The sequence below is a fragment of the Branchiostoma belcheri genome, unplaced genomic scaffold, assembly GCF_001625305.1.
Source record: "Branchiostoma belcheri isolate BF01 breed outbred unplaced genomic scaffold, Haploidv18h27 scaffold193, whole genome shotgun sequence".
Lineage (NCBI taxonomy): Eukaryota > Metazoa > Chordata > Leptocardii > Amphioxiformes > Branchiostomatidae > Branchiostoma > Branchiostoma belcheri.
In genome coordinates this window covers 72050-144138 of record NW_017803413.1, presented here as the reverse complement: position 1 = coordinate 144138, position 72089 = coordinate 72050, and the positions used below count along the sequence as shown (strand labels likewise).

At 44.5% G+C, this 72089-nt stretch overlaps 4 protein-coding genes, 1 long non-coding RNA gene and 1 pseudogene across 8 annotated transcripts in view; 3 read left to right on the top strand and 3 right to left on the bottom strand.

Moving 5' to 3' along the window:
* The window catches only part of LOC109468146 (trichohyalin-like), a 27215-nt gene extending 10421 nt beyond the window's left edge, over positions 1–16794 (top strand). The window contains exons 9-11 of the mRNA XM_019766387.1: positions 6985–7079; positions 11911–12141; positions 15437–16794. Coding sequence (XP_019621946.1) covers positions 6985–7079; positions 11911–12141; positions 15437–15503 — 393 coding nt within the window. The 3' untranslated portion in view covers positions 15504–16794. The remainder of the gene's footprint in view (positions 1–6984; positions 7080–11910; positions 12142–15436) is intronic.
* LOC109468148 lies at positions 11354–29749 on the bottom strand. The gene is made up of 2 exons (XR_002140118.1): positions 29300–29749; positions 11354–12134 (listed from the first exon to the last, which is right to left on the bottom strand). It is a non-coding gene; the product is annotated as an uncharacterized LOC109468148 (long non-coding RNA).
* Positions 29750–34881: 5132 nt separating this feature from the next.
* On the bottom strand, positions 34882–37125 carry LOC109468147 (forkhead box protein A2-like). The gene has a single exon (XM_019766388.1). It carries the CDS (start codon positions 36961–36963, stop codon positions 35632–35634), a length of 1332 nt encoding a protein of 443 aa, XP_019621947.1. The 5' UTR covers positions 36964–37125; the 3' UTR covers positions 34882–35631.
* A 3521-nt stretch (positions 37126–40646) lies between these two features.
* Positions 40647–48140, top strand: LOC109468138 (annotated as a pseudogene).
* Positions 48141–51311: 3171 nt separating this feature from the next.
* LOC109468169 (hepatocyte nuclear factor 3-beta-like) lies at positions 51312–53731 on the top strand. Its single transcript, XM_019766423.1, has one exon. The coding sequence runs from the start codon at positions 51508–51510 to the stop codon at positions 52723–52725; it is 1218 nt and encodes a 405-aa protein (XP_019621982.1). The 5' UTR covers positions 51312–51507; the 3' UTR covers positions 52726–53731.
* A 6692-nt stretch (positions 53732–60423) lies between these two features.
* Positions 60424–69110, bottom strand: LOC109468172. Of its 4 annotated transcripts, none has more exons than XM_019766426.1 (2): positions 68898–69110; positions 60424–62258 (listed from the first exon to the last, which is right to left on the bottom strand). In XM_019766426.1, exon 2 carries the CDS (start codon positions 62108–62110, stop codon positions 61304–61306), a length of 807 nt encoding a protein of 268 aa, XP_019621985.1. In that variant the 5' UTR covers positions 62111–62258; positions 68898–69110; the 3' UTR covers positions 60424–61303. The 4 variants fall into 4 exon arrangements, with proteins under 4 accessions (XP_019621985.1, XP_019621986.1, XP_019621987.1 ...); XM_019766427.1 differs by lacking the exon at positions 68898–69110 and adding an exon at positions 67002–67154; XM_019766428.1 differs by lacking the exon at positions 68898–69110 and adding an exon at positions 64055–64296.
* Positions 69111–72089: the final 2979 nt, after the last annotated feature.

Below are 72089 nucleotides of genomic sequence, written 5' to 3'. Positions count from 1 at the left end.
GGTTATGTGACACGTACTAAAGGTGTACAAGAATAACACAGCCGGGGCTGAGTACAGGTCTGAGAACCTGATATGTCCTGCAGGCCTGTCAGCACTCTAATCTACTGCACCTGTTCTTTGGAAACCAGCAGACATCTTCGTTTGTTTTCCTGTTGTATGATAAGGTGACACCTTTTTATCTGTGATTTCAAACCTACAATTTGTTCAGAATGTGAAGTTGTTTTAAGGTTACTGTAAAGGTGTGTGCAATTTATGAGTGGTCTTTTGTTGATGGCCCTTTGGACACCCTGCATCATGGAACATCTTAAGTGCAAAAAGTGCTTCACCTATACATAGTCATATCCAAGATCTTGAAAATGTGTAGTACCTGTTAAGTATCATTCTGCTTGCTGTCTCATCCAGCCAAACAGGAAAGCAAGTAAACATAAACTACTCACAAACAGCCAAATAAATTTGAACACAACAAAGCGAGCAGAAACTGTACGGAGGCAATCAAACCTCACATAAACAACTACAGCAAACCATCAGAAATGTTGGTCAGTTTGTGTATTGTTAAATGTATTGAGCTTTATTTGTTTGTTATGCAGCAAGTACAATGAGCAGTTATCACAACAAACAAAGCCTTAAGAAATATAAATCTGGTTGGCCCAATTTCAGAAAGCTGAAGAGATGGGCAAGCAAAGTTTTATAGAAATTCTGTCTTAAAGGATAATGAGAGGTTCTGCATCAATCAGTGCACATCCGTGCTTGTTTGCTTGTCAGATCCTTCACAGTTCACTGAAAGGTGAAGCAACCCTGGCAATCCCTCCCATTCAATCCTGCCCATCTCCCTGCAGTCACGCCTTTCTTCCATTACACTCCAATATTTCGCTAATCCCCCAAATGTTGGGCACGACGAGCTGCTTGAACGCATGGGTTGGTCTTCCTCCCCAGATGTTGATGCAGCGGTGCGACACCCCCTGCAAGGAAACCATGTTATATGATGACTGCGGGACTGACGGTTTAATTGACACCAGTAATAGAGACTCCTCTTATCTTCCGGATAAGTCCAACAAGTCACGGGAACAGGAAGTCATTTCTGAAAAGGGGAGAGATAATCTTTCCTTCCTGTGGGTCAGTTTTGAACCATCACTGGGCTCCTTACTGAACCACTTTGTCACACTGAGAATTTCGCTTCCTCTTTCAGGTCATGTCTGTTCATGTTCCCTCCCAGCTGTAGTGCTCCTGAGCTTCTGTACACCTGTGCCCCTATTCATCCCCGTGCTTAGCGAGCACACCTTCACTAATACCTCAGCCCTATTCAAGCTCACAGTGATGGGGTCAGCCAGAGGGCAGGGGATAGCCAGCAACACAACCCTGCTGTTTGCTTATTGTTTTAGGGTCCCCCTCCTTTGTTCCAGGTGTACCCCCATTGTCTTCTTAGGGTGAAATGTCTTTCCCTACAGCACACCTAGATTTGTGCTAATCCTGCTTGGATTGTGTCAAGGCATGAGGGGAGATTTTCTCTTTATCCACCCTTGCTTTAACTTGTGGTAACCCTCCTGTGTTGTGTAAGGTTCCACCTGCCATGTGGCACTTCCCCACCTTGCACTTGTCAGCACAGCCCAAACCCACCTGTAAACTGGCGTGTTTACCCCCAGCAAGTCGAGCAAGGGATGACGTAGGATCCCACTTAGACTGTTGACAATTAGGGAAGTACCAACTGACAGATCGGTGCCTACACAGCTCACCCACCTCACAACTCTGCAAGGAACTTTTATCAGTATCAAGAATTGATTCTTAATGCAGAATTCAATGTCTGCCCAGCCTTAATCAGTTTCCCATGCTCAGAGCCATAAACGAGAGGCCGGGACCAAAATTCTACTAAACAATGTGGCTGCGACCACTTCCCCCTTTTATGGCCTGCCATGAAACGTGTGTGGTAAAGTGTGGGAACTATAAATCTGTAAGTGCTTTCTTCAGAAGTGGAGGCAATATTTCAAGAGATCGCCTTTCCTGTCCTTAAACTCACCTGTTAAATCACTGTTGTGTTTACATCATTAAGCTGCAGATGATGATGTGCTACGCACCATGACTTCTTATCTTAAAGAGATCTTACATCTCAGTGTTGACCTAAGAGACTAACTGATCTTCGCCCAAAAGGTTAATAAGTTGTATTATCCCTCTATTATCTTTTACAGTGACCTCCTGCCCCACAGGTGACCCTTGAGTGACCTATCCTAATGAACTTTATTTGCGAACACCCTTGGAGCATGTTGCTTGTACACCTCCCTATTTGCCGTGGAGGTGTGTGTCCGTATCAGATGCCCATTTGCTGACAGCTCACTCCAAGACTCAGTCCAGTAGAAACACTGTTATGTATTCCAATTACTTCTATTGTGCACCAACTTTTTGATCTGCCCGCCAGCATGTCTAATGATTGACGCATATTGTGGAATGTGACAAGGGCCCTAGTGCATCATGGTTCCTTGCCAGTTTTTCCCTAATGGATGCCATTGTCTTCCATTTGGTGCTGCATCGTAACAACAGTCTCTTTGTATTCCTGTAAATATCACGGTAGAATGTCAATTTGCATTCCAAGGTGCAGGAAAGATTCTGAAGATGGAACATCATGACACAAACAAGTAAACATGCACGTCTTTCAGGCCACCACCAAATATTGTCCCATTCTCTCCAGTTTATAGCATTATGATTGTCTCTCTGTTTGGCTGCTGCCACCCGCAAGCCTTGTTAAAGAGTTCCTCAAATTTGCTGGACTAACTCTGTTCTGGGAGAGAAATTTTGCCAAGTTTGTGGCCGTGTACACAGCTCCCTAATGAATGAGGCAAATAAAAATGACTGGCCGGCCGCCACTGAAATTTGCTCTCCATTTGACTGGAGCTGACAAGATGAGTGCTTGTTTTTGACAACCTAATAAAGTTGGAATGAAACAGCATCAAACCATGAGGGGTTGTCAGACTATGTGTACACCATAACAAATGGCCTGTTAGACATTAGGGGCTAGTAAATCCTCCGACTGGTCTCCAGTTTTATATCAGGGAGACCCAGGGGCCAGAATTACCATGGCATAATCACCCCTATTTGTGGTTGCCCCAGCATCTGGAGGGTTAATACTGCACCTGTGTTTGCTCTGCACCACTTCACAACCGTAGCTTGTGATGCAGATGGACAGCATGTGACAACCGCCCCCCTCACAGTCTGTAGCCGCCCTCTGTCCTCTCCTGTCAGGGGCATTGTAATCTTGTTTTTCACCCTGGTGATCGGAATGACAGCGGAGGTGTGTCTTACTCCTGTTCGTGTCCTACGCTCCACTTGGTGGCCGTAAGGGAAGGGTAAAGCCACGCGCTGTAATTAGTGCTGGCTTAAAGGACAGTCCAACTGTCAGAATTTCTAACTCCCGGGGCCTTGAAGGTCCAGGTGTAAAGCCTGCTACAAAGATGGGCTTTCATTCTGAGTTGAGCGCCCTGCCAAAACCCCTTTATACGTGTGCCATTGGTGCACAAAGGCTGCCCACATCTGTTTACCTGTGCCAGGCAAAGATTAATGACGTGTCTGCAGCATCGTGTGGCCGTGAGCCTCTTCAGCCTTTCACTCGCTGGTAATTTGGAGGCTGGATCTAAAAATGTCAGCACACTCGAGCATTGACAGTGTGTTTGGCCTCTCTCACAACAGGGCAAATGCTTGGCGCTGGGTGTTGCTCCTTGTGCTGCCACCATGGTCACCAATGAGCTTGTCAACACGCGTCATTCAGGGCTCAAACCAAGACATCTGCGCATCCTGTATATTAAAGAGCCAGAGTTGTGAGAGCCTGTTTTTTTCCCACCATGTTGAACAACTGACTGAATTTTAAATCTAGGAAACACAAGTATTCTTATCAAACTGTCTTGGTGTATCAAGTCAACAGCTGGGTGTCACGTATTCTGGGTCAGACTTTATTGTCAGAGCAAATTTCTAGAGTTATTAGTTTCCCTGTACGTCAGGTCCCTGTTTCCCTTGCTCTCAAGTCCATTCACCAGAAGTGCTGGCAACATCCTACTTTCATCTTAATTGTTTTCCTGGGACTGATAACTGACTTTTAAACAAGCTCATGTGCCATGTTTCTCATTTTGGCATATTTTCGGAGACCACCAAACTTGCTCGTGTAGAAAGTTCACAGGTAGCAACTGGTCTTTGCTATCAGCTTTGTTGCCAGGATTGTGTATCTCACTATTTTAGGTTGATTTATAATGCGACCATAAAAGCACATAACATTACGAGGTTTGTTGTAACAGCAGAGATAGTAACTACCATGATTTTAGATCATCAATAATCACTGATCACTTATCACTTGGTCAGTTCTTACCATTTATTACACACCTTTAAAGGGAATTCCGTACCTCTCTTCCTGTACAACGTCCTGTACAAAGTCTTTTATGAGAATTAGTAATGTACTTAGAAGATGCTCTTTAACATCCTGAATGATGGCTTAAAAGCAAGGAGATCCAAAGAGCCATTTGCTTTACATCTTATTTTTTCTGTCCTCTTCCCATGACCTTGTAGTGACCTTGTCCATAATGGCAATTGATGAATATTCATGAACCTGTCCATGAGAAACATCCATCATATTGTTGGTGAAGTCTAAGGAGCAGGCCCTATGTCCAGCTGGAGTTGTGTGTTCTGGACGGCGCCGTGTTTAAACTCGGGCACTGCCAGGTCCAATCGACCAGACGCAGGATAAACGGTCTGTGGAAAGGCCCACAGTCCAGGACAAACAGCTGAAGAGTGGAGTTTACTCTCAGCTCACTATCAGCTCCGAGTGTATTGTCAACACCTCGTGTTGACTCCACGGCATGAAGAGCTTGCCTTCCCCATTGAGCGACGGCAGAACGGGGTTCCAAACGCCGCTGCCGTTGGCCTTGTGCCACTGGTCTGCCCAGTGTTCAAACAGGAGCAAATGATAGTGTGCTCCCTCCAAGCATTTATTGTTGTTTTCTGAAAGTAAGAAGGCCAAAATAAACGGGGCTGAGTGTTGGACAAATGTTGAACCTAGTGTGTTGGGGTTTCCCCTCAACAAAGTCAAGGCGAGATACTGAGCAAATATTGATGTTTTCATTGGGACTTGTTCCTTATGTACATTTTTCGGACTTTTGGGATTACTTTTCACAGTTCAAAGTACACAGCTGTAACACACCTAAATCTTGTGCTTACAGCTGAAGGGTGCAGACATGGCACAGTATGTTCTTGTGTACTGCATACTTATAAGTAGAAACAGTGTGCTACAAGCAATGCATATCATACACGAACATTATGATTCGTGTAGGAATGGTACAAAAAAGGACCATTCAGTATGTAACTGCAATGTACATGTTTATGTCTCCATTGTTTTAGTATGGTACCTCCAAGAATAGTTTCATTTTGTTTTATGTCAGGTCAGATTGTTACGTTTGTGAACATTGTAGACTAATATGGCAATGGGTACCTTCCCCGATAGACTGCTGAACTAACTGCTGAGCCTTTCAACAGTGGTACTTATACAGTTCAGCTGGCCGCTGTCAGTACTATCTTACATCACCTGTAGATTGACAGCCATAAATTCATTTTTTTAAACTTATTCGTATCAGTTGTTCCCATGACAACTGAGTTGTTTGCTTATCCCTTCTTCAACCACTGCATGTGGTGTAAGACCCTTTTTAAAAATGAGATCCATCACTAGTTTAAAAGATAAATATATTTGCCTTAGATTGATTAAAACAGATTATTTTGCATGTTGTGTTATAGAGGAACTTTATTGGATCTTTACAGTTCTTGGAATCTGTACTCATTTCCTCTGTAGTTTCATTAGTAACAGGTGAGGCTGCCAGTGTCAGTTGGGATTTATTTGCTCTCTATGTTGTTATTGCCGACAGCCTTATTAAAGCCGTTATGTAAGAAAAGTCATTTAACATATGAATAGAGGAAGAAAAAGCACATGCATTTGTCACCATAAAAGTGAATATTACTGGGAGAGAGATGCCATAGTTCACAATGGTTTGTTAGGGGAGGCACAGATCTGTCTCTACCTGTAGCAGGCCATTCACAAAATCAATCACTGAGCTGCAATTTCATGTGGCCATCCATCTTGTGTGAATTCCTGGCCTGTCGCAGGGCCGTGAGTGTGACCATTGTGGTGTACCTGTACTGTACCTCCTGGTTCCACCTGCAGGGTACGGTACATGGCGAGGAAACTGGGATGTACTTAGTAACCTGGTCATTTCACTCCCCTCAAACCACAGGTGCACATGACTCGTACAACCAATGTTAAAAAGCATCACATTAAAATGATTGATGGCTATATTTGCACATTAAATGCTGTGTGTGCTTGAGAGATACAAAAATGTGTGTCTCCCAGCTGTCAGTGGTCAGTTTGTCTTAAGTTCTTTTATCTCAAAGTTGGATTAAACATACTTTTCTACAGATTAATGCTAGTCTGTAGGTAGCCATAAAATTGTTACTGTTTTGTCTGAGCTGCCATACCACATGCAGGCTGCAGTGTGAGACTGTAGAAGACTTCCATGTCCTTCTGTGGATTGATGTGATCTTTTTGAGAGGTCAGGGTGAGGTCATGACCTTTCCTTAACCTTGGAGTCAGTTACACCTTGAGAGAAAGTTACACAAAGGTGGTCAATGCATAGGGAAGAAACCTTGATACTGTTGATGTACACAAAGCAAGGAATCGTCCATATATTTTACTGGCATGCCAAGGGCGCAGTTAGCAACAAACATAAATATGCATACTACATGTATATTTATCTGCACAAACACACACACACACATGCACACACAAAATGGCAAAGGCCAATTGGTCATACTTGTACTCTATTCTTTTTTTTCGAAACATTTGGTAAAAAATTATTTATTTCTGAACCACTTGGCATTCTGCTATGTGTACATATATGTGCAAATACAACAGGGACATTTCTCCCTACTCTCTAGTAATGTATCATACTACTTATTTTGTGTCCACAGGAACAACTTGCAGCCACACGACAGGAGAGAGACATGTCCTTTGCAAAGATCAGAAAGCTGGAGGAGGAGGTTCAGCAACTGCAGGTGTATTACAGGTGGGTATACCTTATACTACTGAGATCATTCATGCTCAGATCAATGGGAACTGTTGCATCTGCCTGTTTAAGTAAGGACTTCCTTTCATTGATCTCACATTGATCTAAGGATAATGTTAGAGCCTTTGAAATCAGGAACATTATTGGAATTGGATTTTGTGTCAAGTCAAATCCTTTCCAATGAGGGTACAAGTTTTTTTCCGTTCATTAGATGTAAAGGACAAGGTGTATGGGATAAAGACACAACAAAAAAATCATTAGGACCATTTTATGAAATAATGTTACTTGTGTATGTTAATGTGCACATAACTTTCAAAAGACCCATCATGGGTTGTTATCTCTTTAAAATTGTTGTCATAGTCAGGACTGACACTGCTTCTCAGTGATTGAAAGCAGTAGAAGTATTCAATTTCAATTGAGGTGCACAGATAGGCTTGTTAAACAAACTCCTACAGTGGTAACAGTGGTGTTCCATCTTTGTGTCAACTGCTGCTTAATGCCAACCCAACAGGTCAACTCATTAGCACGCTCCACAGAAATGACACTAGAGCCCTGCAATCCTAGTATAGCACCATTTGTTGCCTAATGTGTCCCGGCTTGTCCCGTATTAATGGGGCCACTTGCACGCTGGCGAGACAACAAAATGCTCTGACTCCATTAGCAGACTTCTCATGATAAAATTACCCCCTAATGGCACCCTGGCAAAGGAGGTCCTGACACCCGAGCCAAATTGATCGGGACTGGCACGCGTGAACCTGATTCTGTTTCTTGCCTGGCAAGGGCAAGGTGATGGCCTGTTATTGAAGTGCAGTGGTACGTCCCTGCTGACAGAGAATTTCATCACCAGGAATATGAAAGAAGTGAGAATTCCTGCGCGGTGGAGAGGTTGCCATGTGTAAGACACGCTGTCGTGCACACGTGTCACAGAAGTAGGTCCTTAAAACGCATATTGCAGAATTGATATTTATTGCAGGATTGAACTTCAATTGTAATCAATCTTTTGAAGGAGGATTGAATGGCAGCGTTGGTAATACGATATTGCCTTTCTGCCATAAAAGTTTGCCACAAAAGTTTTCTGTCACAATGTCCTACTGTTGCCAATTAAGTGTTCATTGCAGACTACATTGGTAAAGTGCAACATTTTCAAACCACCAATTTATTCTTGACGTTTGACACTTGATTCATGTAACTGAATCATATCTAGCATTGTCTGATGAATAATGAGTTCGATTTATCGCGGTTAACCCTATGGGGCCCTGTTGCTAAAAACAGAGCGACGCTTTGTGGCTATGTTTCATGTACATTTTTCCACGTAGCCGTTTGCCGCGTCCCGTTACATCTCCATGGTGCTCTATGCAAAGGGCCGCAACTCACATTTCTTTATGGCCATGGCGTACACTCTGACCATGCAGGACGATACCTGTAAATGTAGGGACGACAATTTTTTAAGTCACCTGTTACAGACTGTTACATAACTTGTGGGCCTGTGGTAAAATTCTCCCACATAAAGTGATCCGTGTCCTGATGTCAAAGGTTAAAAACACATAGACAGCCCCTACCTGGGGTGCACAATACATCCCTTCATGTTCTAACTTTTCACAGGTCACAACACAAGCTCTCCCTCACAGCTGACCTTTCACCCCAACATTTGCATACAGCAGTTTTCAGATCCCCAACCTCCAAGGTGTTTACGCGGCGCAGCGTGAGGCAACATTCCCTTCCCACTCTGACAGGTGCTTGAAGTGAGCTCTCTTAACACACCAAGCATTGGCCGTGCACAAAGAGAAGTTGAAACACTTGTGATAAAGACGCTGATAAGGCCTGTGCTCCCTGCCCGTCAGGAATTCAGTGCCACAAAGCCTTGTTTGTGCTCGGTCTTACCTGGTGAGATGATATGTCAATGAATTGTTGGAAGGTTTACAGGAGTTGTAGGTCATGCCTGTGCTCACAGGTGGGGTTATCGCTGGTGTCATCATAAGTTTTGATGGCTTTTAAGTGGAGTTGGACATGAGAGCCAGCGACAAATATCACAGGTGTTCTGTTGAGCTTGGGTTACTCAGCTCTGCAACATGCATGCAAAACATTCATTAAGGAGCAGTCCTGTTTTTGTTGTTTGGTTGTCCATAACAACCAACATGTAACTGCCAGGAGGCAGGAAAGGTTGACAAAAAGTTGAAACAATTGGAAATTAGGAAATAGTCTGGTTGCTAAGTCCTTACTTTATGTCTTGAAGTGATTGAGTAGAAACCTGTGACAGAGACGTTGAGATAGTCTTTGTTGTTTCCATGAAAGTTATTTGTATGCCGGCCTAAAACCATGGTCACATGGCATGTGCTTGGGTAGGTTAGGCATGAAAACACCTTAAAAACCATCATCTTCATAGCCTGTTGGATGTCAGCTACAGGTATTATTACTGTGTGTTAGAGGACTTAACAGTGTTGTCTTGTTACTCTAAGTTGTTTGCTCTTTCCTGGGTTATCTAGAAATGTTGAAAGAGAGACTACCCAGCTTGAACCAATAGGTGTGCAAGAGAAGGAATATATCCCTTTTCCTTTTTTCTCTGCAGACCTACTTCAATATAAGCAAGAAGCATCTCAAAGTTGCTAAAGCATTTAGAAAATACTTTCCCAGCTCATCTTAAGTAGATAACATTAAATGGAAAATTGTAGAACAAATTTGTCACAGTGTCTCAAGTAGAGTGGTCTTTGTGTTTGATATTTATTTTGGCATGGAAGGCACCATCAAGTAAACCATCCTTAACCTGATCCAGTCTGGAAGAGTTTGTACATAATTGCTGGTAAACAGTATCGGGCTGCTTTGCACATTGCAAAAAAACAAACTTTGTAAACTACCTTCCTTTTTATCTATGTACTTTATCTAGCATATAAGACTCTGCAATGACTCATCACTGAGAACCTTATCACTTCAGGATGATGATAATGTAATTGCAGGGCAAAGGTAATACTTGTTTTAGCTGGGACACAAGATAACCAGTAAAAAAGTAAAGATGCAATGTATACTGGTTTGAATTTAAGCAATTGCAAACTCTTCACAGAGCTCATATTTGCTGCATTCAGTTGTCCGGCATTGTAGAAATCATTGATACTTTCTCAAGTATGGCAGTTATCTAGAAGTGTGATCTATGTGCAACAGTTAAGCCACTTCACTCCAGATTTTCAGAGTCCGTATATTACTTGTTATTACTGTGATTCCTATAGCATATGTGTTGATACCCATGCAATATCCCTTTCAACACTGTGCAGCACCCATCAGTGTCATTTCAGCCTACTAATTTGTCATTACAAATGATGGCGAAAGCTGGTGATCACTAAGACACAATCAAGTGGCTGTGGCTGCACAATGGAGATCATATGCTTCACAGCCACCCTCCTCCTGCGTCTGAATTCATACAGAACAACATTTCCATCCCAATCAATTAAATCTTCATTTGTCCCCAGCCCACCCTGCCGAGGCCTGGTTGCCAGGCAGTGATGTGTAGAGTGAGAAAGACAAGGACCATTGTCACTGCATTGTCCCTGAGTTAACCGTCTCTCCCCAGACAACCATTCTGCCCGCCTGACTCGCCTATATTCTCTCGCTGCCACTCGTGTCAGATTGAGTGCACCCATCTGGCACATTATTCCCTCGTACGCCACAATGAGAGTTGGCTCAGATGCGGGGTTTCCAAATTTTCCCTGACATTTTAATTTCCCCATCAATAATTGATGCCGGCCCGGCCAGCGCCGCGGACACAATTTGCAGCCGGCAGATTTGTGGTCATTATTGATGGAGCGGGCAGGTAGGCAGCAGTGTTAATATCAGGAAATTGTTTTTCTCGCCCTTCTAAAAGCCCACATGTCTCCTGGCTGATAAATTGGTTACTCCTGAGGTACGGACAATCTACGCCGCGGTCGGGATGGCAACATTTCGGCAGCAGGAATTTCATTTGTGCACGGATCAAGTCGGGATTATGCTGCGGGTTTATCAACCAGGAGCTTTACCCTGGTGACAAGCTGCTGCAATAAATGTGCTTGTAATAGCGAAGGGATTGGACCAGCACAACTGGGCTTTCCGCAGCTATCAAGCCCAAAACAATGGGTTCATCCCAAAAACAAACAAGGGGGGAACATTTTTCTTCATCTTCATGCATGACTTGCCAGGCTGCCTCCATTCACACAATTGTTCTGTGATAGATGTAAAGAATGGAACATTTGCCAGGATTATAATGGCTTAGATAAAACTACCAAACAAAGAAAAGAATCTGCAAGTTCTTAGGATACCAGTTGGCAGTTAGTATTTCCAAATCTTTCTTCATTGAATCATTGGTGCTTTCTCAGCTTGTTGATAACCTTAGTCCCTGAACCCTTTGAAGCTCACAAGAAAAAGGACTTTGAAGCATGTCAAGGAGGTTGTTCCAAAGATACAATTGTTAAGAGCTAACATTATTAAGCAGCTTCTGACATGCTAGAAAAGTACAGATAATCCCACTACAGTGCAAATTAGTGATTACCTCATTCACATTTCCTTTTATTTCCTTTATTTTAAGATCATCTTCAAATGATACCCCAACATGGATAAAAAAATCTGAAAAGCATTTACTGTTTTCCATCTAAATCCTTCATAGGTGTACATGTCTTAGGTTTATTAGATGATACAGTTGGCATTGCTCTGAGAATTTTGGATGAGAGTTCTTAAAACTGTTTGAGAGCAAGATATAGTAAAAGGTTTCACTATATCATACGTAGGTCTTTCAGCAGCATGTATAATGTTTGTGTGTTGTTGAATGATATTGTGACTGGTTCTGACAGCCCTGAAACTTCCCCCCCTCCAGCCTGCACAAGTCCCTGTCCCAGGAAGCCAGCATGCGGGAACAGTTCAACAACACGCTGAACGTGGTGGAGGACCAGCTGGCCCAGCGCGACACCATCGTGATGCAGACACACCGGTACAGCGAGGAGCTGGCCCTGCAGCTGAAGGGCGTGCTGGAGGAGCGAGGTGCGCTGGAGGCACAGCTGCAACAGGCACGGCAGGGGCAGCAGGAGGCACAGGACAGGGCTGAAAAGTAAGAACATAACATCATGTTACTGATAGATGCATCAGAGGTGGACCAGGTAGACTGTAGCAAGACACACATATTTACAGTCAGAGCTAATCAATTAACCATGATTATTTATTGGTACGGTGTGTTGTTCCACAGTCGAATAGAAGCACACCATTCAGTTATACTGGGTACAATACTACGAGCCCCAATGAACTTGAAACCAGAATGAAAATGGGAACACATCAACTTTATCGGAGAGAAGTGCTTGAAACTGTCAAGGTACATCCCAATATTTGGTTGATGTAGCTGTGTTGTTAGTTTTTGAGCTGGCCCTCCTGTGGGGGTTATGAACCCTGTCAAACACTCCTCTGTGCTTCCTGACAAGCAGGGAACACCTCTGTGGACAAACACATCACTGCCTGTCACCACCACTCGGCCCTCTCCCACCAGATATGGACCACCGATACAAGCCTGGAATAGTCCGGTTAGGAGCGGCTCATCACAAGGCCATGAGAAAAGGCTAATTCTGGGATGGCCCTTTTGGATTGTGCTGACAAAAACAAAAAAAATATAACAACTCACTGAATAGGCCGAGTTTGACCATCCTCCATTGGGTCCACATGTACCTTGATAAAATGTAGGCAATTCTTTTTAGAACTTCTCTGCTAGCTTTATTTTAATTGGATGTTTTCCTGTGCCATATACAGTTCAAGTCACCACATTATGGCCTTTCTAAAATGCTGATGGGAGTATAAAAGGGCAAAGGTCTGACTTTGGAGGGTAGCTGTAGTAAAAATAGAGCCTCCTGCGTCATCTAAAGCATTATCTACTGCCAATACGTGTTGCTTGCTTTCTACATACTTGCTCAGGAGAGATACGGAAAAATTTCTCAACGTGAGGCATTGAAAGATTTCAGCTATCCATTTATTCTCTGTGTGTATGTGAATGGAATGGTAAAATACTGGTTTGCCAATCATGAAATCGGAATTGTATATCATTAGGTTGTTGGAAAAACTTGCCTTGGTGCCACCCCAAATTAATCATACTGTTCCACTTCGATTGAGCTTGATATGTGTGCAGTTTAAATTTGAATAGTCAAACATTCAAACTGAAGATAAGAAGTTCTCATTGAAAAATCCCTTAGCAAATTTTTCCTTCTAAACACCACAACAATTTGATAATATGATAAAAATCAGTCACAGTCAACTTTAGAGAGACAGTGCATAAGCTCGCTCCAAAGGACACTAAAAAGAAGGCCCATATTCTGCCATCTCAAGAAGAAGGAAACCTATCTGTTCCTGTAGAGATTCTCTAGTAAGTAACCGCTGTCAAGCCTTAAGGTGATAAGGTCAGCTGCAGACAACATTTGTCTTCTTAAACAACTTTACCGAGTAAGCAGTCGCAGCAGAAAGTAAAGGGATTTGATGTTTAGTCGTACATATTGTAACAAGAAAAGAACATGTCGGTACAGTTTACTTGAGCGCAGTTGACTCAAACGTAGGATAACTTTCACGATTGAGATTGATCTGCGAAGGCTTCGGAAAACACGAGCCCAGGCGCTATGTTGTGCCATGCCGACATTACATCTGGGGTGTGAGAAAACCTCACAAGGCTGACAAAGCTGTACAGAGTTTCCAATGTTCACCCCAACATGCTTCTACCAGTCTTGCGAACCTTTGTAAGTGTCCCTTAAATGAGAAATGAGACAAATTCTTTGCTGGGTGTGCATTTGGCACCTCCATGGTACATGCCCTTGGAACATCTGAAGTAATTTTCTCTGGAATCTCGCGTACAAGGCGTTCATCAAAATGGGCTCGGAACACGCCTCGCCATGGCAACTAATGAGGCCGGCAGATTCCGTCAGGGGGACAAAATGTCTGTGGCATCCCATTGCGTGCTGACCCAACATGGCTTGTGTTTCTTGGTAACATCTCACCCTGGTGCCAGCCCGCCAGCTTGGCTCCCTGTCAGCAGAAGGTCCGTCCTTGTGTGCCCACACACCAGGGTGCAAACACCGCCGCCACCAGCGCAGAGTCTCATCAGCGGAAACCCCACATTCCTGCCCGGAAACCTGACTTTGGTCCAGCTATTTCACATTTTTGTGCCAAAGCTGGACTTCAAACAGTGCTGTTAAAACGTCTACTCGTCGCTTCTTTTTGTAATAACCCCCGGGCAGGGGCACTAAAATTTTCTGCCTTACTGCATCTCCCAAAGTACTTCTTACTGTGTATTGCTTGTACTTAAACCCCGCTATATTGGTCTCTGAAGTAGAGGATATGGTAGTGACCAGTACGGGCCAGCCCAGACTGACCAACACGGTGACTCTGAGGTCACCCGGCAACAGTAATAAGATGCGATAGACACCGAATCCGTCCGCTGTCGGGAAAGTAACGGACAATGTGGTTAAATTAGTTTGTTTGAGACGCGGATATCGTGGCCATATGGTTGGGAAGTGACTAATGGCTCAGTATGGGGAACTGTTTGGAATCGATCATTCGAGTTTGGACTCCTGGGTCAACTAGAGTTTGCCCAGTTTGCAAACGACAAGTGCCCAATGCGATCAAACATGCTACCATGTTCCTCCCCTGAAAAATAATCTGTCCAAAATTCCTGCACACCTGTAATAAATGGATAGCTACCACCATGTTTTTTTGTTTAAGATGGCACACTAGTCCATTTTTCTAGCTTTGTAGAGCTTAAGTTTTCCTTAATGAGCAATATATGAATGTGGCATAACAAGTCTGCTCAGCACAAGTTTGGTGAACTTGTCATTAATAAAATTTAATCAAGACGGTTATATAAATCACTAGCCTGGACGATAATGTTGTTACGTTTCAGCTCTGGAATACCATAGTGGTTCTGGTACACCAAAATTCTGATAGAACAAATTTGACCATGCCAAAGTATTACAGAAAGTTACCAATGCGCCCATTTATTAGTTGATAGCATGTTCATTTGATTGAGTCTGATAGGGCATTGCAAACAAAGTAAAGCAAAAGCAACTTGCAATGCAACTACTTTGTCAAAAGGACATTTACAATGAGAGTGAACATAATACTTTGTTTTGTATATTTTGTGATGTATATTTTGTTTCACGGACACAAGTTCAAACTTGGTTTCTTTCAAATATAAACTGTTAATTTGAGGTCTTTTTTTATATCTTCCTGACAAAGAATATACAAATACAACAACTCGATGTGCCGTAGTTACTTTCAGAAGTCTAACACATTATTCCATTTCTGTCAGACTCTGTTGTATGCAGTAGAAATATAATAGGAGGTAGTAGCAACTTTTTTTTTTTATCTTTCTGCTACAGATTGGAAAGGCTGGTGAATGTCCTGAGGAAGAAGATCAGTGGTGGAGTTGTGAAGACTGTGAACTGAGCTGCCTACATGAGTCCAGTCTGCCGTGCTCAACACACAGCTCCACACACACTGGGACCTGCAGCTGGAGGAGTGGGGCCAAGAGAAGTTGTTCAGGAAAATGGGACCAACGTTGCAATTCCAGACACAGATTCTGCCATCCCTTTCCTTGAAGACATTCCAAGAAATGGATGGGATCTGCTTGTATAACAGTGGACTATAGAAAGCTGGGACCATCCATCAACATCAAGAGGTGTTTCTGAGAAGTAGCCAGAAGCAGCCCTGCATGTATGCCATATTTGTGTAGGCAGTCCAGAAGAACACATTTACCCTGATAGTCAGTTGTACAACTGTACTGAACTAGTGACTAAGTGTCTTGTTTAGTGAAAGGGGGTTATTTCGTGCGTATACATTTGTAAGACCAATCTTTCTAAACAAATGGTATTTAATGTAAAAAATTCTGTAAAAAGTTTGTGTCCTCCCAAATCTTTCATCAAATGTCAAGGGAGGTGGACTAGTACAGCTTAGGAAGTAGAGAACATTTTTGTTAAATATTACATACTTGTATAAATCATTTTGAGGAAGCATGACTTCAATAGCAGGCGTGTTGAGTCATACGTAGTGATCGTTATCTATATTGTATTAGATGTTAGAAGCCTAACGTAAATTACTATAATCAATCATGGTAATGTTCCGGCCAATTTTATACTTTTGTATACACACATTGTATTTTATTGTAGAAAGTTTGTGAAGTGTATAGAAGAGAATGGGGGAGGTACGGCACTGTTTGTGCCAGCTGGTAATTAAGTTAATGGTCTTTGATGTGAGAGTTCATGAGATGAGTTTATAGCTGTAATGATGATGGGGCTGTGAGCGGTGGAGATGCCTGTAAACACACTAATGCTCTAATTCTAGACTGAACGTCAACAGCGCGGGCCTGGCACCACACTGAGGAAGGAGAAGCGGAAGTCAGTCGTGACATAAGTGCAGTGTGGTGCCTGGAGTCTTATATCTGGGGAGACTTAGGACATGTCTTAACTACGTGTGTGTCCGGCACCCAAATCCTTCCTTCCTCAAACACAGTGGGTGGAGTTGGAAGGGGGGGGGAGGTGTACGCTGCAGGTGGGAGGTTTACCTGTACAGGTGCACCTCGCCTCTCCGTACCGGGGCCAGAGGTGACCTGCGGGTCATGGCGACAGGACGGTCCCAGACGCAGACAGCCGGATGATTGATTGGGAAGGAATTTGCCCGCCCCATATTATCAAGGACAGCTTATCAGTGTTCAAACAATAAAGGTAAATGAAGTCTTTTACCTGTGCGCTGTTTTCCATTATTGCTGTTAATGTTCAACCAAGTCTTTACATTGGGTAAACTCCGGCGTCATTTTGTTATTGATTGTGATAGTCCAGTGTACACCCCTGTAGCAGCCTAAGGTATATATGCTGTATAGCTCAGCCCTCTTGACATTTGTGCGGGGTTATATTTAGTTTGGTTTGCAGCAAACTTAAACCATCTAAGACGGTGGTTAAGAAATATTTTCCCTGCAGTAGAACATGATGAGGGGCATCCCTTCTGGCCTGGCGACAGCAGTTTTCTGTAACCCTACTGTTCACTTGACTCACATTATGTTGGTACATTTGATGAGATGACCAAACATGCTCTCCTGACTCAGTTTGCCTTGGGGTCTGTCTTGCTCTGAGCCAACACAGGAGTCAACACCCCATGTTTGGGCAAGTTCCCCTGCAAACAGCCTTTAGCCAAAAAATTATCAAAACAATAATTTATATGTATTGACTCTGCCCAAGCAGTGGAATTGAATGAGATTGTAAGATGGATAAGGACCACAACATTTACTCTGTACCAACACTCCTTACCTGGAAGTGACTACTCTCTGTGCGTATGTCTGAACACCGCTGAAGTGCTGTGGCCAGTCGGCACGTCTGAGGACATACGCTGTAAAAGTTGAATGCCTGTTGGAAGGCTGTCAATCTCCAAACGGTCGACTTGTCCGAGCTGGCTGATTGGTCGTTGTCTTGCCCTCAACAAGAATTTGATTTTCAAAAAGCGCTGACAGGTGGTCAGCTCGTGATGGGAATCTCCTGCTGGGCACCGTTAACTTTTTGCGCCATTTTGTTCTTTGCTTCAACGACGTACAAAATTGTTGAATATAATCGATTACATACAAGAGGTAGGAAAATAAGTCCCATTTCTTTCCACACAAAATTAGGTTTACTTCTAGTACTTTCAGACTTGCCACAAAAGCTACTGACTTTATATCTTCAGATAACTTTTAAAAAACCTTAAATTGTTAGGAGCGAGAGGAAAGACTTTCCCATAGGTCAAAACGTATTCAGTTGTCGGACAACATACTAACAAGCCAAAGCTAACAACAGACTGTATAGCGTGTAAGTCAGGTGTATATGTCTAGGAGACAGCTTTCCTTTCTGCGTGCAACACCAAACAGCGGGGGCAAACGCCATTGCGTGAACACACGCTTACCGGCAACAGAAAAAACTCAAGACAAGTCAATATACTTTGCACAGTTCGCTAGCTATCGACCACAAGAGGAAACCCCCACGCTGGAAAACCCGTGTTCTAGGCGTTAAGTGCTGCTCCGTAACGTTTTCACTTTTTTCACTACCGCCTCGGAAAGTTTTAGAGCGCCAATCGCGCCAAATGCGGTAGTATACAGCTAGCTGGGCTGTAACTTGCTTGGAGTTCAAGTGTTTTACTAGGATAGTACGAAATTCAACTTTGGCGTTATTTTGCTCAAACAGCTCACAGTGCTCTATTGGGTTTAAGATACACAGAATCTTTTCGTTTTAAAGTTACGAGTATGGGTAAATACTTTCTACGAACTCCTGGAAACTCCCATTTCACTACTTTGTGCAGTGAGGAAAACAAAGTGATAGAGATTTTAAGTAAGTTATAGAGATGTTGATGATAGGTAAGTCCGAATGTCTGCGCGTAGAAGAAATATAATTCTGATTTTACAGTTGACACTTTCCTCACGCGCTCCTTCATCCGGCCACAAAATTGTCACATGAAGCACATACATTTTGTAAGTAAACAGCCGTTGAAGTCCATTCAGAATGGGCTGAACTCCTTGAAATGAAGGGAAATTTCCTTGAAACAATTTTTAACATCACCCAAACTATACAACAACCCACGTCTATTAGCACAAAAGCTCTATACTTCAATGAGCTAGCGCGATACACCTATATATACAATGTACTAAGTATATACTAAGTACGTCACTGCCCAAACCGATATGCTCATGTATTTTTGATAACGCGTACGGACTTGCAGACTTGTCATTTTCAAGATTGACTCAAACAGGGCGTTGTGGTAAATTTCGTAAATGAAACATTTGGTTTTGCCGCTTTATAGAAGTGCGCGAAAGGATGAACGAATAATGGTTGAATACGTTTGAGTTTGTGTCTAAACCTTCCTACATTCGGTTGCAATATTCTTCTTACAACTGTTACAAGTATGTGGAATGTCTATGATATTGTTACTATTTTCTGTTCCATTTGAAATCTCTTTAATTAGTAGGGCATGTAATTTCCTGAAATGGAAGTAGCCAGGTCGAAAGGAATTGTCGCTGTTTTTCTTCACAACCATATAATGAACAGTCATCAATCGCAACACTTCGCGAAGTCTTGCTGCTGAGTCATCTATAGCGTAAAACGTGCCATGACAACATTTTACCTCCCGATGCTTGTGTCTTTATTACCGTGGTCAGTGATAGATGGTGAGATTTGTTCTGAAGTGCCGATCGGTGGCATCCATCGTCTGGTGACAACTTCGGCGTGTTTTTGAACTGCGCTGTAACACATTGTGTACTTGGCACCTCCCAAACGATCCGTCCCATTCCTTTTTATTTCTTTATTTGTTTTCAATTAGTCGGCCATCGTTCATTTCCTCCAGCGTGCTGGGTCCCAGCAGATGTTGTGCGAGGCGCAGGCGGGGGGAGGCACGGCGCTGTTCCGCACGTGTGGGTGATAATCCCGCCTGTTCACCAACAAATCTCCGGGAGAGCACGCCGAACTCTCCTGGGTGGCTGCCAGGCGTGGTGCGCTGAATATAAGCTCATCGCCAACAACATCTACTGTATCTAGACATCCCTTGTTTTGCACGGAGACAAACCAGACTGCAAGAATGACAAAAGAAGGAGAAGACAAAGCGAAAAACAAAACACACAGTAAAACATCATGAGTATCTTTTGTGGAGATGTCGGCAGGAAAGTGTCACACCTGCGAACCGGTACAGGTGAGACCAGGTAGGGGAAACGTTACATACCACAAAAATTCAACAAGAATGGCCTATTCAGCTTCCCTCATTTAGAGAAGTATCCAGTCATCAATTTTCATAATGAAAACGACAGGTTGTTGCACCTAACTTTGATACTCAGAGACGAGAAAATGATGAGTAGTTGATGACACCGGCGATAGCGATGTTTGCCCGACTTTGGTATATCCGTACTTTTTAAATCGTGCCTATGCTATCACGGTTCCCGAATTAACTTTGTATACCAGTAACCAGTTATGCGTTAGCGGAATATATGTTAACATTGAAATGTCGTTCTCATCTAAGGAGCGAAAATGGTATTGGGCCTCGCGTCACTTTTGATTGATATCATAGAAAGCGTGGACGCGGTCTGTCATCGTAGGCTTCCCTGCTAATAAGTTCTGAGGATAAAATCAAATTTCAACCAACTTAGCTTAGATTGATTTCAATGTCACTCCCAATCGAATTATTCCCCAATGATCGGTTATTTTCGGTTATGACCACCGCCAGGTCCACCGGACAGGTGACTGAAAACTATCCCGGCGGCTCTGTCAGCCGTCCGCAGGTCGTGGCGTCTAAATCTAGCGAATTGGAGCGTGGCTGTCTTTAACTTCTGGTCTTTCCTCCTCCCACAGTGGACAAGGAAAACGCATGAATAACTTCTCTGCGTTTCACGAGCAAGACCCATAGATCCGATGTGTCTGGTCTGACAGGTGTTGTAGTGAGGGGGGAGGGAAGGGTGCACGGGGGGAGAAGTTTCCTCTAGAGTAAGGGGAGAAGATGATGATTTAGCGCCACTAGGCAGTGTAAGATGTCCGTCGGTTTGTACTTGTCAGTTCGGTATGCGGATTAGGGGTCCTGAGCCTAATCACCCGTGCCATTCTTGTGTGGAAAGAGGCGTGGTGTTGGTCAGGGTGCACACACGTGCGCGCTGCCAGGAGACAGAGGGGGGAGGTAGCTCATAATACCAGGGACCTCCGCTGAGTTATATCCTTATATATATTCAGGGGTATGGATAAAGGGAGAAGTTGTCCCAGAAATTAAAGTTGTTGGGCGCAATCATACATCACTCAATGCAAACTATGTGCGTAGCAAGGAGGTTAAACCTCCATGGTGTGACTGTATATATCAAAGTTGTTCTGTTGCCATATTTTGGTCCTTTGGTTGGGTTTAATTTCTGAATGCTACCTGGGTATCAAGAACAAATATACAGACTAAGGGCTCGCACCATCTGTCCCCGTCTGACTGTCTCCCATGCCCCGATATGAGAGTGTGTATGACCGCACACGGTTATCACCCACGTGTGCTTCATCCCCGCGTTAATCACCTGGATGTGAGATGCCCCGACCCGCCGGGATCACAGGGGAATCCGCATCAGACGACACCGCGGAGAGGAGATGAGTTTCCCGCCTCCCGTTTGCTCAGGGCTGGTGGGTCATTATCACCTCTGTCTCCTCCGGTCACAAACTGGGTCGCCCGCGGGGGAGGACATTAGCATATTGGATATTTTCTGCCGTCCCAGCGGGGCAGGGGAGCATTCGGCCTGTCATCGCGGCCTGGGTACCCTCACTGCGCCGCTGACAGCTCCAGTTTGTTTCACCGCCACACTCAACTGCATAGGTTTTGTTTCAACGTGATGGTCACTTGCCTGCTTATCGTTAAACAACACAAAGTTTGCCTCAGCAATCAAACCTGTTCTTTCTCAAAATGTCTTTTCACAAATGCATTGTTTTCAAATAACGCCCAAATTGTCCGAACATAATTCTATACTCTCGTGATGATGATGATGACGTTCGTACATCGATCTCGATGAAGATCCTGGCTTCAGATGCTCTAGTGAGTCCGGGTGCGGCTAATGAGACCAATCCTTATACACACTTGTACATGTACATTGCACTTGAGACCAGGTGCTGGATTTGCAGACGGGTTTACTTTCATATTCAACAAAATCACCCTCATCTCATCTGTATCTTGATTCAGATTTCAACACATTCTTTAAATTGTACATTACTCATTAGTGTCCCAAGTTATTTTTCTCTGTATCAATCGTATATATTTTCATCTATAGATAGTTTATTGTGTGTATTTGGTTGCTACTATTTTGATTTCAAGAAGTGTTCACACATTGGGCAGGTACTTTGGTATAAGTCTCTAAGGACACCTTTCCGAAATAGCCAAATGACCGAGATCAGCCACAACTGGTAGTTTCAACCATTTTTAATCATAGTCTCTTTCACCATCATAGAACAATTAATACGACGCACACCTTTCATCCTTGCGGCACATACATTTATATTCATCATGTGCACTTGTCATGACGTACCTTCCAATCAATCATAGTCTGCGAGATACCACTTTTAATTAATGTAATAGAGATAGTATCCTCCGTAACTGCCGACAAATGTATGCAGTTTTATTATCAAAGGACCTATATTTCAAGCGGACAAAGAGCGCTGTGTTTTCATAATTACACAGCATGATTACGATATTGCGCCCCTCTTTCTCAGCCTCTCTTCTGCCGCGTGTGTTGGGAAAACGGCATGTGAACAGTGACGTCCATTCTATGACTGATGTATCTAAAAATCTCAGGAAAATTACAAATAATGTTTGTTACCCGATCATAACAACGGGGACTTTGTTGCCGCTATAAAAATGATACAACAATAATGTCGTGAGTTTAAGCATTACTTTTTGAATGCAGTTGAGTTGGCACTATATAATGCATGCATGTACTGTATTTCTGACAATTTTGTATTGCTATTATAATAAGTTAATACACGTGTTCTATTTGGGAACTTGCCATTGGTTATCCCTCCTTAAGGTACAAACGCGAACAGTCTGCCCAGGGTTTGCCTTCCTGGTAGCATTTATCACTTTGGTTGTCAGCTTTGTTTGAGTGGCTTATAGATGGAGCCTCCCGACTTTTCTTCTATCTTTGTCTGTGTAAGAATCTGGCCCATGTCTACGGAATTCTCAGGAAAAGCATTTCTGAGTCTCCTGACAACCGTGTCGGTACGGAGGAATGTTTTTCACACTTCTAGTCCGTCATTTCCGCTCAGCGCTCAGCGGAAATCCGCTCATATCACCCACACCTAAAGTGGCACAGAAATAGCGGCCTCCAAAATGTGTTGGAAGAGGGAGGCATGGGTGTGCACAGGCGGGACATGACGCACTCTCACGGCTTCCTGTCCCGTCATGATTAACCGTTAGGACAGATGTCGTCGGCAGCGTCTCCAAAATTGTATGGCTGGTGTAACTATGTCATGACGGTCTTTAAAACTACATTAGATTCAATGTATTTATGCAAGCAACTGTGTGCAAAGAGTAAGGAAATATGTTCTGGCTTAGCGAAACGTCGTCACAAGTTACCGTTGTTTCGTTTTTACCTTTCTTGAACTTTGTTGCAATGCAATTCTAAATAAAGCAGTCTGGAACGACGGCGTCTGGCGGCGACAACTGTCATCAACCTGTTCTTCATATAATAGAGATAAGAACTAGACTGATTTAATTCTTGCTCACTCGAACACTTCACGCTGGATCGAAAGCTCGTAACTTTGTAACTTTGCGTCAGTTTCTGTTCTGCAGTTAACAGATTGATAAATAAAAGTTGCATCAAATGTTGTTTAATATCAATAAAAGATATTTTCAACAGCTGTGGTTTTATTCTCTTTTGGAAGAGTAAATAAAGACGCAGATCTATTAAAAGCACCCCACAAAAATAATTATAATTCGTGTGTACGTTTGACATTTATTCAGCACTCTGTATTGTCATCAAATAACAGTCAACTTCTGAGTCATCTTTGTCGTCAACTCTACGCCACTACTAGGCGACCTGTAGTGTCCCTTGCCCGGTACTGGCTTCACGTGAAGCCACACAGTTCAGATGAAGCCCAAACGACTTGCCTAATACCACACCGCTCTGCAACTTTGTACGAGTTGCCATAAATACAGGAGTACAAGGCCAACAACCTCTGAACTGTATCAAATGTAGGTCAATTCCTTCTCCCAGTTTGCACATCTCATCACAAAGTCTATATGACTTCGGCCAAGTCAACGGCCATTAAAGGCGGCCCTCGAGATATTCAGATATCCCGAGCAAATGTACCTATTCACTTTGTCGTCCCAACCAAACACATAAACTCACTACCGGGGTCTATTTTAAGGCCACATCATCGTTATTTGTTGTGTGGAGTGGTCTGGGGGAATGAATGTTTCTCTTTACTTATTTGCTCTTTTGCATTATTTTCTATTTTATGGACAAGCTAATGGTTTTCTTGGGTACAAATTTAGTTCAGTTTCTGCGCATGTTTTTCTTGAGTACGTGCACGTTTTGTAGGCACGTATCTATATCGTGCGAGCAATGTTTATTAGCTTTATGATAATTAATGATCCCAATCTTGACAAATGTGATACGTGCTTCTAGGCGCATGTGAAGTGTGGATTGATGTATGCATCGCGGCCACAGGTAAATTACACATCATCCACGGTTCCACGGTTCCAACTACAGAAAGCAAAACGATTCAACATGGCGTTGTATGTCTAAGTGTTGGCATTGCGTTTGGTTTTAACTTGTAAGTTTTCCTTCTGTAATCAATCGGTTATGGTCAAGCCCACATCACACAAAATTTTAAAGAACCGAATTAAGGTTATTATGATCACCCGTAGTCAAAAGTGATGTCTTATGATACAATTTTTATGGCCGCTAATTAGTACTTGTCAACGAATAATTTTGAAAGACGGTGCTGTGTTCTCCCGCGTCTGCTGATTCCAAGTCCAAACTGTTCGTGACTGTTACCGGGTCGATAAATCGATACTCATTTTATTTGGATGTGAGTCATCACAAACTTATCTTCTTTCAAATGGAAAACTTTTAGACACGGACCGCGTAACAGTCATAGTGTAAGATACTGCAAACCCCACCTACCTCACGCCCATTTTCACCATGTTATTAAGTTATTCAACTCTATGTCTTGTTTTGTAGTTTTTCAGATATGTCTTACTCTAATAACCACTACGACTTAAACTACTCTAAAATTTTGTTTCTCTCATATCAATGACCAAATTATGAAAGCCTGTCACAGGGAAGCAACAGCGAAATCCAGGTGCCAGTCATATCAGGTGAAACAAAGGGAAACTTCCCGCTGTTCTGGACAACAGGGGAGTTCGGATGAAGAGATAGTTGTGGTGATAAGGAGTGAGGTGGAGAAGATAAGGTGTGTGGACGGCAGGAGCCTGATAAAGGCAGGGTGTCGGGTGTCGCTTGAGTGCCTTTGATGTAACGGTGCCTGCCACTGTAAATGATAGCGCCAAATGCCAGGCTGACCTCGCCCTGACCCCACGTACAGGTCGGTGGCGTCAGCACAGGTATGCGGGTACCTGGCACTTTGAGGTCGGGTCGGAGCGGGCGGGCGGGACGTACGGTGTGGGAACGTGATCAAAGTGTGGCTGTGGAGACGGGCTGGCAGGGCTCACGGGGAATAAATGACCGGGGTAACCTTGAGTCCGCGCCGTGGTACAAAACACCTGAGGAATACAGGTGTCAATAACAACCCTCCGAGTTCGTAACCTCGTATAGTCTTCAGCTGACTCAGTTATGTAGGATTCCAAATAAACTTATCATAAAAAGGTCTATAAAACTTGTTTATTACAGAATATGTGAGCATCATGGCACTACCTGTGGATCAAGATGGCTTAAGAAATATCTTAGTTTGGTAGTGTTTCTGTTCGCTGACTAACGCCTGTAATGTTTACCATATCACTGCCGTTATTTAATGTTTACCTCCTCGCTCCGCTCAGGACTGCAGCATATATAGTTTAACGCTGTATGTAGTATAACGGTATCACTATCGATATCGTCACTGTTATCATTATAACCTGCGGCGTATAGAACTAACCTGGCACTACAGGTCGCTAGGCAGCTAGTATGTTGCGCAAGTATGTTTTTCACAACTACCCTTTTTCGTAGACACATTTAGCTTTGCTGCCGTCTGTCCGTACGTATATGTACGTTTCGTTAAAGACAGACAGCACAGAGACACGGAGAATTATCAAAATATAACAATGCAGACTGATAATAAACTTGCACATAATATCGCAGAGAATTTCTGTTTTGCTATCATGAATTCCAAAGCAACGAAAAATTACGTGATGTCTTTGCTAAAAAGTACCATTTGACCAGTTCTCAGAAGACGCCGTATGCTGTAACATGTTTAACGCCTCTGACATGTTACTAGACAGTCAGCCTTCAGATTCCTGCCTTACTTGGTCATGTTTATTCTACATGCGTCATTCATCGTAGTCATGTTTATCCATGTGACGCGACTAAGCCTAAATGTCGTTATAATTGTCATTAATATTTCTATGAATGATAAGGCCGGTAGCAACCTTCCATGTAAGTGTTTTGCATATCATCGGCCAGTTATTTTGTCATAGTAATATGTCAAAGTCGAATATGGTTCCCATTTCACCTTAAGCGAAATTTATATGACAATTTCACCGTGCAATAATTGCCAGGGTACAGCAGTATTCAGTATACATGTTAAGTAGCTCCGGAAAATTTCCATAATAATCAGAGATCATTTTTATCAGCTAATTCGTTAATAAGGTACGAAAAATAGACAACGAAAGTATCCGACTTTGGCATGCTTTACCATTATTACCATTGTACAGAACGCATTAAAGAAAGCTAGAAATTGAACGGGGCTAATAGCTACCCAGTCATGCCAAAATATATAAATAAACCAGCTGCCTGTCCGCTGTATTTTCGCCATTTCACGAACCTTCATATAGAATCTACCTTAATGTAGTCACACTTTTTAAAAGTTGATGATGTATCGTTATGCAAAATAAAGATCCTCAAAATTCGATGTAAAATTTTGACCGCAATAGTAAAATTTGTTGATTGTTCGTTACGAGTAGGTAACTAAGTTCTACAGCAGGCTCTCCGTACGGCATGTACGGAGTTGTCTCTCTAAGTAGACGCCATTAATACATATCATGTAACGTCATCAAATATTTTGTCATAAAACGGACTAGACACGGGTCAGTGGGGACTAACGGGTGAACTGACCTTCAGGAGTGGTCACCATTGTTGGGCATGGCCGCTCTTTTCACTCCGAAGTCCAGATAGTTTTCATTTGGACTGACACCGGACAATATATGGCCGTGGTTGTAAGCAATATGACCGTGGTTGTGTGCTGAGTAAAAAATCAACAAAAGCCAACGCCGAGTTAAGCAATCGAATCTCGTGTTTATTAGTTAAACGTAGCAGACTTAAACAATCAAACAGCGGGAATTAGCAATGGCGATTTGATTGACAGACCCAGACGCTATTTCTTCAAGAGTCTGTGAACGCGAACTTAAAACGAACGGCTCTGTGCAGAAATCGGATGTTTTCCCACCTTACCCTACGTCAACATACACACCTAGCCTAGGTTCGTCAAGTTCGATGTACCCTTCACACAAGCCACATGCTTTACATACATGGTTAAACCTTGGCTAAGTGTTTGTCCACAACAAATATTATGGGTTTTGAATGGGCTACACGGCACATTACACAGGTACACTACACCCACCCTTCGTCACAACACGACAAAAACGTTCGGAATCCACTCCTTACAACCGCGTGGACACCAGAGTCGCCTCCACGGGAAAAAATGGAAAATTTATGGCGATGTTTACAGGTCCGGGCTTCCGATACTATTTAGGATGGCGCCATTTTTATGACACATTTACACCCAGACATTTTGTGGCGGTGACTCAGTGGAGCACCAAACGTTCACTTACCACACAAAACTCACCCTAATTCACATCAACGAAATTGCGCTACCTAAATAGCCATTTTATATTCTTCCATAGACAGTACGAGTTATAATTTCAAAGTCTATATGATGACTATATAGAAAAATACTCATTACTGTGGACCTACCGTAGAGAACAAATTTGTTTCTGTTTGTTGCATACACAACAAATTGATATTATTCCATACACCGCAAATGGATTCAAAATCTTGCAGCTTATCTAATGAGTAGTTGGTTATTAATGTGGGGATGTTAATTCATATGTATATATGAAATAGAAACGCTAAGCACCACCGGTATATAATTAGCTCGGTGTCTTCATCTTGCATTAAAATACACAGGAATGTCGTTGCACATACTGAGTATATTGTACAGGTATTGTATATATACTAGGATGTCAGCTCCAGCAGTAACCAATTTAGTACCTACTTTTATTACCTACATTTCGTTACTGATTTTTCCTTATATTTTGTACAGCAGGAGCAATGCTTGTCTGCCCATATACTCAACCTCTATGTTTTTACATATACAGAAATAGATATTCCATTCACTGTGTACCTGTACATGTCAATATGTCAAAGTTTGTTATCGAAATGTTCCTTATCTCGATCACATACAGAACTTGCTGCTTCCTGTTCTGTTTCCTGTTTCTTTTACCGCCAAGTTTAATCGAATATGTCGCTCCCTCACTTAATTCTCAATTATGGTGGCAAGATTTCATCAGCATCGAATAAGCTGTGCAAAATCACGATCTCGAACGAACAAAGAGCCGCATCGCCAGCTCTGCTTTAATTATACATGCCATAATTTAGTCAGCTTTCCACACGGGCCAGCTGCCGCGGCAGTAATTCCCCTCACCATTTGATTATTCGCACAAAACAAGTGTCTGATGTGATATCTTGATTCCTCCAAGGTGCTGTGCGGTGTGATATTTTCAACAGTCTCTCACGTTCTCAATTCTTCCCAGTTCTCTTGTCTTTACGTCCGTCAGGACTGTTCAATATGACACAGTGGTGATTGAATTTGTGGACAGTTATTAAATGCACCTTAATTGATGCGGTTTCCGCAAGAATTCGTTTCTATCATAAACTAACAATTACCCCTGGGCAATGACTGGGAGTGTTTGTGGCGGGCGTGTTGAGGAAGGGCCCAAGGCCACCCCACGGAGCGCTCGAGAGGAAGGTGCAGCGATAAATCTAGTTAATTTTCTACCTCCACCCGCACCCACTATTTTGTACGATCAATACCCAGTCTCGGTCGGCCAGGGTTCATATTTGCACAAGTGTCGGACAAATATGCCGTACTTATGTTGCCAAGGTAGTTGATGGGCCGACGGCAAGTAGTTACATCTGTTGTGCTGGAAGGGCTGAAACGGGCCGACTTTCCATGGCTACCCCAGCTCAGGGCGAAGCAGCTTTTCTCCGCTGAATTCCCCCCTCGCTACTTTTCACCGGCTTGAAGGCTCTACGACCCTCTTCTGCCGGGTTTTATTTAGCGACTAGGAGCATGTGATGCAGGCTGTGCAAACAGCCAGGCCCTGGGCTGCCGTGAGATCGTGAGGAAACAGCAAACCGGCCCTCCCATGGCCCGACCTATCCCTGCTGCCGCCATTAGCTAACTACCCTGGCACCAATCTGTCACTTGCCTTATACAAGACATGTCATTCAAGGATGACAATTCCTACGGCTTACAATATTCACATAAATCTTAAGATCTACTCCAGCTTACCTAAGGCAGCAAACAGCACCTCTTGCCCATGTCTCCTCGCCCAAGGAACCCTGACAGAGCTCAAATCGTCATCCTTTCGTTGCTTTCCAGCCGAGTTTTCGTCGAAGTTCTTCTCCTCCACTATTTAGAGCAAAATCGTAGTACCTCAGAAGATTTCCATCACATTATTTCAGCCAAGCAGTGAAACCCCACAGCCACCTACACCTTGACCCTCGCAGCCCTTAAGGGGAAGTTGGTCGCTGTTTTGCTCCTCCTGAAGGTCTTACGTCCCGGGCGTGTGGTAAGACCCGGCGGGATCCTGTAGGGCCGGGCCGTGCGGGCCGGTCGGTGCAGGCGGGCAGGAGACGCGCATGGCTCCCGCCGCCCTGCCATTTTGTCTCCCCTCTGAACCTCGCGGAGAAACAACTAGCCCACCAAATCTAGTACTAATATTTAGCTCCTTACGCTCTAAAACAAATGAAACTGGCAACCCGTTATATATTACGTTTTTATTTGATCTGCTGTGTTAGTCTGTTGACTTTGGAGCAGAGCAAAACTTCCACTTGCACGCAACTTTCTCCCGTCGAGAAACAAGATACCAGCCACACAATATACTTGTAAAATAACAGCGACACGCATATGACCAAGGATCGACAAATATTTCCAAGCGGAGACCTAGAATGAGGGCCAAGGGAGAGAATTCTGCTTGTTCTGTAAACCTAGCTGGTCGCGGTGAAACCTTTTCTGTTTACCATCCTCTGGTAACGAGTTCAGTTGTAAGCAATACGATTGTTGGGTCCTTACATAGATACGTGAGAACATCGGTTCCTTAAGAGCCGCAGGGAATATTAGAGGGCCATTTGGGACTGAACAAAGGAATTGTGATTTTTTCGTTGGTATATCGTATTTAGAATTTGGTGGGGGGGGGCAGAGATAGAGTGCACCGACCTCGTGATCGCTGTTTGTTATTCTAAGCTACCAGTTTTTATGTGGTTGTCCTACCATGGCTACCGGTATAATGTCGACGCATCTCAATGGTCAAGGGACAATCTGGATGAATTTTCATGCTCGGTCGTTTCGACGTGTGTGTCCCGGACGCACTTTGAAGCAACTTTGTAACCTGTTCAACTATGTCTGAAATTCATTATTTTGGCGCATTTTCTACATATACATTTTATGATGACGTTACATTTTGATTACACAGTATACGTGAAGTAGATAAATGGTATGTGTATTTACACCGGACAGTTAAACATGGTGATGGTGTGTTTTGATGCCTGGTTGCCTTCCTGATTGATACGTAATGTGTTGTTTTCTTTCTCCCACGCAAACCTACACTTTTCAACACTTAGCGAGGTCGCGAAAAGGTCTACCTGATACTCCTTTCACATCAATGCATGAAGCTCCGCCCGGCTCTGACAGCCCCCCTAGCCGGCTGGAACTGATAGCTGGAGTTTTCATCATCTCAGCTGACATGCCGCGGTGGTGACTAAGTGGTGTAAGTAGCTTCTTGGATGAGAAGGAGAAACAGAAAGCCGGTTTGAGACTCCTTCTAAGCTGAGACAGGCGTTGGGGACGCCATCTGATCGTGACAAGTATAGGTTGCCGAGGTAAAGGTTACATAGAGCGGTGTGGGGGTGGCGACAGGCGTGTGCGGGGAGGGTGGGGTAGTCTTACCTGTGGCCAGGGAAGGTCGCACGGGCCACTGGACAGGAGAGATTACAGCCTAGAAACATGGACGACTCTTTACCCCGGCCTTGGCACAGGTCTGAGTTATAATCATGATGAATATGGCTACAATACATGTACGATAATGTAATATCTAAGAACCTCTGAATTAGACTGCCACCATTTTTTGTTCTTTCATACCCCATATAATTGGAAACACGTAAACATCATAAGGCATACAGCACACGAACCTACTCATGAGAAAAAAGGGTCCATACAAGCCTCGTAAATATTTTCCACGTGTGAGCTTACAAACATTAGTGCTCCGTGCTAACTCTCACACAATGAGGTGTCACAATTGACTGCTTGCTAAATTTGACTTACCACCTTTTGCACCTCTTCCTTTTTATCACATAGTCGACAATAAACAACAGGACAGGCAGAGTATACTACATTCAGATCATGTTGGGAAGTCGGAGTTAACAGCCCTTCGACAGGTATGCGGGACAAAGCACAAAGAACACAGCCAGCAGTCGAGTGGTCTTGTGCAGCCATGTTGGTGGTCCTGTGAATAAATGGACGACCCTTCAGCTAGTCAGCTACCAACTTGTTGAGATTTTTCACTTTTTTCCTCTGCTTATTCTGTTGTGTATTTTCTCTGAGCCGTGTGATTGGGAGAAGTGGCGGGACTGATATACAAGGACAGGACGACAGAAGGACACACGGAATTGCTTCTCTACTTCTCCAACAGCGAGTTGCATCAGAACTAGCTGTGCGCCTCTGACAATCTTAGTAACAACAGTAGTCCATCGCTGGCAGCTGTACCTTCTGCCAGTTTTACCCCCGCCTTATCCCACAAATGTCACAAGACCGTGAGCAGAGACACAGCCACAGGTCAGGCAAACAAAGACACACTGTTCTACACCACATCTAATATTCCTGTACTGTAGGTCCCAGCGAGGACCAGATTCTTAATGCAGGGTTTGGAATCCAAGGAATCTTTTGAAGCAAAAAGAGGGCTCGTTTCATCCCACGAGAATATTCCTCTACATTACTGTGCTAGGACATCGCTGTAAATCTTCTGTGGGAAAAGGACGGGGGTAATGAGGAGACCTCTTGAGCCTCTGTTATGGGAGGACGGTGAGATGCTGAGCCATCGACTTCTCATTCTCCTTTTAACTAATTGTAATGAAGAGGCGAACACACATTCATGAGCTGGGGTAGTTATAATCAGAAAGCATTGTACTGCTCATTTGGCCCATCAATTTCCCAATTCTCAGACAATTCCCACCAATTTGTAAGTTTGTGAAGTGATAATCGAGCCCGACACCCTCCCTATTGTCCTCCAATCGGCCACACAAAGGGCGGTCGTTCTCACCCCATGAGCGTGCAAAATGCCGCACTTTTGTTGAGTAAAATAATTTAGGAAGAAAAAGAATGCCTGCTGCTAGCATGAAGACGTGACCTTCTCTCCATGACAATAAACCGATTTCTCGAGTCTTCACGGCTCATAGGTTTCACACACACAAAATTTACACATCTGAACACTCATTTCTCTGTTTGGCGATGCAGGGAATGAGACGTTTTCCGTAAAATAATCCACAATAGCAAGATTCGGGGATAGCCCTCCGCTGGTCACAATGTTTTCTTTGCACATGGTACAGAAAGGCTTGCTGGACGTTCTTATCTTGTGTATATATACATACTGTGGAAACAAAGATCTTCATGGTGGAGCCACCCGGCTTAGCTGTATAGCCTGGTTACATAGGAACGTAATCTTTTCGTGCTTTAACTTAAATCTCCTAAGGAAACCCTAAAATGACGTCGTCTGCCGTGTACATCTGGTGACTTTGCTTACACAACAAAGTATCCAGCTTTTCCTCCGCGAACAACACCAAGCTTGCTCCTCTCTGTGCTCAGTCTTATCTCACGGTCACTTCCAATGCATTTTTACGAGTCCCGATAATAGAGTTTGATGGAGACGAGAATTGGTACGGCCTGTTAGAATGTGTACCCTTGGTGCTATCGAGTTCTACAGGAAGAATACCAAAGACATCTAAATATAGACGCAAGGCAAGCAAACGTAACGCGGCCCTGCTGGTATAATATCTGCCCTCTCGGACAGGCTACATTTTGTATGATTTCAGTCTAGTTATTTTCAGAGCTTGTAAAAAATGTCCGTGTCATAGAGTATGAAATTGGAAGAATATCGGGTGTAAAATTGAAATTTTCGTTGTTTACTGAACTCCGGTTAATTTGATAGCAGATTTTCCTCACCACTGTGACCGGATAATTCATTCAAATAAAACGTGTTTATGACCAAGGCTTTTGTCTTTTTATCGGCTTCTTACCTTTGGATCCTGGTTTCTTGTGTCTTAGAATGGAACCAAGGCTTCAAACGTTCCGCCATCACAGCTCGATCTAAATCTTCTCGCGATGTCAACAACAACAAGCTTTACATTGAATCAGGGATGACCTCCTTTTCTTGTCGCCTTCTCCCTGCTGTGGAGATTACCAGCCAATCTCTCGCGGCCACTGCCAGGTTCTGACTGATGGCACGGCAGCTAACTGGCCATGGATTCGTCACACCTAATGATCACTTCAAATCAACGAAATAACAGTGAAACAAGAACTACGGCTCATATTTCCTACATAGAGGCGATTACTAGTATTCTACGAAAAGGCACTACCGGTATTCACGCTCTCCTGCACTCGCTGTGAAAATACAGCGTTCGCCATGTTTTGTTTTCAACGAGCGAGGAATTTAGGGTGAATCTGCTTTAGCTAAGCTGTGGAAAAATCCCCTACAGATGTGCTACATTTCCCACGAAGATTCTGACTTTTTAAAACAAAAAAATGAGCCTTGGCTTCAAATAAAGGTGACTAAAACGTAGGCCGAATTTAGGTGTCGGTACAACATGCATGTGTCCCTCTAGTTGTGTATTCGATGCCTTTGAAACTCAGCGAAGGTGTGTATTCGTCATCTTGTACACACAGTCACTCCCCTCGCTAATTTTTCATGAAACCCCAAATTCAAAACCCTTCCTCCAACAATGCGGTTAACACAACAACCCTTTCTCCCAATTTACACTTGCAAATTCGATCTATCTTGTTTTCATTCGTACAGCGGCCCGGTAAGGGAGCACGGCTTAAAACAATGGGCGCCAACTTGGAGAGAAAAACTTCTTTTCTTCTACCAAAACGACAAAAGTCACTGCCCGACTGCAGTGTGAACTAGAGTATGACAGGGACTACCCTGTCTAGTCCTGGATTTGTTCAGGGGATGCCTCATGACTCTCTTGAACACACTACGGTATTTGGTACACAATTGAGTGTGTATGAGGTCTAACATTCAGAGATATTTGCAGATGGGGATAGAGTTCTATTTGCTATTGTCAAGAACAACCCCGCTTGGTTACAACAAGCAAGAGGGGATCCCCGGCCATGTGGACACACATATACACACACGTAGTGCGTCACTACTCAATGGTGAGAATCACCCTGCCTGTGGAATGATGACTTTCCCTGTTGTTTCTGCCGCCCCCCTCCCCGCCGGTCAGAGCGCGTGTACCTGGCCCACCCTAGCAACAGGCAGGCGCTCCTGTGTGGAACCTGTGTCTCGGAGACACCGAGTCGCCCTACTAAGTGGTCACAGGAAATCGGTCGGAATGCTTTCAGCAGAAAAGGATTAGACCTGAGGGGAAGTCGTGAGGACGTTTCTGGGCTGCCTACTTTCAACACCTGGATACGACAGGTGTAACTGGGGAAGATTTGCCCTGAGGGGAAGTTCATGTTGCTGTTACGAGACGGAAGTTTATCCGACCACGTTCTTTCGTCCAACCTAAAGAGTACTCCTGTCCCTGTATGATACAGACAGGGATGTAAAACACTAGCTACCACAATCCTATTGACTACAACGTCACGACACACACAAATTCGTTGAAGGCATTTCATCAATTTTAATTCGATTTTCTCGTCTTTCCTCTAGCAGAAACAGGAACTATACAGTGCTACAGCTAAAATCAAGATAAGAAACTAACACATATTTTATCTATACATAGTCATCAAGTTTTTTCACATATATTGGCACAAAATATAATCTTATAATTCGTAATCTCAAATCATGGGGTGGTCAATCAGCTGATGAGCGAGCCGTTTTAACTAACGTTTTGATCAAAACTTTACATATGATAGACTTGACCGCACATCTGTCTGATCAGGTAATATTGCTTGGGTAGGTTCGCCCGACAAATGCTGGGTTGCACTCAAGTTAACGTTATTTCTCGCAACAGTCAAGTGAATTTGCTTTCTAAGCTGAACGGTAAATATACACAGGCAACATTGCCATGTTCGAGGATCAGCAGAAATTATTTGTCATCAATACAGATTGGTTGTTTAAAGACCGGTCCTTACTGAGTTGAACATACTATCCTATACATGTGATAATGTGTACAAACGTGTTGTATAGTTTACAGTCTCTTCATGAATCAACAAACACAACTACAACAGGGAAGATACACATGGGAGAATTTGCAGTTCACGGGGAGTTTGGCTTGTGTACTTCCTGTACATGAGGGCCGTCTTTATGACGGAAAATGCTTCAGAGTCATATTATATTCGAGTCTTCAGATTATTACCTTGTCTTAGACGTTGCGAGTGTCCACTGGAGGTGTTGTTGGCAGTCTTTAGGACTGGAGCGTTGAGGCAGTTGAGGAATACTGTGGCACGTACCCTGAGAAGTAGCCCGTGGCGGGTTCTGTGGATGCCGGAGTTTCCATTTCTTGCTTGGGCACGACGCTGGGGTTGGTGTTGTACATAGAGGCATAGCCCGAGTACTGCATGGGGTCATACCCCTTCAGTTCGGTCAGTTTGTGGTCTTGGGAGATGATAGAGTTGATGGAGAACGGGTGGTGGAAGGACGGGTGGACTGATGTCTTGATATGATCGGTGCTGTACATGGACATAGCGGCGGACATGGGTGAGGTCTGCGGGATGGGGCGCGTGGGGTAGCCGAGCTGGTCCTGGGGATGCTGCGATTGCACGGGCACGGCGGTGGGCGCCAGGGGCTTGGGCTGAGTGAGCTGTGTCAGGGTCGGCGAGGGGGTCTGGGTGGTGACGGTCATGGGGGACGAGCTAACGTGGGTACTTTCTGGAGTCGGGCTGTTGTGGACCGGTGTGTTGGCCTGTGGCGGCGGCTGCTGCCCGGCAGGTGCGCTGGACAGCACCTCCTCGTTCTCCGCCTTCTGCTCGGCCTTCATCGCTGCTTTTCTCTCGCACTTGAAGCGCTTCTGTCTGCGCAGGTAGCAGCCGTTCTCGAACATACTGTGAGCATTCGGGTGCAGGGTCCAGTAGCTGCCCTTGCCCGGCCGGTCGGGGGTGCGCTGGACTTTAACGAAACAGTCGTTGAAGGACAGACTGTGTCTGATGGAGTTCTGCCAGCGCTGCTGGTTCTGTCGGTAGAACGGGAACAAGTCCATGATGAATTGGTAAATCTCACTAAGCGTTACCATCTTGTTGGGAGAACTTTGAACAGCCATGGTGATGAGTGCGATGTAGGAGTAGGGCGGCTTGGCGTGTGTGTAGCTGCGCCGGTACTGCTTCTGTCGGTTCAGCACGTCTTCCCTCGTCAGGTTCATGTTGACGCCGTTGACGCTGCCCTGCATGGTCATGGGGCTCATGCTCTGCCCGGGGTGCGCCATCCCGACGCCCAGGCTGTTGGTTAGGCCGGGGTGCTGGGCGCCCATGGTGGACATCGTGGTGAGCTGACTCCCGGGGACACTGTTCATCCCCATGGTGGTCATGCTGGTGTGGGAGGGCGGTATGGTGCCCATCCCTACACCGTTCATGCCGGTGGTGTAAGACGAGCCAAGCGTGGTCATGCTCTGCGTCACGGAGTAGCCCGAAGACGTGTAGCTGCTCGGGCTGTAGGAGTTCCCGGTGGTCATGGCAGTCATGGCCTGCATGCTGCTGGGAGAGCCGCCTTGGGCTTCGTAGGCCGACTTCGGTGAAAGCATCATGTCTCTGCTGAGGAAACCAAGTTTGTCTTCCGTGTTTTCTGTTGTGGTCGTCACGCTGCAGCGCTCGCGAGGGGAACACCGTCCGATTACACGGAGCGCAAACAAGAAATGAGCGGGGTCAACTTCTGAGCAAATTGGCTAACGCCAACAGATTGGCTGGCCCCGCCCCGTGATTGTCTCCGTGCAAATGAGACTGCGCGGCGGGCCCGGAATATTGACACGTCCGACCTCGCTAAGCCCCGCCTCTGCCCCGTATAAGTCATTTTATTAAAAGTTTGTTGGTGAGCCATTAGAGGCCGTCCATCCTTTAGTGCCCTTACAAACAATGCAGGTAAAACACGGTCAAAGCAAACATCGTTATATCGATACCCCTTGTGCTGTTTCAAACTTTTCAACTTAATACCCCTCCGGGAAAGTTCAACCACAGAAAGCGCGTCTTTTGAGGGGTAACGAAGCGGGCCGCGTGAGTCAGCGGGCCCGTGTCGATAAATTTTGTCTTCCTGAATGTACTGTTTGACGTCAGAGCTATTGTGGAGCTGTCGAAACGTGGGTGACACGTACGGCTCGAGAATTCTTTAGGCGGGTGCGGGTCTCCAGGAACACGGGTGTTCTAAAGCACAGGGTGGGTCGGCCCCGTAATTATTATGATTTTTAAAGATATGGACAGTCACAAAAGTAGCGTCGATAAGTCGGGGCTGGCCTGGCTGGCGCTGATCTCACGTCGGGCCGATTTACGGGATAGAGTAGCACGTAGGTGTGACTCAGCACTGCCGCCAAACTCCCACTATTCTTCTCCGTACACCTGCCATGCGGAGCGAGGCAAGTCTCCGGGATTATACCCCCCACCCTGACCCACAACAGCTCTGCTCGTCAATTGTCCTGCGGATTTATTCTTTCAGGTCAATCAGGATCGAATGAGGGCAGTTAGCCACACTTAAACCATAAAAGTTTTTACTCGGGTGCCCTGCGCACAGTTCCCAGCTCAAAGTCCTGCATCTGAAATGAGAATGGTCAATGTGTGTGGCAAACCCCCCATACTGACCTATAAAGGAACAAAACCGTAACCACTGTTTTTGTTAAGCAGGACACCCACGAAACCAATAGGATTTTAGGCCGAAAAGTTCAGATTTCCGACTTATTCTGTTGACAGACCAACTTTCTGAACGTACAGCCGTCTTCTCAGGACATCTGCCCGGTCCTCCGCCCCTCCCGCGGGCTATGTTTGCTCCAATTAATTAGTTGGTTTGCTCTCTGTCAATCAGTTTACAAAGGATTCCCCAGGTGTCCCAGAGTAAAGACTGGTTCTGTACGTGTGTATGGTAGGATGTTATGTTCAACAAGCAGCTCTTTCACTTCAGCTCAACAACGGATTTGTCATTTCCAGCAGTCCTTCCGTTTCAACACGAGCCTCTAATGCTCAAATAAAGATTTTGGGTGAGGAGAACAGTAAGCACGATCTCTGCCTGGAGTTCTCGGAGAAATTGCTGTGTGAGAGTTGGTCAGAGGAACGACTGTTATTCCTACAATACACACTTGCCATGCAGAACACAACTGGATTTTTCTGCTGCGGTTTTTGCCGCTCGTGCTCTGGGGAAACCCAATGAAATTTATGAAGCAGAACTCAATTTCCCCCCGCTGATAACTCAATTCTGCGTGTTCCTCTCCTCACGGGGTGTCGATTTTTCCCACTGCAGAGTCTGGATAAAGTCACGTCGTCCTGTTTGTACATATCATGGCCACAGCCAGGTGCCTGTCAGAGCTAACCTTGCAGGTGTTCATATAAAAACTTTGGAAAAAGATTATCAAAACAAAAGCAAGTCGCGTATTCCTAAATTGAATAGACCTCTTTTTATTGGAGCCGTGACTTCTCAGGATTTTATGTAAAGATGGGTGCAACGCTCTTACAATGGTGTGAACGTGATCGAGGATTTAGATACGGAGAAAATCTTTCGCCAATTAATATGCAGCACGTTAAACAATGGGCCGTCTGGCGGGTCAAAAACGCGACATTGCGGTTATTGATAAAACGGAGCGTCCAAAGTCGACACGGGCGCCGCCGCTACTCTCGGAGATGTGAGGACGTGATAGCAGGCGGGGCACGGCGGGTTTTATAGCTCTGTATCAGCCACCATCTGATGGAGGACACGTGCCACGGTAAAAACCACAGGGAGGCAGTATGTGGTAGTCTGTCGGGCTTGACGGTATCTTCGTGCCCAATAACTGACATTCCGGTTTGGCATAATCACCATACGTTAGGATAAGTTTGGAACTTACAGTTTGTCACAAGTGAGGACGTCCGATAGCTGAATCATTTCAGTGACTTGTAAGAAGTCTGACACTTTAATTCATTCTATATGTATACCGCTTGCCGCATATATACATTATTAAATTGGAACTCATATTGCTATGTGTGTTACTGTAGGTAAACATTACCTGTCGAACAACGACTTCTCAGTTCAGCATGGTACAATGTAGTGTTCTACCAGTAGACCGGGGAACTTTGTATTAATTGTGGATGGACAATGAACATCATTGACACTTTGAACTTGATTTCTATCACCTGTTACTGTGTCCAACCCTGGTCAATAAATCAGGTAAGACCATTGTTAGTCTCACAAGACCTAAGGGCAGGTGTCTTGGTACACCTCTAGAAGTCTATTTTCTTTGGAAGTTCTTTCGATGCTGCGTAACGAGTACTTCTCTGTCAAAACTACTTCAAAAATAAATCATTTCCAAATAAACATGTTGATAAAGTACATCTACACACGTCCATCATATTAACATGGTGATTGTAATTTCTTCGGGCTATCACTATGCGGTTCTGAAAAAAACGTTCCGTCTTCCTGCCGTATCCTGGATGGCGGAGACAAGACGGAGTTCGCACGGTTCTTAGTGAGGACACCTGCACATTGAAAACCACGCAAGGGTGCGCCGCGCAGGTGGAGTGGGGAGGGGAGTTAGTCACTGGCGCTGTCAGCATCTCAGCACAGTCAAGAGGTGTCGTGTGTACTTCAGGGGAAAACATGTCAGCCCGGCCAAGAACTCCCCGGAAACTTGGCTTCATGAGAAGTGGCTTGTTGTATACTAGAAAGGTGAAGGCTCCAGCCAACTAAAGTCTGAATGTGAGAAATCTGTCTACAGTCCGAACGTTGTGCGTTTCTGTCAAAATACAGGTTCTTACAGTCCATCGATGTTTCATTTCTTGTGAAAAGTAGCTGATTGACAAATACCTGGAATGTTATTTGAATGAGGGGAGTATGTCATAAAATCACTTATGGATGCCTGATTGGAACGAAAATCTAGTGTGTACAGATATATGTACGGAAAATACTGTCTAAAAAGCCAGTTCCATCTGTTGCGGCGGTGTGTTAAAGCGAGTGGGAGATCCGCCGTGCCACACAATGGGCGGCATTATGACGCAGCGCTGATCCGGACCTGGTCTCCTGCACCGGATTGTCTGCAACCTGACACACGGCACGGCGATCTGGGAATGTCAGCTGGGCGAGAAAAAACTGCTAATTGTGCCAACTTCTGTGACGATGAAAATAACTTAAGCTTTACTGAGTTTTCGTAGACATAATTCTACTTCATTCTACAATGGCGGACGTCTAACATCAGGTGCATAATGAGTTCTTGTTACGGGAAGCCCTACACTCGACCCAAGAGCGATCCGCGTCTAAAACATGCACGACACCTTCACAGATGTGTCAAGTTGGGCGCCAGTCGTGCTGCTTATCAGAGGTGCCAGTCACCTGCATTATCAACAACATTTCCATCACGTTCTGAGGGATAAACAGTTTCCAGAAATGAGAAACTGCGTTTTTTATCTTCCCTACATCTTCGAGACAATCCAGGGCGCCAGCCTTGCCGACTCGAAATTCGACTTTTACACAAGTTACTTGTGTCAAAAATGTGAGCCGGGGAAAGTGTTTACATACCTGGCAACGTAAACTATAGAATATTGGGTTTATTGAAATTGCAAATATAAGGGCGCAGTTGGATGTAGAGTGGCCCTCCAGCGTCACTCCAGCGCGCACCCATGTGAGACTGACCCTGCTTTACTACACCCCCGTGCACGCGGCTCAGTTTTAGAAGCCAGAAAAAAAGCCGCTCCGATCCATAAGTATTTTCTGATTGAGAGCGTCTAAGTACTGAAGCAGCTGTATATGAAAGCTCAAGGGGCGGCTTTTCGTGGGATGACTTCAGTCGGCAAAACTTTCCCATGGTCTGAAAGCTTTCTGCCTTCTCTTACTTAATTCCTAAACGTCACACCTAATAGACGGGTTTTACTGCGTTTAAAACAAAACTCAAATACTCGGATGCAACTCGTCTGTCATCTGAGCAACTGGGTCCGTTTGAGATGTTTTGTAACGCTGTTGACATCCCAAATTTTGGGTCAATATGCCAGCCAAACACTGTAAACATTTATTGTCTCGGAGCCAGAACACACACCAAAGCCCCATAAAGGGCACCGCTTGTAAGGAGATTGGCGCTTAAGCAGCCGAGAATGGTAATTTCTTGCATGGTTTGTATGTCGCCGCGTTTCTTCTTTATCAAGATGGCAAAAAGGCGTTTGGATCAGGCATTGTGTGTGCTCTAAGGACGTGAACTTATCGGTAATACTGCCGCACACGCTGTACAAACTTCAGGCGCGTTCTACAGAAGCCGCACACAAGTTCGGGAGAAATGTCCGACTGTTCCATGACTTTCTGTGGTTCTTCATCAGAGAGCAATTCGTTCCCAAAGAGCTCGAACGAAAGCGATATAAATCTGGTCTCATCCAGATAGCGGCCGTCTCTTTCAATCTCTAAAGAGGGTCTCTCATTTCATATTATCGAAATCTGGAGGACAATGAATGAGTTCGGTGTTGATCAATTGTCTACAGTGGTGTGTGTGCACATCTGATTAACGGGGTCAAAAAGTCACTTTTTACAGCGAAACAGTGCCATCCTCAACCGTCTTTTCAACCATTGTGTTTTTTTCTGGCATGTTCTGTTTTTATTATGAATCAATTTCAGTTTGATTGTGGAGGTTTTACTGTCGGAAATTCCAATTGTGTGGTCTGTCGACAAGACGATATTTGTGTGGCAGCTTTCTTCTATGAGAGCAACAGAGTCATTTTATAAGTTATATAAATGATGGTAGAGTCTACTATAGAACCAGTATAATACAAGGTTTAAATCCAACATAGCTTTATTTCTTAAAAGAATTTCAACATTCCATCTAAAGGATAGAGCGACCGACACTGCAACTTGATTTATCTACCTAGATACACACAACCCCCCTCCCGACTTACGACAACATAAACGTGTAAAGATTTAATTTCATCATTTTTGCACAATGTTCTCTGTGGGAAGGCGCTATAACGGTGGGCATGGTCAGCCCGCCCCTACAATCACCCTATTCACCTCTTGGTGGGTGTTCCTTGTTTCGGCCTGGTCCCCTACCAGCAGCTAACGGGCCGGAACATCGCTGTTTGTCCTGCGCATAAATCTGGCATCAAATTGGTCAGCTAGACAATACGCCGCTTGCGTCACCGGCCTGGGACCGTATCGGGAGGTGGGAGAACGTGAGGGTGATAATCTACTCCTGTCTATAAATAGTGCGCCCGATTGGAACATGTCATTTCTGCATCTCGTTAGCGACTTCCCGCCATGAATGAATATTTCACGTTCTCGGGGCGACAGGCGATTCTGTCTTATCAAACGTGTGAACGGCTCGTCTGCTGACGGTGTTGTGTGGGTAAACATGAGGAGAACTCGTGTCTGTTGTCAAATTCCTCACATCGGAGGACGATTGATGGTAAATGACACATATTTCATCTTCAGATGCTGCACTTTCAACCCTCCATGCGTCTTTGTGAATTGGTTTGTCACAAGGCCTTTCTTCACAGGTTGGAAGGTTACCGCCTTTACATATAAAAACAAAGTTACAAACTTTAAAAGCCTAAAGTTTCCTGACATGAACATCTCAGAATGATAAATGATTTGACATTGTACAAGCTATACAAAGGTCCAGTCAGCACAATGTTGTTATTATCATAAAGGGTAGTCCGGTCAAAAGACTTTCCACATGACTGGTTGACAAGACAGTTGTATGCGGGAATGTGTGTCAGAATTGGTTGTTGGACACTAAAATTTCAGCGTATCATTCGGCTTGACTGTCGTAGTGCATAAAGCTAGAACACGCACAGAGAAGCTCAGGCCCACAGGTCTCGGGTGTTTCTGTTCAACATGATTTAAAAAACTGTTTTCGATATTAGAATAACTCCTTTGTCATTAGAAAAGGGGCTTCGATAGTGTGCATTGAAGATTAGGGGTGTTGTAAGCGTTACAATCCTTACGGTAGTTGCTACTACCAAGGCTGCTACCAACAACGCCTAACTATTGTTGATTCCTGTACATCATGATCATCCACACCTCTACACAGACTGTTGTGACCCTAAGCCAGGTCTCCGCCTCCCCCCGTGTCACCCAGCACAAGGTTAGGTAACTAATCTGTTAGCTCCCAGTGTCAAAATCATACAGGACAACGGTCATTACTTATTGAACTACTTGCTATTGTCACACATGCTATCCGCGGTATTCAATAAAGAGGCAACAAATGTAAATATGACGCATTTGCCTACGTGCAATTCTATTGAGAACTCGGTCAACTGACAGCCGCGCGGCGTGATGATTGGCGTGGGGGTAGAGAAGTAGTAGTACTGACGTTTGCGCCTTTCGTGAAAAATTCTTATTAAGATGTCGCCCAGTTATCAATACATCTCCAAACAAGTTTCATAACTTTTAAGACAGTCTTCATTTCGAGAATTTCGCTGGCTACGATAATTGATGATTGTCCAAGCAAAGATCATAGATGTTGCTCACAAGACTCTAGTACTGTGCAAGGAACAGCAAAAAACACCATAGCATTCGTAGATCCCGTTATAGACTTGGATTTGGAACTTCTAGTCACGAGAAAATCATCACATAGAGCCTTTCGGTCATTGACCCCTCACATCGAGTACCAAGGAGCCTTGTGGTTACTATGCATATCAAGAGCCTGAATACTTATCTAGTGAACTTTTCTTATTCATTCATTTATACAAATGTATCTTGTTGTTGTTGTTTATCACATTGATAGCTTACGCGTTGTGCGTTTATTTGTCTACCCGTCGACTATTTTCATATTTTTCTTGCATCCAAATACGCGCGCAGAAATCAACAAAGCGTGATACGGGTCGACCGCGTATGTATGTCCTCAGAAATGGGCCTGCATAGAACAAGGTGTTTATTAAGTAAGAACTGAGTGACTAATTGAAGTTTCTAAGCTGCTTATAGCTTGTCGACCCGGTCAGCAGAACTCGGCACGCATGTTACCGAACTCACGCGCCACTGCAGCTGAAAGACCAGAGAAGATGCTCTTTTCCCTCATTCGTCATGTGGAAGGTGACACTTACGTGGGCGCCGACTTGGGCAAACAGGTGTGGAGAAGCCAGGTACTTCACAGCCACATCAGGTGAGGTACCTGCACACCTTTACCGAACGTGTGAGTCTGACAGGGGGCAAATCCAACATGATGGATGGACGGAATGAAAGCCCATCAGACGATGGATAGGCTGAATTGTTCATAATGTCCGGTGACAGGTCGCGCGTCACGGGGGGTGCCCTGTGTGTGACGTGTCTGACAGGCGCACAGAACATCAAAGACGTGCAGCGACTTGTTTTTCTCTCCGTCAGGAACTTTTTTTAGTCCGTACGTGATTACCGTAACCTTTCCTCGGACATAGCTTCATTGATACCCTTATCCAGAACTTCTAAAGCACTTTATAATTTCGATACGATAATTAGAAACATTTACAGGCCTTCTCACTCATGTAAAATGGCCCTTAATTAATTCTTCAATTTACAGAGGTACTTAAGGTTGGACAGTTCCAATCCGGAGACGTCAGTGTACTTTAGGTTCATACTGGTAGAGTACACAGAGCGTGCCTAAACTAAGAATCAGAATTTCTATGAAAAAAAAATAGGAAAACATTTGCTGCAGTTGCTGCTAGAGACGATAGTGGCTTCCTTTGGGGTTGATAACCTTATAAGTTCACCTATTTTTCACACTAACATATTAGTGCGTACTAAAATAAATCACATTTATAAGATCGTTGCTGTTGTTCTTCGATGTATAAATAGTTAACAATAACAACTACAGGTTGTCCCGTACAGTGTGATCAGTTCTCTAAACGTTCCGTTTATCGCACATTTTTCGTAGCTGACTGCTCACAAACGGGTTCATTGAAACGTTTGTTTGCTTGCGTGTTGCTGGTTACGCAAAACTAAACCTTAACAACGGCCTAATCATTTCTCTGTACAGCGATAAACGGTTATGCTGTTCGTCGAACAAAGTGAAAAAGTATGTCCGACACTAATTGTATTTATTGAGGTTTGCTGAATCACAACAGGTCATTCTTACAGCATTTCTTGAAAGACGGCATGGAAATACACGTGTAAGGGCTGTAGATCTACAAGAATTTATCTTCAGAACAGTTGACTTAGAAGTTGTTGTATTTACTTGTGCGACCCCACAGCTAATTTTCGTGTGTTTGAGTTATGTTCTTCCCCATTTCAGTTTGTATTATGAATATTGAAGTCGTAAAGAAGAAAAAACAGAAAGAATGCGAATGAGAACGGTTCCAGGAGCACCACAATGAGGACATACGGGTATATGTTCTACAGGAGGTGTGTGGTCCTTAATATGCAGACGACTTTATTTAAGGGAGCAGGCAATGGGCGCTGATTTTCCCGCCAACACACCTGGAGTACGGCCAGGTGATCACCTGTCTCAAACATTCCCCAGAGACACGCCCACGGGAGAGGATGGGGGGGGGGCTTGGTAGGGGGATGAGCCCGGGATTTGGGAAGCCGTTGTCTCAAGTAATCCAAGGTGGGTACAAGATGGCACGATCACAGGTGCTGATGATGTCAGCACGGTAAAACCACACCACGGGGACCTGTCAGGTCACCATGGGGGATGGATGGATGGACGTTCTAGTACCCTACGAAACGTGGTCGCTAGAGAGTCTGCACAGGAGGCTAAAATGGATAGATGGATGGATGGATGGAGGGATGGGTGGATGGATGGATATGTAGATGGATGGATGTGTAGATGGATGGATTGATGGATGGATGGATATGTAGATGGATGGATGGATGGATGGATGGATGGATGGATGGATGGATGGATGGATGGATGGATGGATGTGTAGATGGATGGATGGAGTTGTCTCACCTGTGTCATGACAAGTTCACACACCTGTGCTCTGTGGGGGAAACTGATAGAACTCTGGCAAAAAGACCTTGCTTTGATGATGTTGTTTGTTGTAGAAGAAACCCAAGGCCCTGTTTTCAGAGTGTGTCCGCGTAGCGGATTAAGGTAACCTGAGCCAGCCCGGCTCCAGGAGCGCACAGGTATACATGTGCAAATGACTTCCAAATAAGCCGGCATTGTTGGTCGGAAAAGTGCAGCGTGGAACAAGGTGTCCATTACTGAGTTGACACGCGGAGTGAAAGCAAGCAGAGATGTGGGACAAGGGTGAAAAGTTCACAGCATCAGAAGACAGGTGGCGGGCCGGGCGGGGCGTGTGGGCGGGGCAGGGTGACGCGTTAGGAGGGACACACCTGTCGGGGCGGGCCGGCATGGCAACGTCATACATACGTCACAGAAATAGTCATCGTCAACCAGGCATAGTATCCTTCACTATCATAATAACGTTAACATTCATTTTCATGATCTCAGTCCAAAATGACACACCGACAAGAAGCCATCGTGGTATTTTCAAACTTTCAGACACCTTAAACCGTTAACCATTTGCCTTGTACAGGTCTGTGGTGATGTGGGCTGTCCAGTGCTGTGGCTAAATGTCTACATTATCATTGACAAACTTTTCTTACTGGGCCTTGTTAAGGTCAAGGTCAAGATTAATCTTACCTGAGTTGCAGGTAATCTGTGTACAGATAACGTGAGAACAAGCCGTGCCGGCTTACTGTCTCTGCTATTTTTACCGACAATGGCCGTGCACGGGTACATGAGTGCCCAGACAATACATTTATTGTGTTTCTCCTGGCGGCAGCGGACATGACGTCTCCAGTTCCGTTCAGCTGCGCCACGCGTGGCCCTGTCTTACTGAACCCGCCATGGACGGATCAGCTGGATGTAAGAACAAGTCTCTCAGTAAACTAGTCAGGTTGCCATAACACGTCTTTGCTCAGTTCTCCCGCCAGTCTGCCGCAAAATCATCGGCCTGCCGAGAGAGTCCGGCTGCCGCATTGTTTACTGTGTTGGTGGAGGTCATTTGAACCAAATTCTAAACTTTAACTTCCAACACGAAGTAATTTGGGCAGTTTGGGACTTTCTTAAATTTTCGAACGTGCAAATTCAGGAAGTCTCTTTCAAAGGAATTCCTTCACACACAGAGACTGGACTTGCACATTCAAAATTTGGATCCAAATTACTTCGCATTGGAAGATAAAGTTTAGAATTTGTTTAGTTAGACGAAAAAGTCCTGCCGAAAAGCCAGGGGTTGAACTAAATATAACGTGTTGATGCAAATATATTTGGGCGTAATGCTGACCTTATACTAACGTCCTTTTATTATGTACAAATTGTGCTCTATTTTGATGTCTTATGGCCCAGGATTCTGCATGTTTAGGAAAAACACAAGCAAAAGGTTTAAATGATGAGCTACGAAGAATAAATCAGACGTTTGAAAGTGACGTAATTGCTTTCTTTTAAAAGGAGACTAAAAATCAAATAGATGACAGAGAGTTTGATATCTACTCAGTCCACCTGTTTAAAGTACTGTCAATGAATGAACTGTACAAAAGGCAGTTGACAATATTTTTCCATACTGCGAAACGTTCTTTAGATGTGTATATGTAACGTTTTTGAGCTATTTTTCAAGTCAGCAAATCAAGAGATAAATTACCACAAGCTTATGCAGCTAGACTTAGCTGCATAACAGGTGTACAGGCTGACGGCGCACTCGGCTCGATGCATCCTTGAGGCTGTTCCAGAGAAAACCATCTAAACATACAGTAGATTTTGTTCTGGTTCACTCTTGTGCTTTTCTTTCTTCTTTGCACTGCACTTCTTCAGGGCCACTGGTTGCACAGGGCCACGGGGGGAGCGGCCTTGCACGCTAGCTCTGAACAGACAGAGGTCACGTCCCTAACAGCACGTCCACAACACCAGCACATCAAAGCCTCGGAGGAGACCAAAGACAAGTCCGCACTTTTCGAGGTCTTCTCGGGGGCGTGGTCCTTCAAAACTTCATTTTTCTCAGTCTATATTTTAGACTCAACACAAAGGGAAGAATTTTGTTGTTGTAACACGATGACTCGGGAATCCATGGCCGAACAACGCGTCAGGCCATCCAGTGCGTCTTATGGGCGTGAAAGATTGCACCCTTGCCCGCTCAGTGAACCGCGACGCGTTCTCTCAACTTTCTCGTGGTACTTAGTGTGTCTCTCAGCACCAAAGGTAAATTACCTGTGTCCGAGCTTTCAGTGACTTACGCTGTGAGTAGATATCGGACAAATGACCCTTCCTACTGCACGCATCTTCGGGAAGCTGGCCGGCCTAAACTCCTTAACCCGGCGCCTGTGATTTTGGAAGCTGTCGGAATTTTTTAAGGGCCTCATGATTCATAGGAACTCTTCTATTCATCCTACCCTTCTCTGTGCATGACCACAACCAGTTATTTCTGTTTGGCCTTTACAACAAAACGGGAAAATATTTGCCATTCCGCGCACCTGTCAGCGGGGTGCGTCTGCAAAACAAGTCTGTTGACAATCTCATTGTACGATGTTGCTATTTCTAACGGTACTCCGCTGAGTGAAGGTAATGTCACTGTATACATAGGAACGATCTTGCTTTATCATTTATGCGGAGAGGACGACATTCTCCTACGAATTAACACATGCTTCTTAAATTTATCTTGTTTTCATGTGCATGTGCATGTTTTCACGTGTTTTCACCATTTCAGCGACTGGTTTTGCTGTAGTCTAAATAAGAGTTGTTTCTTTCTGATAAAGCACACACAGATTGGGTGATGAGAATGTCGAAAGATTCCTCTGAAGTTTGTATGTGAATAAAACTTCTCAAAAGCTAATGATACGTGTTTTGCCTTTCTGTCTCACGCGTCGTACCTATGTTAGACAGCAGACTGTTCTATTTGCCACCAACAGTTCTACTTGCCTTAGTTTTTCCTTCGTAGGCACAGGTGCATGTTATGATATCGAAATGAAATGGACTACTGCACACTGACAAGTAAAACGCATGTTTAAAAGTATATGTACAGAACGCTGTTATACGGCTTCCAGTTGCACATGAGACCGCAGGGATACCCATGTGCCGTCAGGTCCTGTGGACGTCAGGGCGGCATGAGGACAGTTCCGGAACCCTTCTGTAAGCGGAGACTTCTCCCGTCACGATAAGATGAATTAAGGTGGAACCTTATCCCGTACAACTCCACCTTGAGATGACGAACCGTCCATCTTCCTCATCGAAGACTCAATTGTGTGTCTTATCTCACAGATTACCACACCTTTGCCCTTGAAGAACGTCGAGTGCCGTTCTCGGCGAGCCGGAAGGCGTCTCGGAGTGACCGGCGGCGCCTGGTCCTCCGGCCAGGTGCACGTCTGTGGCAGAGGCTACGCTACACGGATGTGGTTCGGGAAAGTCATGACAAGCCGATATTCGTCAGATTTCTGAACGTGTTTTCACAGGACCTTACCTTTGGTTGACGAGCCCTAACGACTAATCTGCCCCATGTTATATAAAGTAGAGCTTGTTTTTCTTGTGAACACAGAGGGATCGTGCATTTTGGGAGGCGAACTGGTTTCGATAGACCAACAAGCCTGTCAATGGTCCAATCTTTTCTTTGGTGGGAAATTTGATTCCACAGTCAGCTGGATTGTATCTTTTGCGTTCTGTTGTTCTCGGGGCACGTCCTGCCCTCTAGGCGGCTGTTTGTTTTGGTATCTAGGCTAACTCCCGACCGTTAGCACCCGATAGGGAACCAAACGAGCTGAATGGGACGTGTTAATGGACCTATCACTAATTAAATTTATTAAGTTTATCTATGCAAAGATATCATGTCGGCGCATTAAGTCGGATGGAGATAGATGCTGAGATATGCAAAGTTAAGACGGGCGGGAGATCTTCATGTTTTGCATGGCGTGACGGGATCTGGTATATGGCGTGATTAAACCTGTGGACCGCTATCTGTAAGCTCTTTGGTCACCTTACCAGAAGATAAGTATAACTATGAACCAGACGTGGTTGATACAGAGATTTATATACGGACAACAATGTTCTCCTGTGAATAGTTCAAAGTGACGAAATGATGTCCTAATTACATTGGTTACGCAGCCGTCCACAAACAGCAGGACTCAGTCGCACCTCTTTAGCGCCGGTTTCACGGGTGATTTCCCGTTATAATTAGTTAAACTATGGAAACCACAAGCCCACCACACGTACATAACATAGTTATCAACACGATGAGGGACGTCTTGTATCTCTACTCCGATTCTCAGTTACTTTTTTCTCCGTGACTTCGATCGCATGACGTCTTTCCGACACCTTAGTTCCTTTCACAATAACTTGTTTTTTCTTGTGCTCGACTTCCAGACATGAACCCTGTCTCCTGTCGTACAGTGTAAAATGAAGAACATTTCCTTACTTTTACAAACGGAAGTGTTCCTTGCGTCACAGATTTCTTATCTCAGAGACGACCGTGCTTTCCTTTCCTCTTCCTACCTGGAGGTGATAAAGTTGTTTGTAATATATGTAATGATGACGTTACAGCACAGATTCTCAGAAATTATCACGGAATAAACAGCATGTTTCCACCTAAATCGTTCAGGAAATTTTGGTCATATTAACATTTGTGGGCTAATTCGTAGAAATAAAAAGTGACGAATTGGATTGAGTCTACACTTTTCAGTTGTATCTTCAGGAGGGCAAAATGTATTACAGGCAAATTTCGATGTTATCAACTATAGACAGTGAAAGCCATGGCTGGAACCTTATTGTCCTGATAACATAACACGATATTCATGACGTTGTGGCTTCTTTTTAATTTTCGCTGCATTTTTAGCAGGGACTGTCTAAAAGTTTTCGCCTGTTCCGCGAAACTTCCCCTCAGGTGTTCCCGACTTCCAGATTAATTGCCATACGATCGTCTACGTCATCCTGGCTGCACCAATCACGATCCCGGAAAGGAGAGATGGGAAACCTCGAAACCGCAGGGCGTATCCAGTCACCAGGGTTTTTATTTGGCTAAAGAGGCGGAGTTTCATTAATGATTGACAGGCAGGGATATTTACCAAGGGGTCAACCTTTCTTTGCAAATCAGTTGTTGGTCAGTTTTTGCGCCTACGTTGTTGTTGGTGGATGCTCCTAGCGTGACAGCCTGTGTTGGTCCAGTAAGTTATTGAAGTTTGGCCGCGAGAACAGCCGACTTTTCTGCGCCACCGCTCACGTGTGTGAAAGTCGCCGGTGTACGAGATGCTGTCTGCACCGAAGGGATATCCGACAGGGACCACGATGAACACGATGGGGATGAACACCATGTCGAGCATGGGAGGGATGAACCACGCGACGTACACGGGCACGGGGCCCGTCAACCCCGGGGCCTACTCCGCCTCGGCCTACTCAGGGACCATGAATGGCATGGGCTCGGGCTACCCTGCAGCTGGCGGCATGGGCGGCCTGCAGTCTTACCCGGCCGGCTCCGTCAATGCCATGGGCACCATGCAGACTATGAACAATATGGCTTTGAACAGAAACGCCATAGCCGAGCGTGAGAAGGCGTACAGACGCAGCTACACACACGCCAAACCGCCGTATTCCTACATCTCTCTCATCACCATGTCCATCCAGAGTTCTCCCAACAAGATGGTGACATTGGCAGAAATCTACCAGTTCATCATGGACTTGTTCCCCTACTACCGACAGAACCAGCAGCGCTGGCAGAACTCCATCAGACACAGTCTGTCCTTCAACGACTGTTTCGTCAAGGTGCCGCGCACCCCCGACCGACCAGGCAAGGGCAGCTACTGGACCCTGCACCCCGAGGCGGGCAACATGTTCGAGAACGGCTGCTACCTGCGGAGACAGAAGCGCTTCAAGTGCGAGAAGAAACTAGCGATGAAGATGGCCCAGCAGCAGGCGGCACGCGACACCCCCAACCCCGGGACGGAGAACACCGCCGTCGCGCCGACCACCACGCCAGAGGCCGCCAGCACGCCCACGACAACGACAAACGGTGCCTCGACCCTGCAGCCTCTCCAGCCCATCAACACGCCATCCCCCAACCCACAGGAGCAGCAGCAGCACCAGCATCATCAACACCAACAACAACATCAGCAGCAGCCGCCGGTCCAGACCACCCAGCCCCAGGATATGCAGCAGCACGCCCAACAACACCAGGGTCTACCTGCACGCCCCATCCCACAGCAGTCCTCTCTACCCATGTCTATGGGCGGCTACTTCAGTCCAGAACACCTGCGGGCAGCTCACGGCTTCACCCATCCCTTCTCCATCTCCAACCTCATGTCTCAGGAACACAAGCCCGACTTGAAGGAGTACGCCGCCATGGGGTACTCAGGCTACAACTCCATGTCCCCGACAGGCGTGCCGAAAACGACCATGTCCATGGACAGCATGGGGACGGACTATTACCAAGGGTACGTTCCCCAGCATTCCCAACCTTCGTCTCTATAATACTGCCAACATTCCCTGTGGCGACAGAGACTGACAGTGACTCTACCTTTTAGTCTCAGACAGACAGCACCTCTCTCCATAGCACTGTTGAGGACTGTGAGATACACGTAGCTGTCTACTTTCTTGCGAGGACAATCGACCATATCCTACGTCGTGTACTAAATAGAGACAGACAGTGAGCTTCTAACAGACTTATTTACGTCCCTTTGCCTTTATGTACACTGGGATTCCTTCTCACCACTCTCCGCACAACTGAAATGCAAATGCCGGTAAATATTTGTTGTTATTTATTGAAGTGCCTGCGACAGGTTAACCGGAGGTCACTCAAACATTGTGTACCGTTCTCGGAATTCACTTATTTTCCTTAACAGTGTAAGTTGTCTTTTCTTGTGCCATTGCGATGTTGTTCGCGACGTAAACATGTTCCGTTCTACTTGTGATCACCTCTGTGTATGGGCCGAGGCAAATGCTTTTTGAAGAAGCGCGGGTGCATTACAGGCTCCCAGAAATGGCGCCAAGTAATGGTAGACTACTGTAGTGTTGTTGTTTTGTAGTTTGGTATGATAGCATGATAGCACGCACAGATCTTACTTTAAGCTCCAAACGATGTGCCAATTTGTCGAATGACCACTTACTACACTAGCTAGATCCTAAATCAGCTAAAGATGAATCGTAACATTCCTGTTGTCCAATGGTGGTGATTTTTGATTGTAGTCGAGTGAGAAATGTGACTCTAATCTTGATATGATGTTGTAATTTCCGAGCAAACAAATTAATTTATTTTTCATTCATCAGAACTTTGTATTTGTATTATGTACATGTGCACGTTAACTATGGTAGACGATACAGTAGTCTTTATTTTGTACATTAACACCTATGTCTGACGAGATGGGAATTTTCTACCCCAAAACACGTAACAGAAAGAAAAATCCATGACACGATGAGACCGAGAAGTAATGTTGTACAAAGTTCAATGGAATCAAAAAATACACCCAATCAACAAGAATTCAGTGTGTTTGTTGTATATTTTACGCTAACAGTTTGAGTCGTGTGTGCGAAGTATAGTGAGGGATGCTGACTTAGTATGACACGTACGGGGCTCTTGTGTTTCTTAGATATCCCAACCCCTAAGTAAATGTGCAAAGCCCTGCGTATATTTGTATCCACTGAGTGAGTGTTCCGTGTGTTTTGTCCACACGGGGTTTTTCACTGTAAGCACAGAGGCTGAGCCAAGTACGGGTCGTAAAGACACGGGCAAATTGCAAACAATATTCTATCGCCCTGTGCACACTTCTGTAGAGCTGAGAAAATATGCACTCAATGGTTAAGAATAACACGGTGGTGTACAGAGTGCCTTGCGACAACCAATTGAAACCAATCCCATATCCAATTTCTGTATCTTGTTACCAGCTTGTATGCTTCCATGTTGAGGTGGCTTTATTTTCCTGTGGTTATTCCATATCTTTAAAAATATTTGTCAGTTCTTTACCCCACAACAAACATGTTAAAGTACTTGTGGTTCAAAACGTTTGGGGTATTTTACTGATATGCACCACAAGTCGCCTGTAACCTGACAGTTGAATGTAAAAGAACAACGTCAGTTATAATTTCTGACCAAATTTGTCACTCTCTCCACTATCTGCCTTTCTGGCCGACCCAGGCAGCACATGTCTGACTGTCAGACGTGCATGCATCCATGGTTTTCGTTTATTTTCTTTTTCAGGCGGGAGCCGCCATGTTGCATTGTTCGGTTTGTTGGCTGAGGGAAAATGAAACGGGCATGGCGCTGCACAACAATACAAATTCTCTCTAGAAAAACAAGGAATAATTTGATCACATTTGATCTTGAATATTAATCACTGTTGGATAAGACAAGTAGATCCACTTAGTTTTAGGCCCCTGCGTCACAGGTATATGATTTCCAGCAGGACTACATTAAATTCTCCCAAACAAAATGGAGTGAAAGGAGATCCTTACAAATTGTTGTAAATGCGTGTCGATAAAAACACTGAGCTGGCTTAACGGTAAATGGTACCTAGAGGCATGTCTACATATCATGGCTTATTTAATTTGCTCACAAAGACCTGTCACATGCGCCCCTGGCTTACCTGAAAACCATATTATATTGGAAAAGGTAGTGCTGCGCAAAATGGAGTCAACTTATTTCATAATAATTATGAATTGGTAACTGTTTTGTCTATCACAAACTCAAATTGTAGGAAATCAAACGTCACTACACACAGAGCGTATGTTTCTCAACAAAGGCATCAACATCGGGCAGTCTTTGTCCTGAAGAGAACGTGTTCTGCCACAGACTACCCTACCAGCTGTGTCCACATCTGCGTTAGTCTTACCAAGGACGGGGCAGTGCTACATTTGCGTCATATTTCTGTGGAAAACAGTTTTGTACAACCTTCCACCTGAAAGTTAGTATCCACAGTAAAGTTGACGTGTATCCATCATGTGAAATGAACAGCAGCAATCATCCTAATCTTGCCTGGCGTCTCCCGTATCCTGCCGTTCAGCCCGACAATCCTTACTGCATTACGACCGAAGCACGGCCCCGCCTGGGAAGGACGCTTTAAGCCCGCGTGAGCGACAACTTTACCCCCTCTCGCTCTTCCCAAAGTACCCCCTAATCGCCGATAATTCGCGCACAACCTCCCCCACTCCAGCGCCATGGGGCAGGCGTTGTGATTTACGACTAGCGCGAAAAAAATCCCCGAGCTGCATTATCAGCTTTACCTAGACACTAGCGTGCGCCACGTTAACCCGGCAACGCAGCCAAACTAGGAAATCCCTTTCTTAGTTACCCCCACGTTACGACTACGTGCCCTTTCCACCTGACACAGTGATGCCGAGATTGAAATTATAATCTTTCCTAAAATCGCACGGATTTTCCTTCAAAATCCACCTCTCCATCAGCAAAAGTAGGGATATTGGGTAAAAGTCGGCAGTGACTAACTCTTTTTTCCCGATACGTGCACAACATGGAGTATTGGCCCTGCGACAGAAGTGCTTGTTTGGTGGGAATTTCTACCCCAGTGCCCCTCCACTCTTGAGGACTGTAGAGATGTGTGTTCAGCTCGCCGGCGGGCGGGCAGAGAGGCGTGCCTGTTTACGACTTGTCCAAGACGCAAGTCAAGATACTGCTGCTTAAACACTTCTCCTTCCTCTCCTTCTTATCGGTGCTTTTTTTCCTGAACACCACACGCTACTTGTTATAGTTTGGAGAGACCGCGTCTGTGCGGACAAGGGCCTGCCTTATCGACATTGGAAGTCCGACGTCTATATGAAACTGTACATGTGTAGCTCTTGTCACGTAAACTTACTGAATGTAGATACAAATAACATAATTACTTTTCCTTGTGACTGAAAATCAATGGGCGGAATAAATGTAAGCTTTTTAGACTTTTAATATTCATTATAAATGAAACATCAGCTGACTGTTGTGAAATATGTCTCGCTTACTATTGTAAAATCCCAGATAAGTTCTAAACCCTTGCAGTGCCAGAACTGTGGAGCATGAAGCAGGCAGTCTTCTCTCACGAGCGCCGGCAGGCCACAATACAGCTGGGACGTGTGGTCACCATGGAAACTGAATACGAGTGAATTCTTCGCTAATAGGTGTTATTTAAATTGGCATTCTTCAATATTCAATGATGGCGAAACGTGAGCCTGTCCTTGCCTATTAGTCTGTGTTTGACGGGAGTTGTGAAAGCGGGAACAGTCAGCTGGCCTGGCGGGCAGGACGGACTCCAGAACCTGAGCAAACGGACGGACCGACGGCTCGTTAATTGGCAGGAAATAAACACAGCGCTAACGAATCTGCACACATCTGCCATTCCTTCTAAATGTGTTTAGTGAGAAAACCGATTTAAATTACACCGAATTAGTGGTCTTTAATGATGTCAGATGGGGAGATAAAATTTAACATGTTAGGATCGTATAAAGGATTGTTCAAAGGGTTTCCAGACTGAGAGTGTCCATACAATATTAGCGTTCTACATGAAATGACGCTGGCAGCAAAAGCTATCGATATCTCTAACCTGTTGCTACCTTTTGACGGAATATTACCTGTAGAACGACATAAAACATGCTCAGCCTTGCCATGTCTATTCTCGGCAGATATGTGGACAAATTTGGAATAGATTTTTTCCGGGAGTGACGGAATAACCCTCTGTTATCAATATATACATCAATACATACGTCATTTACCAAAATGTATCTGTCTGTATCCGGAGTTCGTCTGTGACCTTGCGTCAGGAACTTTTCCTGGACGGATCTGACGCAGGCCCGTCCCCCACCCCGGACAATTTACTGAGCTATTCCTGTCCTCAGATTGTGCGAGTTTTGAAGGACCTGGCCGTGCTGGTGAATATGTACGTGTCCCTACGACAAGGGTCAAAGGTCTGTTCCAATGTGTTGGGTACCGTTCATGACTGTATTGCACGGCGTTGTATCATATTGTATCGTTTCCCCACGAGGGTAGAGGGTCGAACCAGGTTGAAATAGAATTTATTTGTAACCAAATATGTTTTTCGCAGTGACCTACTCTTGGTTTCTTGTACCTGCTCCAAATTGTTCATAGTGTTCCTGATATTTAATCCGACAATAAATCTTTCTAGAGGTACCCCTGTACCCCTGCATTCCTTTTACCGGGGGTAATTAGAAACAATGCGTGGCACTTGAAGTTCACTTTTGCCATTTTCTGTATCTTGCATTTCTCGGGAGTCTTTCCATTATCCATCCTAGTTTCTTCTCACATTAAGGGTCCATTAAGAACTCACTACAGCCCCTGTCACGTACATATCGAGGTATAGTGGGATAGCCGTGGTTGTTTTTCCCTCTTTTGTGTCCCCATCTTCCTGTTTTTTCCTCGCGGTTTCGTAAAGAAGTCTTCCTCGGTACGTAAAAGATGCCTTGTGTAATGCCGAGTAGGAGCTGTCACTCAAACCCTGCTCTGGAGGCAATCATTAACTCGGAGGTACACAACTTTATCAACCACATCTATCAATGACAACACATCAGAGTGACACTTTTATCAGTGACCAGTGGAAAATACCCGCTCTCTGCTCGGACAAACTGGGAAAACTGGGAGTGACCAAAGGAAATGTTGAGAACGACTCACAAGGAATTAAACAGAGATCGCAAGAGTGAGTGAGTGAGTGAGTGAGTGAGTGAGTGAGTGAGTGAGTGAGTGAGTGAGTGTGAGTGAGTGAGTGAGTGAGTGAGTGAGTGAGTGAGTGAGTGAGTGAGTGAGTGAGTGAATCAGTCAGTGGAGGCCTGTTATATATGCATATGACGAACTTAAGGAGAGCACATAAGTTGGAACAGTTAACGCAGTAAATATTACAAGATTGGTGATGCCTCACAAAGAAAATACATTTTGTTCTATAGAACCAGATGCAGATTTACGAAAGAATAAAGGTGATACAGCTGATTTGATTTATGTGATTTTTTGTGAGTCATTTGTTAGTTAATTCATGTGTTTCTGTTTTAATGAAAGACGATAAACAATACACATAAAACCCAGAATAGCGTCTATGTTGTAGTGCAGCAAGTGGTTTGCAGTTTTTGTAACTTTTAGTAGATGGCGCTTCAGAACGGTGCGATGAGGACAAGGTACGACCCCACCGGATAAGTTACCAGTTTTGCCGACTGAAATCAATATCTGTCCAACGGTAGAAATAAATGTGTGGTGGAAACGTACATTTAGATATCTGAAAAACATACTGTTTGTGGAAGAAATGTTTCAATGATGCCTGAACGCCGTTTACAAGCTCCTCGATTCTACTAGGCTTAGGGAGGCGCTCGCGGCAAACTGTACTCTCCGACGGACCAACTCCCTGGTATGTTATCTCTCTATTTGGCCAATTTCTAATCTTTTCAGGCGCCGCTTTCCATACGCTTCTTTCCAGCCTGGTAGAGGCTAACAAGCGCCTGTATTGTATAGTTAGGGAGAAACCCCACAAGACAACAGAGTTATTCAAACCATGGAGGTCAAACAACCAACCAACCCATATCAGTTAGTGTTTGAAATTAGAACCTAGCAGACTACATCAGTGGGATAATTTCTAGAACCGTGAGTTGATCACGCTACTTTTGCTACTTTTTGTATGCATTACTGACCATGTATCACTAAATTCGCAATGCTCATCTAAATGTTGATGACAGTTCGGGCAGCACCAGCATTACATGGCAAGAGCGACCTCTGTCGGTATAACATGGTACTTGAGCCCGCCTACCCTATGATGACGCGTTTCCTTCATATCCTGAACCCTCCAAGGCAGCGTATGCCCCCAATTTTTCCAATGAAATGAATAGTCGAAAAAAGTTGATGTATGTAGGTTCAGGAACAAATACCCCTCTCTATTATATCATGATCATTTTCGTATCCTCAATAATACTTTCTGGCGTTTTTGTATCCCCGTTTTTCTCTAAATAGCCCTCTTAGCTTCCTTGTCCTCCAATCACAAAGGCATTGAAAATGCTATTGCAATCACATTACAGTAGGAGAGCCCCGGTGTCAATTCGTTTTCTTGAAAGGGAAGTAGTTTTCTCAATGACGAAGGCGATTCTCTGTCTGCGGTATCATATCATTGTGTCCTATTGAACAGGTTGTTTTATATGATAACAAAACCATGTCAGGAAACTAAAAACGTCTAGCTTACTTCCTGACATGCTTAGAAAACCTCAGTACGATGTCGGCTGTGGTCACAAAGAACAGTGTTAGGGACAACACCTCTGGGATCAGGACCCGGTGGGGCCAACACTTATACTTGTGGAGACACCATGTCGCCAGTGTCAGTGCAGTGTCAGAATATACCACTGCAGTTACTGTTTCATAAGTTCTCGCTGCTCGAGTCCGTCATAAAGACTAGGAAGCCTCTCGCCATTGTTCCTGATGTGATGTACACAGATTCTGTAGAGGATGAACGCAGCTACACAATCTGTAGAGGATGACAGTAATTGTCTCTTCTCTTAACCCTCCAATTTAGCAACACATATTAGTCTTAATGCCGGAAAGCCGGGAGCCCGTAGGGAGAATACTTTGTTGCCATATTTAGACCACACTTTTCAATCCTGCTTAAATCACGATTAGCTATCGGAACGTTTTTTTTCATCCAAACAGCCCTGACACCTTATTAGGAATTCTTCACGGATCACATAGAAAATGCGATCACGCCGCTATTGGAGACGCTTGTTTCCGTCTCGTAAACGGTCGGTGCCGTATTGCTAAATGGTAGATGCAATATCCGAGCTCGAGAGTATCATAACTTTTTTGAGGGGCAAAATCATTTAAAACGAAAAAAGGTAACATTTCAATTGCAAATGTACAACGGCACCGTGAAAAATAGTAAGGAAAAAAGACAGAGCTCAAACTTGGATTCGAACCCGGGGTCAAAAGCCTAATCCTTTGGGCCACGAAACATCATCGTGTTGGTGGAGGGTTCTAAAGCTTGCCGATCGAATTCTGCGATATGGCATCGACCGTTGGCAACGACTGTACAGGAGACGGAAATTAGCTTCGCGGATCCGGACACAGCTCTGAGAGATGCTCTCCCAGCATAATCTCCAAGCAGATCTTTTGGTGGGGGTAAGACAGTATCAAATTGGCCAGTCTGTAACCATTTCCCCATCCCTTGGGTGATTACTCCCAGCATACATCTATTCACTACCTGCCCTGAATAGGAGATTAGGGAGGCTGATGAGCCTATTGTCACGCCACAGATAATAGCGTCAAATTAGCCCGCCGCCACGTGATGACAGCGGGAAAAACGACTCATTACAGTACAAACCGTCATACGGCCTGCTTTGTTCTCACATGGATTGTATTATACGGAACATATAATTCACATACGTAACGAGGAGTAGTATATATATAACAAAGATTCATTAAGTGAAGTAACATTATTGAACAGCACAAATAGTTTCAACACGCCAATACCGTACGTATGTATGAGGGCCTCTGTGTTCCAGTGGATAGCCAGTTCTATCGTACGGTTTCATTTCGTCGAAACATGCTTCATTGGGTTTTCTGACAGCTACGCTCACGATCGGGTGGAAAACAGAACATGCACGTGAATGATCGTCAAATCATGATCCTGTTGACTGCTCACAACCGGTCGCATGGATACCGCGACGGCCTATATAACTCTAGATATATTAATAACGTGTCATGTATTGTATGCATCGCTGTCAATAAATCATAAACACAATAAGGTAGCAGTCACGTTTCTTTACACGTGAAGATCTCTAACTCGAAACTGTACTGAAATATTGAAAACTTTCAAGTAAGCCTATGTGTTCACTGAGTTCAAGTGATGAACGGAACGACAATGGTTATGTATTTGCAACTTATTAGCATATATAGTGAACTTAGAACATAATTGCAGGCGACTGGACACAATGGTCGTGTCTGTTATTCTGTGACAGCGGTGACCGACCAGTCTCGGTCTTCCTTCGAGGATTAAATCCATATTGCAGAAATACTGATAAATTTGCACTCACACATGTTACATCCATTGACTAGACTGAGAGTTCCAGACTCCACATCTAGACTGTTTGAGAAAGTCTATTTCATCTGTGTGGACTGTTTCAGCAGTAGCAGGTCGTCTGACTGTGCTCTGCGGAGGCCTTCCAGCCAAGAGGTGCACTTCAGGTCCAGCTCCGGGGAGCTCATTCTGGAGTCCGTCTCCTCGCTCGCCGACCCGACCTCCGAGTCCACGCTCTTACATCTTGTTGTATTGTCCTCTCCTGTTCTTTGGAATGTTTTCCAGTTTGTACCATGCCCCAGCGGCGGCAGGATCACACCGTGGTTTGTGTTTTCTGAACGCGGTGGCTGCAACCTGTTGTCATTACTGTCACTATTATGCTTGTCTTTTTTCGCTTTCTTGTTTACAGGGGGTGACTTTATACTGTCCGCGTGTGTGTTGTTAACCGTAAGCTGAGGCAGTTTTGTCTGTTTGCCGTGCTTCATATCGCCGGGCACTTGAGATACGCCCCTACCTTCTTTTGAATCCATACACATGATATCCGGGAACATTCTATCTGGTGAGTCCACATCCGGCCAACTGTGCCAGCTGTTCATCTTCTTTCTCCGACGAGGACTTCGACTCTTCTTCCTGACTTGCTTTGTCTTGTCTGTTTGTGTTTCCATCTCTGGACCCTTCCCACCGCTGACAAAGTCAGAATCCTTCCTGGTTATCCCCGGCAGCCTGGCGGTCGGTCGTGACTGGGCGGCGCCTGTTGTAGACCCCGGCGAACCCGCTGTCGCTGCAGTCGGCGACTCTGTGCTGAGGTTTTGCCGTTTGTGTGGCGGTGACGGAGGTAGACCTGTCTGTCCGTTCACTTGGATGGCAGGTAAGAAGCCGTGCGACATCCTGAACACGTCAGGTCCTCTGCCCGCCCGTGGTGTGTGTGTGTGAGCCGGTGAAGTCGCCGTTCAGACCCGGCTAGGAGCGACCCTGTAGCTCAAACCCCGGTGTAGACAGCAGAGTCTTCTCTGTTTTCCCGCCAACCGCTACAAGCTGCGGACAAGAAGACAAATGATGAGATCAAACTGATAGGGACAGTTCAGCATGGTACGTACGTAAGGAGACACCAAGGTAACCAAGATGGCGTCAGGTCCTGTCTCCGGGATGCTAATATTATTTCCTTATAGACCGTTCTTAACTCAGGCTGATTGAAAGGCCACTATATCTGGTCAATGGTTATCCTACAGACCCTCTAGGACGGTGACTGTAACGTCAACTTAACGAATATAGAATAGCACCTCCCAAGTGGAGTTAATTCATTTGTCGCATGCGTGCAAGGATCTTAAGTATCAAGTTGAAAATTCAGCATCAAGTGAAGTAAGTAGAGTAAGTAGATGATGAAAACTCAGTTGTACACAGTGTCAACTATAATAGAATTACCAGGGTGTCACAACAAAGCAGTGGCCGGCAACAAACCATACGTCCCGCTCCGCAAACTCTACACTTTGAATGGTAATTGTCATAAAAAAACTAGGCCATAAGGATATGCAAATGCCCATTGCGTGTGCGCTAATGAAACCTGGCGCCGGGTAAAAAAGTATGTCACGACTTCATCAACAACTAATCGTAGGTGAAAAGAATGCAATTTGTTGTACGCAAATCGTCTAGATCGAGACCATTAAGAGCCTTGGCTTTGTTTTTCGTTCAACTGATCAAATTCTAAATCACTGGAAAGAGTTGCTTCCAACCTAAGTATTTTTGTTTAGCGCAAAACGCCGTCGTGCTAGACGATCCCCTCCAATACCAATGCAGACGTATCAGTGCTTTGACATGAACTTTGAATGGTGAGCAAATTTAATTTCCCGTCAATTGTTGACTATAATATGCCTCAATTACGCGGCCTACGAGGAGTCAGGTGTCGGGTGTCGTTCCTAGGGACAACCTGTAGTTTCTATGGTGACAACTTCGATCCTTCTGTAGGATAATTTCTCCTTCATCGTCCCCATCAAGACTGGAACATACAACAACTAGGGCAGGCACGTACAGCTGTCTGGCGGGTTCAACTGTAACCTTTGGAAGCACATTGTCGTTTGTCAAGTCTCAGTCCATCCGTGTTAGAGTGTCTTTAGAACACTATGTCTTCTCACACACGACTTTCAAAACTATCCCTGACTCTATCCTGACATGACCTGTATCTCTTAGCCTGCGTACGACCAGTGTAAGTATTGTAACAACGTTAGTTAGTAGGGATCTCCTTGGTGATGACGAACTGTTGGAACGATGTTCCGCCCGCCCACCCCTGGTCAGTCCTCAGTGACCGTTCTAAATATTATCCCACGTACCCTCCGAACTGGCCAACAGGTGAGCGCGTGCATGGGTGACTCCGGACAACACGTACATTACTGCCCCACGTCTGTCGGCATGCCACTTCATACAAGATTAGTGAAAAGCCTGATTACGTTTAGCCGAGTCCGGACTCACCTTTTGCACAGTCGTGGTAAATGTTGTTCCGTTTCCAAGGGCAGGGGGACCGATAATCTCAAGGAACAATGGTGCATCCAGAAAACGAAAGAGTATTTCTTTCTCAATGGACATGGTCTCTGTGAGAGCCGTGCAAAGTAAACATTTGTAAAGCTTATATTAAACACGACCGGCCTGTAATGAGGTTTCCTAGACCGCTGGAAAGTGGGTGAAATGAAGTTACTGCTACTGTTCGCTGTGTGAACGTTTACAGCAGGTGCTGTAATTGTCTAACGTACCACCATCTTTTCTTTTTGAACTAATGGGCCCACAGAGATTAAATCTGTCTTTGACCAAATTGTAAAGCCTTTTAGAGGCCAGCTTCTCACAATTTCCGCTGTCTTTTCAGGTGGAGATATATGCTGTGTTCATACACATATATCAATCAGCTGCAGCTCAACACATAATAGTCCGTGTGAGTCGCGAGATTTAGTTTGTCACGCGAGACTTCACTGGGAATGTTTCTAGAGAGGACTGTAGGAAATAAAAATGCTACGAAGTTGTCTTCGCTTATGAAACGCTATTTCCAATTACGTTCTTGTCTTGTCAATATTGTTCAAATCGCATTCTATTTCATCAGAGGTGTATCTAATGCCCCTAAGCATCTCTAATGATGTACAATAACGTAGAAGGAAACTCCAAAGGAATCTACATGATCTACATATTACTGTATGATGGTATTTTGAAACCTCTTGAAATACTGTATTGGCAACATGTCACGCTCCGAAAAGGTTAACGCCTGACCTACAGGACATTGACTCTGTTAATTCTGGGCAATTACACGCAACAATTTGAACAGCAGAGTCATTTGGGACGATTCCCAATTCACCTATTGTTGCCATATCTTATGTCACCAAAAGTGGCAAAACATCCATTCAAAGGCAGATCGACGACACTAGAAGGTGTTACCCTCTGTAGTATCGGTATACATGTAGTAGTCTTTGTAGTAGTCTTTCACACGTTCTGAACATTTCTAGGTCATCTTTTATGGAATAACGCAAAGTAATTCCAACTCTCATCAAAACGTACAAAGAAAAATACCCAATAGCACACTAGACATTCTAAATCAGAAGTGTAGAGAATGGGATAGATGCGAAATTTGTGCTTGAACATGACGAATTGCATGTTTACAGCGCTCTGACTGCAATGATAATCAGTGAGGAGGGAGCCATGATCGATTCTATTAAAGCTTTAGGCTATGTCCTTGCTAATTGCTTATGTGCATGTCAGGACACGCGTGCTCTTCACCCATGACAAGTGTGCCAACTGACAACAATACGTTATCGATTTACACATCATTCCGACATTGACAAGGATGAGTGAATATTGGACTTGTAAGCAGTGTCCCCAGATGACTTTTGGATAGGTCGGAGAATTTCGGTTAGGGTGTGCAGAAGAAAAAGTGTGGTGTTTTGTGTCAAAACCATTGCCACAGAGCGTCAGCTGGCGTTGTGGCATGTAATCTCAAAGCAGGTGCTGGGAGGACGTCGTAACTATTCTTCAAGCAGATCTCTCTGGGCCAAGACACTATCCAATCGGCCAGGCAATGCCCAGTCGGCCCTCGTAACATTTACCGACTGTTAACGTTCCGTATATCTGCGTGTGAAGGTTCGTGCCAGCGTTCATGTACACACGCCTACAAATCGTAATTTCTCGCCGTCTCGGCTAACATGACAGGTTTACGACATATAATCTGATAGGTAGCGTCGAGAACATGACAGCAGACAATATGGGGCAATTGTTGTTGACGGTTCATAGTCGTTTGATTGACGTTCTTGATGTTATCTTCAGTCGTAATTTCAAGAGATTAATCATTAAGGGAGCTTGAAGGGGAACTTATTGGGATTTAATGTAAAAGCAATAACATCCTAATAATTTTGTATCTGTGTTGAAGCCGTATATGTGATTGTATAGAATAGGAAGATATTTGGAATCAATGGAAACGTATTTGGATCTTTGATTAGCTCCACATCTACAGCTATCCATGGGTCAAATCGATCGACAGACAAACAGATCGAAGGACTAATTACTAGTAAACAAATTACCGCATCACTACAAGGGTGCTCAGATATGTTCCGTTGACTTCCCTTCTGTGACGTTATAAAATTCCCCCGTACTTGTTTTCAGATAGTGCAAATCTTTCAGCTAAATTGGATTCAGGTAGTTGCGAAACAGCACATATATCGCTATAAAAAGTTCTACCCACGTTCTGTATCTTTTCAACCATTCTGCATGACAAGGTTTGTTGAACATTTCGGTAGGTCTACATCGTATCCAAGCATCTCATTGTTCAACATTTGCAGCTCTCCTAGAAACCACCCGTTGCCCTGAAGGAATTATTCCACGCTTACACATCCCCTGGCAATTCGGGTTAAAGTTACAGTTGCTCCCAACGACATGAACAGTGTTACACTATAGCAACATTGCACGAGAGCGGCGCGTTTCTTGTTGTGCTATTAGTATTTTACCATATCGCTAATTAATGAATTAATTTATGAGATTCGTAGGTGTTGATTTATGAGTCGTCATTATAGAGACCCCCACGATCAAAGTAAGATGTGGGAAATTTAATGAAAATCCCACATGCTTTGTGACTACAAGAAACAACCCTGCTGTATATCACAACGGATAGCTTTCCTCTACAATCTAAAATTTGTCGTAAGTACATGGATAGGGTTTTGTCACCAAACACTCAGTACCATAGGTCGTCATTAATGTGTACTGTGAACATTCCCCACATGTGGAAACTATTTAAAATGTTGATATATACGTGCGCTGGACGTGAATTTGTCCCTGCATCATATTTCAGTCCCCCTTGGTATAATGTTTAAAAAACTCAAACGTCGACGAACCTAGTCCTAGGAGAAAGGTACTTGGTAGATTGAAGGCACCCCACCCTCTCCTGTCATATGTATCACTCTTCCTGCACAGACACCACTGAAGGTGAAAACCGCACAGGCCTGTTTATCTGTGGATAAAACTCCTCCTTCCTCTTCAACGACTTCTTCTTCCTTTTGTATATTTCCTTCATTACGCTTTACAATGACTATGGCCTGGTATATATCTCTCATAACCAACGTGGCGGAAGTATTTAGAGGAAATATATTCACCTACAAGCTTTTATTTTCTACCTACCCCGTTCATTTCCTTGAAAATGGTCGCGACTGCTACTCCATAAAGTCTTGAATATCACAAGCCTGATACACTAGTGAGGCACATAAGAGCTGCATATCCATCCTACCACGGACATTGTCAGGGCATTAGCGAGTAACATACCTGTGGGAACTGTAGTCCTGGTTGTTCCTGACAGAGCTCCGAAATCGGGACCGGCACACAAACTGTGAGACCTTGTTGTGACTCCCATGTGAAGTGTTAGAGATTATGTACGGTTGTCCCCACCCCCTGCGTTCTGTACCGCGGCCCTTACACGTCTCCGTCCAGCAACAATCAGTGTTATGACGTCAGTTTACATCTCCCCAGGTCTAACCCTAAGCTCACAGTCGAGGCACGGAAATTTAAGTGGGAGGGGGGGGTGTGTGTCAACCATAACGTTCTGGGCAACAAGTGATACTAAAAAGTAGATAAGTACGAATCGAGGATTTTCTGAACTTAGTCTCGTAAAAATTTCAGTATAGAAAGAGAAAGGAATAAGTCTAGGCAGGTTCAAGTTCTTAGTCGTCTTTTCGACGGCCTCCTCAGGTTTCTTGTTGTTTTATCCAATTAAATATTTACATGTTCACGGAAGACTGGAAACTTTCTCTCGCGTCTCATCTTACAAAATCGCCTGGGGCGTTACCCCCAAAGATTGCAAATCAAATATTCTTAGTCAACAATAAGTCTATTCTCCAGGGAACTACGTGAGGAATGCCAAGTTTACAAAGTGCCCGCCACATGCAGGTAGAGTCTTTCACTGATTTGCTATGCGCAACCGGAACTACTCGGCCGGGCACACAATTTTCCAGGTACGAATTCTCAGTGAGCTGTGACGACGCTGAGACATGGGCATCCAGACAAGTATCGGTGGGGATGACGTTCAGTAGACTATATAAGGTCTATACAGTAATCTACATGCCGTTCCACAAGTTCAGGTTCTTTCTCCCATAGACCTCAGAAGGAAACAGAACTGAATGGCTATGATCATTCTTTAGTATAATGAAGTTACCGCGCATGCTTACTTTTATTGTCGTGAGGTAAAACATTAGAATCTGGTGCATAGTTGCTAGTTTGTGTAATAACATAGTTTTCAACCATTTTCTTCGGCATCATGATTGATGTAACCAGGGTCAAATTTATCATCGCCTTCATCTGAACTATTCTTTGATAGCGCCCAGTATCGTCAACACAACACAACACAACACAACACAAAACAGAACAACACAGAAATGTCATTTTCAAAAACCTTAATGACTAGAAGGCGTTCTGCACTTTTCTGAAGACAGTAGACCCCTAGATACTTCTGTGATCGCCCAGATAAAAGTGGTTTCCTGGCGAACACAATGCTGGGGGTAACGAGGCTGCCTTTATTTGTGCCGTAAGACGCGTCACGACCCAGGATGTGTGGGTGGATATCTAGGACAGGTCTGACCCCTCATGGCCGGTCCTGGCAACCACCACAAATTAATTGGTTTGGCGAGGATTTCACACATCCACACTGGAGCTGATATAATAACCTAAGCTCCACTGATGACTTTGGGATTTAGATAATGAAGCGTGCTGGGATCGCTAACCTGATACTGCCGTATCTAATGACCACAGGAGATTTAACAAACATATTTAGCCCTGAGTACCTCATCAGAAAACCAAGGGTCAAATTGACCACACCTTAGTTAAATGGACCTAACGAAAAGGACGCCATAAAATGATTAGTGTACTTGGCAAATCTTTAAATTTGCGCTTCCAACAGCGAATGCTTGTTTGTACGCCCTACTTTTCAAGTACAATTCTCGGAGAAATATTGTCGTTTGTAAAGTCTCCTCGGACATTTCTGCATTACATGTTCATTTTGGAAACAAAACTAATCATACCTATACTTTCGCCTTTAGTGCGTAAAAATGTAGTCTCTATTCGTAGCTTACTTCCTTGTGGTAAAGAGTGGCACACCTGACTTAAACTCCTACAGGAGTCACTTATCGATCAAACACTCCGTCACAGTCAACAGGACCGAGTGCTCACCTGTACATGTACAGTACACCCGCTTGTCCCGGCCGGGGTCTCTCAGGCCGCAGGGCGGTACAGACGGACTGTGTTCCCGCCGTGTGCCGTCTGCAGTCAGCTCCGCGGCTCTGTGTGCTGACAGCGGGACTACAGGTGTAGTTCAGTGAAGTGTTGGCCGGTGGAACGCCACCGACGTGTGCAGCGGGCGAGCAGCCGTCTGACTCCCGGTCACTAAGTACGCTCTTTGATCAGACGTGAGCTGCAGCTGCGCGCATGCTGACGTAGCGGGACGCCTGGACGTGGAGTGTTTGCAGAGTCTAGGTGGAGGGGACGAGAGCTCCTTGAAGGGAGTCATTAAAATTTTATCACTGGGTCTTTTGTGAGGAAAGGTCACTGATGCACCTATCAATGCTATACAATTATTGTCAGTACTTGGGGGTTTGGGAAAAGCCTTAAAGAAGCTATGTGAGGAGTGCCTTTATTATTGAATACTGCCAACAAATACCTAGAACCACCCGTATTGCGTTGGTATATTGGACGTCATATTGAACTGCTGCTATTGTAGATAAGCATATAATATCTATGCCAGAGCTGGCCAATTATATGCGCTTGAAGAGTGCGGATCATGAAATCCAACTCGTACTTTCCAACAGCGTAGTTACAAAATAAGTGATCACTAATACACAAACTCAGACTGCTTCCCTTGTCATTGTCTATTGAAGTGAAGTCATGTTGTCAAATCTTGTTTACAGCCGATTGCCTCAACTTTACCGGTGCAGAACACATGTTAACATGATTGGTCTTGAGTTTAATATAGTTGAGTATAATAGCTGGGCCTCATGTAGCCAGCAAAATAATCCGGGCCTCATGTAGCCAGCAGAACAGGTTCTTACGTTAATACAAATTACTTCTTGGGTTCACGGGCAAGCAATCCGGAAATCCCACAGAAGAGCTTTAGCGGATGTTTTTCTCATTTCCGGTCACCTTGTCACACGCCAGGTCTGACAAACAAAACAAAAAATACCGTCGCCTGAAACATCTTGACGATAAATATTCGCACGACTATTCAATCGTCGTCAGTCTAAAGCCGGCCAAAGAAGTGACGTGAAATGAGATAACTTTGGAAGGTACGTTAAGATCAATCTCCAAGCAGATCTTTTGGTGGGGGTAAGACACCAAGGGTGGGGAAATGGTTACAGACTGGCCAATTTGATACTGTCTTACCCCTACCAAAAGATCTGCTTGGAGATTACGTTAAGATATTCATCAACAGCAGTCAACCTATTGTATTTTAAGTAAAGCTGTTAACAACGTATGTGAGAGGTTTCAAAATAAAGTTCTGGGCCCTTCATTTGTCAATTTGCTTAGGACAAAAGTGATGGATAATATAAATGAAACGATGACGGAGATGAAGACTTTCGTTAATATGTTTTTATTACCAGAACACGCCATGAGGTGATTTTTTTGTCTATAGGTACATTAATAAACATTATCATAAGAGCTGCGGGTTTGTTGTGTTGTGCTAGGGTTTGTTGTGTTAGGTCAAGATGTTGGAACTGTAACAAGTCTAGCGTAAACAAATTGTTGTTCCGAAGTAACCAGCAATCAGTCAGCGAGTGAGTGAGTTATTAGTAAGAAGGGAAGACGTGATAAGATTTCTTTGTACTGAGCTAACTAACGGACTTTATTTGTATCCATTCGGTGTTGTCTTCATGTCCAGATACTTTACAACGCCGTCGGGATGAGCGTATTAGACGCTAACCCTACACAAAGAGACACAATGAATCACCTTAACCGTGTCCTATTGCGATGACAGAAACAACAATACAGGCCCGTGCTTACTTTTCTTCGTGTGTTGATATGAGGAAAGTCGTCATGGCGGCTGTGAGCACGTCCATGCCATGTGAGTTCGATACAGGAGTCCGCCCGCACAGTCTGCGCGTAAACACTCCGGAACGGCTGGGTGAAATTTGACAGGAAATCTCAGCATCACTATTGTATTTTATCAAGGTACAACGGATCCGCGGAATTATAGTTGGGTAGTCGATAACCTTGCAAACATACGAATTGATTCAGGACAGGTGATGAGTGTAAACTGCGATTTAGCGGTTGATAAGAACAGAGCAGAAACTGTCGAGGATTTCCTGTACCAAGGTGTTTTGTTGTGACTTTCCGTGAGACGTCTGTAGTATGTATACAGCTGAGTTCCGCTTACCGTCAACATACCTCCCGTCTCGCCATATATCACCAGGTGGACTTGTGGTCCCATCTGTACAGAATTGATGATTTCTTCATTGTGTACCTGACAACGGCGATGACTTACACAGAACGTACAAATAAATGGCCACGAATCCGTGTCGATGTGACCTATCCCAGCTCTCATTACTGATTTACAACAGTGTCGGTGGCATTTTATGCTACTTCAACTGTCTACAAGTACTATTGGTAATATTTCATTATGTCCGGTAGGCAGGTTTGATAAGTTTGCAGGCTACTAGTATTTCTGCATGCGGGTTAAGGACTGTATCTGTGGGTGAAGACTGTTGTATCTTATAATCCGATCAAAACATCGCGATATACTAGTGCGATATACTAGTATATATCTGAAAAGTTCACCCACCGAACTTGAGTTTACTTGAACCAGTAGTTTGTGTATATACAATCCGACGACTAAACGTCGGTATTGAGACCAGAAAGGTTATTCGTTAAGAATGTGGATAATAGTCTTATCTTTCCCGTGGCATCTTAACATGTGTACACACAAACATCATTTACACTCCCCCCCCCCTCTACACATGCCTTCGTCTGTTTGCTAGTATTTATGTACGAGTATAGCTGTGTCGAGCGGCAGATGCTTTAAATCTTACCAAACGGAACGTGTAACACACACATCAAGCACACTCAAACCATGGCATTCTGCTATATATCATTATTTAGAAATGGCCCGTTTTTCTGCTGGATGAAATACCTTTTCAACACCACAAACCACAAAACTTTATCATATTGAGACATATGTAGGTTATTCTGTCACATATATAACATTTACGTCGCTAGAATTGACAGGCGACATTTCTGCTTAGTCTCAGGTTAAACATTATCCTCCTGCTGTAAAATCCCACATTAACCCCACACAGAAGTTTGTTGACAGGTAGAGTTTAGACAACAAAACAGCTGATTTACGACTAGTAAGTCTAACTGACCTAATTAGTG

Coding starts and splice junctions, on each gene's coding strand:
- LOC109468172 (XM_019766426.1), bottom strand. CDS start 62,110: ATGTCGCACGGCTTCTTACCTGCCATCCAAGTGAACGGACAGACAGGT.
- LOC109468169 (XM_019766423.1), top strand. CDS start 51,508: ATGCTGTCTGCACCGAAGGGATATCCGACAGGGACCACGATGAACACG.
- LOC109468147 (XM_019766388.1), bottom strand. CDS start 36,963: ATGATGCTTTCACCGAAGTCGGCCTACGAAGCCCAAGGCGGCTCTCCC.